Raw genomic sequence first — 70,784 nt, 5'->3', positions numbered from 1 at the left:
CTAAAGTTGTGTTAAGGAAGTAAAACAAACTGGTCATCTGGCAAATAAAAGACAAATGCAGGGTGGAGTAAGTTTATTATTATTATTTATTTTGTAGCTAAGCCTTTTTAAGGTCTTTCATTGAATTGTGTAATAAATTTTAAATTACAGAACAAAATTTCTTAACTTTGTTTGCTAAAATGTGTGAGAGATTCAGGAACCTTTGAAAAATCTGAAGCTTGCAATTCTGAATGATTCTGTTCAGCAATTGGAGCCATGCTTAAAGAAAAGGAAAATCCTTTATTTTACTGAAGAAAGGATAAATAGGATTGAATTGTAGCCACGACCTCCCCAACCAAGCTGAGTGACTGAGAGAGTTGTTGTTTTACCAATCTCTTGAGGCAATGAATAAATCTTAAATAATAAATAAATCTTCTAAATAATCTTAAATCACACTCTGCCCAGGCTTATTTACAGAGTGCCAGGGCAGCCAGACAATGACCATGCTGCTAATTATAAGTAAGCAAACAGTTTGGTTCATTGGCCACTTCAGTACTGATCTTTTTTTTTTCCATTTCATTTTCAGCCAATTTACATTTAAGCTTCTTTGTTCAAGGAATCCTCTTCCTAAGTAAGAAGCAATGACATTTGAACACTTAATTGCATAGTGTCATAATACTTACACTTCATTTTTATTGAAAAAAAAAAAACATTTCTAAGTAGAAAAATTCAACCAGTGCATTTTTCTTTACTTAGGTTTTCATTCCAAGGATTGCAAGGGGATGTTATGGAGAGAATATGGTTCCTAAGCAGCCCTGTTATCAATAAGCAGCTAAGAAGGTACATTAGGAACTTAGAAATATTAAATGCATCAGGAAGAAGAAAAAAATGGGATTACTGTGGTCGTTTCAACTCCTGGTGTTGACGTTGCCAGGTAAGGTTGTACTATTTAAAAGTTCTCTTTTGTTCTTCCCATGATTGTTTGTGTTAGACCCCACAGACTCCAAGCTTTTTTGTATTTCCCCAAAAGCCATCAGAGCTTGTGGATATCCCAGTGGGATGTAAATTGCCTTGATGTCCCAGGGTCAAAATCAGCATGGCAGATGCAATGGCACATCCCCTTTGGAAAAGCAAAAAGGAAGAAAAGCTGCAGGAGTGCCCAGGCCCTCAGAGCAAGCTGGTGATGGATTGGGAGCAACAGAGGAGGGATAATCCAGGGCAGTTTGTTGAGACACAGGAGGGTTGAAGATGGATGACATCCCTAGTTTTGCACAGTGCTCCTTCCACACATACTATTAAATCCAGACTGGAAAGTGAAGGTAAAATACTGTGGGATGTGCTGAATGTGGCTTTGCACTGACTTCCAGTGCTGTCATCATTTCATTGCAGTGTTGTCTTTAATTCCATCCTGTAAAAATGTTGTGTTGAAAAGATAAATCAAGTTGATCAGGTATATGGTTATGCAGGACTGCTGCAGTTGGATTTGATAAAGCAATACCAAAGTTTCTCATTGTCCTATTTCCACAAGAGAAAACAAATGGTTATAAAGAATGGAACATCAAAAGTAGTCTTTAAATAGTTTTCCAGTAAAAAATAGATGGATTTAACTTGTAGTCCAGAGTAACGTGTAGTATCTGAAGAAATTGCTTGTTTTGTCAAACAAAGATATCAAAAAAGGTTTTTGTTGTTGAGTTGTAGATTTGATTTTTCTTAGAAGTCATCCTGGCTGTTATATCCTCTCTTTCCAATCGGTAGTAATTGCATTCCACCTTCTCCACAGCGTTTCCATTTCATGTCAAAATGGTGCACATCAAAATGAAAACACTGGGAGAAGGGAGCAAGGTGTAAGTTACAAACACTGAAGGTGACGCTGTCACAGAGACAGGCCCAATATCCACCTCAGTCCTAACCTCATATCCTAAAACCACCAAGAGTTCATGCTTGGGAAGAGTGCAAGTATTTCAAAGCAAATAGTGGTAAAAGGAAAGACCTCTAGGGAAACTTATTTGCAGTCTACCTGTCTTAGCCTCTCTTGGTGGACATTACTTAAAAGTCATAACAATCACTTCCTAGTTATAGAGAAGAGCAGAACTCATCAGCTATTGTGCAAATTGATTTCCAGTTTGAATTTTTTTCCATTTGCTGAAAGAGTAGAATGATTAAGTAAAATCTTTTGAAAAAACAAATGAGTAACTTTTTTGCAAGGAGAAGGCATAGAGATATTGCTAATAAGGCTGCATTCCTTTGATGTCAGGCCTCACGCTGCATAAACTTCATGAACCCGTCATTAGTCCTTGTCAACTCTTAGGGTCTTTTGGCTTGGGGCCAAACAATTGATATAGTGGAGAGCTTCCAGCTAAAATAACAGCCTCTGCATCTTTATCTTCCCATCCATCAGATTGTTGGTGGAAGATAGGGCTAATTTGTCACTCTACCCACTTGGAAAAGTTTGATAAATGGCTTAATTAGGTTTTTTTTTTTTTTTAAGAAATCACGTTTCTTGAGAACGAGAGGTTGGGAAAACAAGGGCTAAGGATTGAATTAGAAAAGGAAAATATTTTTTCTTCAGTACAGATCAGAGGAAGCACAACCATTGCACAATCAGGAGAAGTGGAAAGATTACAGTTTTTTGGAAGGATTTCCAAGGACAAAAAAACCAGACCATCCTAACACACAAATGGTCTGTGGGCTATGCAGCTGCCCCAAGACTGTGGCAGACCAGTCTCTATAGAAACATTCACCTGAAGAGTGCCTTTTTAAATATGCTGCCCCCCAAATTGCAAATTGTGCACCTCAAAGCACAAAGTTGCTTTTGTGTTTAGAGCTCTAGAAAAGATAGCCAGAGGCAGCCTTATAGCTAAATGAACATCTAGATAGAGAATTAACTAACTCTGTGTGATGCTTTTCCTGTCTTCCAGCAGGCTATGGACACCAAAGGGAACTGTGCTGTCCAGGAGGCTCCTGGGGTTAGTGCCTGCACCACTCAAAGCTGGGACTCAGTTTCAAATCTCCCTTTTGGGATAAAAAGAGGGCTGCTCCAAGGCCATGGATCAAGGACTGAGCAAGTCCAGGTCACAATTTTGAATGTTCCTGCTCAGGATATGCTAAAGGTAAAAGGATATTTGCGTCTTCTTCTTTTCTTCAGGTAATTTTTTGACTTACGAGTCAAACAGCCCACATGGATTAAAATAATTGGTTTTGATGTTTTTCAAACTTAAAGCCAGAAAAAGGGAGAGAGAAGCTGAGTAAAATTGTTCTCTTGACTGTTGTTTCCATCACTGTGTTTGGATAATTATCCTTCCACTTTGCGTAATTATGGCATGTATTCCTCCATGTGGATATGTTGGTGACAGCTGCCAATCTTAACATGTTAGAGATGTCTGGGCTTTGCATTTCTAAGCATCTCTTGATGTGACTATTTCATTTGGGTCACCAGGGGAATAGATTTCTCCTTTCTCTGGTCTGACATAAATTAATAAAGCAAGAGACTAACTGCATCCTCCCTTTTTTTGATAAACTGTCCAGAAATTGGATGTAATTCAGAAATAATTTAAAAACTCTTGAACCTCTGGGCAGAAATTTATAATAGTAAGGAAAAGAGAAACATTTTTCAATTAAAAAGATTTAGAATCCCTTTCTCTGCACAACACTAATCTGCAATGACACTGAGGGGTAATAGGCCTGGTGTTAGTGCTTCCCCAAGGAAATGTCTTATCTTTTGCACTAAATTAATTGTGTCTTTCTCACACATCCTAAAGCTGTCAGTTTGGGCATTCTGTGTAAGGAAGCTCATGATTTAAAGTTTCTGAGAAAGAAGGCAAAACAAAAGTGTTTAAACAATGATGACCTCTTATGCCCCACTCTCCAGGACCCGTTCTGAAGAGGATAGCCATTAACATTAAATCATTGCCATTCCTGGGAAAGTCATACGGGCAAGCCGTGGGAGCAGTCTCTGTGTGGGTCAAGTCCTGGAGGTGTGATGTGCAAGAGCACTGCAGCAAAAGCCAGGATAAAGTGGGGATGGCTTGGGATAACACAGAGGTCTGGCAAGGGCACCATTGCAGAGTTCTGCTGTCCAGCCTCCCAGCACAGTTCCAGTCAGAAATGGTCCCTCCTGACTCCTTGGTGGCCTCTCCAACACCAAATCATCTCAGTGCAGATGGCACATGGGAAGGGTGCTGTTCCCCCATGCCAAGGTGACAGAGATGGGACCTTGGTGACCCAGTGCCAGCTGGCATGGCCTGCCAGGTAGGATGGAGCAGGGGCTCCTGGAATGGTAGAGAGTGGTGGAGCTGCTCCATCCCACCAGGCAGGCCATGCCAGGAACACGGCTTCTTGGAAGTGCGGGTGCAGACACCTCACAAGCACCGGGACCTGGGCTTTGGTACCTTCCCTGCAGCAGTTTCTGTGAGTGGCTGATGAGTCTCCAGAAGCCTTGTCAGGGCAGTCTTGGCTTGTTCTCCATTGCTGCCTCCACCCAGGCAGGAGGGCTGCCCCAGGCTCCAGCTCAGCAGATGCTGTTTGCAGAGCCACTGTTGCAGAAAGTGCCCCTGTGCTGTTCTGCATCACCCTGCTGCTGGCATCTGTGGCCAAGTGCCCTCTGTTGATGCTGGGAGATCAGAGCTCTAAGGCTGTGCTTGTCACTTTAACATAAGGGGAAAAAAGGAGGTACAAAGGCATCTTATGCTTCCACGAGCTGTGCAGTGGTGATGGCTGGACCAGCTGCTCATGGACAGGATCTGCTCCCAAGACAGGAATTACCCAGATCCCTAATGAAGTGAAGAGAAATTGTATTCACAGCTTTAGATCTGCACTAGGAAATCTGATTTATCTAATTGTAGAATCTAAAAGCTCAGCAAAGTGGCTGCACATTGGGACATGGAAAGTGCATTTACAGGATTATTTTTTTGCATTGAAGAGAAATCAAGCATTTTCCTCTGTATAAAGAAATGTCTTGGACATGAGGAAGAAAAGGAATATGTTAATCCCTGTGTTACTGATTTGCTATTTTAAAGTAAGTGAATATATCCAATATGTTTTACTTTGTTTTAAAAGTAAGAACTGTCAGAAATAAAACTCTCTAAGTCTAGAGTAATTCTTTTTGATTTAGAGCCAGTTGTGGTTATTAATGTGTTAAATGAATTCAATATGTTTTGAATGGCTTTCCCACTTGGTTTACTTGGAAACTAAAACCATTTGTAACAAAACAGTTAGACTGGGTCTAAGTCAGACCAGTGTTTAGGAGCATGTAAAACTAATGGTGCACTTCAGACAATCAAAAACCAATCTTCTGGACTAGATAAAGGACAACTATTAGAAACCAAACCTAAAACTCTTCAGGGTACTTGGTAAACAAAAGTAAATCTCTTTTTAAATTTGCAATTTTAAAAAACCCCAACTCAATTGAAAGGAAACTCAAGGGTCAGGATGAGATTTCTGCACACACTGAGCAGCCAGGAGAACTAGCAAGAGTGGACAGGAACTAACTTGAAGTTTTGCAGCAAGTCTGCTGTAAATCCAGACATAGATACAGTTTTCAGCCTGCATAAATGTGTGTGGTAGGTGATCTCACAAGGTGTTGCTTCATTTATGGATTAGATGGTTCCCAAGAATTGAGGGGAGATGACCTTGGTTTCTTCAAGCTGTCAGGTATCCTTTTTTTCCCCCAGTTTTACTACACATAGAACAGGCTCAGATACTTTTTTACAAGCACACTTTTAATACCTTTTTCAAAATGATTGTAAATCTGCCATCAGTTTGCTTGTTTATACATGTGGCTTTAGAAGAACCTGTTACGTGTAATAAATAGAATGGAGATTAATAAATAGCTCCTAACCTGTGCAGATCACTGTGCAGGAATCATCTCTGGCAGTTTCTCCTAAGACATGAAATGAAGCATGCTTTCAGTACTTCACCTTACAGTAGACTGAGTTTTATTCCAACCAAAGTCTTGAGAGTTTTATTTAGAGCCTGAGCTGAAATCTGCACTCTTAAACTCTTCATAAAATGCTCGGAAAAACTGAGTTTTCAATATAGCTTTTCAAAATGATGCCTTCATTTTTATCCAGTGGAAAAGGGTAGAAAAAACAGAAGTAAAAGGTCAGATTTATTGAAGTGTAAAAACCTGTACAGATGGATCCCAGGTGGAGTTCAGTCATGAGCAAGGGTTTCAGGATTTTCATAGGGATGGCCTTGTGGATTGCTTAGCTGTGGACCCGGCTCAAGGTGGAATCTACCTTGAAATGGAAAAATTGCCAACCCTCCACCCTCTCATGGCACAATGATCTTTGAATAGGAGTTTTAGTTATGGGCAGATCTAGCATTGGGATGTGTCAGATAAATAAGTACATCTGCATTGTTAAGGGTTTGATCGTTTGGCTGTTGTCTGAGGGGAGAAAAACAGCACAGTGAGTATTCAAAAAGTTCAGTGCTTCATTGTCCCTCCAGTGACTGTGACAGTAACAGATCTTGTAGTTCCTCTGGCCTCATCTACTGACCAATAAATACAATTTCTGCCTGAAATATCTAGCCCATTACATATTATTATAAATTAAATTAACTACGTTTTCTTTTCAATACAGATTCCAGTTGTCCCTGGACCCACTAAGAATGTGAGAGGGAAACAGAACGATGAGGGGCTATAAACCCAAGGGCCAGGACATAAAGCACAGGATCCGTATGTACTCAAAATGGTTTATGTATGTTTGCTTTGATCTTTAAATGTAAACCTAATGCTTATCACAAGTTAGTGATTGCTTGCCAGAGCCAGATTTGCCTTGCACTGTAGCATCAAACTTGAGGCAGTGAGAGCAGCATGAAAAACAGCTCAGCAAAATGAAAAATAACTTCCAAGTTGTTAATGCCTTGGACTTTCTTGGCTTTTCTTTGCCTGTAGAACCAGAGGTGAACATATCATCCTTTTAAATTTCCTTGATAAGTCTCATTCCCTCTAGGATTAAACATTCCTGAACATTTTTATGCCTCATTGAGCTCTTTCAGAGAAACAAAAATTAATACTTTAGCTCAACCTTTATACTCATAAGACCTAATTCCCCTTGCCTGTAGTTATTGTAGCTATGGCCATTCCTGCAGAGTTACACTGTTACTCTCCTGTCTGCTTTGTGCGCTTAGATTTTATGTACAGAGATTTTGTGTGGCTCTGACCAGTGGGAAATGACTCAGCAGTGTCCTGCAGGGGTGAGTTGGATGGGTGGATGTCAAACACGGATTTTGGATGCAAAGCCAGGACACTTCTGTGCATTCTGTGCATTTATAATCAGGCTTAACCACTAAGTACTTGGCTTTGGGTATCACAGCTGAATCCAGGCTAAGCTGAACACATAGAGTTAGCACCTCATAAATACTCAAATATTTGCAAAGTCATTATTGGCACAATGTGACCCAGCTCTCCTGAAGTAACTGGGCCACCTGATTTATACCTGTGGAGGAGACCTGACAAAGGTGAACAGGGACACAGCAGATGGGGTTTTGAATGGCTGCCCTGTGGCTCCTTGGAAGGATATCTTTACTAGCCACAGTCTTTTTGGTTATCTGGCCCTCAGTTCTTGCAAAGCAATTTCCTAAGGTGCCCGAAGTAACAAAGTAAGAGTTTTGTGAACAGCTCAGGTTTTATACGATGAAAGTTTGCTATGAGATGGCTGAAGATATTTTCCATTATTCCTGTTTGCCTTTCTGACAGCCAGATAAATCAAACCTGTATATTTACACAAGGAGCATCCCAATAAACAGGTCATGTGCAGTATTCAGTATCTGTGTAGCAGCTTAGAGCAGGGAAATGGGTGTGTGAAGGTGATAGAGACTTGATAGTAGGTGAATTTTTGTCCCAGCAAACCTTTGTTAAAGAAATCACTGCCCAGGAAGAAGGAAGGAATGATCCATCCCAGCTCAGACAAAACCTGAAGCACCTATAAATTAGTTTAATATTTCCTCTTTTCCTGTGTAATCTTAAATTACATATCTTGGTAATGTTACAGTTTGAAAGAGTGAGATGACACACCAGGAAATACGACAAAAAAAAAATCTTGTGAACAAGAAGAAAAGCACATTTTCAAATTCAGATGATGACTGGTTTAGAATGAATAAAACTTGTAAAAAGGCTATCTCCTTTTATCTTCCTATGTCACATAAACAGATTAGGAATTCTCTGCTTGAAGAACACAAGGCTTTCTATATGATAAAGTACTGAAATGCTGAGGTGCAACAAAACGAGTCCACAGATGTTAGGCACATCTGATTTGCCTTTTACATTGGACCTGCTGCCTGGCTGCTGAACAGCCCTCCTGCAATGGGATGTGTGAAATTACAGCCTCATTTCCTGTAGCGACAGGGACACTGCTGAAGGAGGGCCCTGCCACACTCAGGTTCACTTAGATGGTCAAACAAATGCACAGATGTTTGCTCCCATCTCCTCTAGCAAAGGAACTGGGACTCTGTGATTGTGCCACTGTGACAGTTCCAGTACTCTGGACAGGGCAGGATCCATCCAAAAATGCTCCTCCTTGCACTGCAGAATTAGCTCTGTCAAGGAGTGCAAAAGCAGCAGAAAATATATGAAGTAGTCTGAAATTATTTTTTCCAAGTGGCATCTTTTGGGGACTAAAATAAGAAGTTTACACTATCTGCTATTCTGTTCAAATATATACATTAATATATAAATTTATGATATATACATATATATACATTTAATATATATACATATATATATTAATATATACATTTCTAACTTGTATGTTATATATTTTGCATAGTATGGATCTAATTAAATTTGCAAGCAGATAAATAATTCCAGATGAAGTTAGAAAGAGGTGACCCATAATACTCAACTTGAGTGCTTTCATATACTGGCTCCCTATTAGATTTCATGTAGTAATTTTAGAATTTAACAGTGCCAGCAACTTAATGTTCATACTTAAGAGTTACACTCTCAAACTTAAGAGTTATTCATTTTGACTAAAACTAATTTAATCATCTTTTCCCCATCTATTATCAACTCAATGTATTATATAGTAAAACTGACCTCCTAAACCACCCCAGGTAAAAGCCAACTAACCAAAACAAACTGAGAGCAACTAAAGGTGATTTCAATAGCAGAGTTTTCTGGCAATTTAATTCTGTTACTTTCAGAATTACATCTTTGATATTATTGTCCTTAAAAAAATTGAACAAAATACTAACCAAGTTGAAAAAGCTCAGCAAAAGCTAGGCTAGTGAAAGCTTCATATCTCAAATGCTTCAAGTGTCCTTTACGAAACTTTGTTCTGGTGTTCACATACATTAGCCTATTATAAATGTATTTTGAGGGGAAAAAACCCTAAATCATCATTTGGGAGCTGTATTTCCTCAGGTAACATTGGTAAGGCCCATAAAATTCCTCCTGCTTAAGCCAATGTAATCTTGTGAAATCTGCAGGCTGCCATGAAGCATTTATGAAAATGTGGTGCCTGCACAGGCCTTTGTGTGGTGAATGCCAGAAGTACCACCATGTACAGGACATATTTTTAATATTGATGAAAATGGAAAAGCCAAGCTCAGCTAGATTTGTGCCCCGGGCTTGGAATGTGAACACTGACCACCACTCTTGGCTCCATCCAGCAGTGGAGGATGGGGAGATCAACAAGTGCACAGGCTCTCAGTGGCTCCTGTGTGCTCCTGGCTGCCCTCATGTCTGGCAGTCATCTTCCTGCCTCTTCTGTGTGGTAAGATAGGATTAAATTGGAGTTGAACAGAAAAAGCTGAGTTTCAGATAGACCAGCACTTGCCGCCCCAGTGGTGGAGGAGGCACCACCAAGAAGTGAGTGATTCCACCCACAGCCCAGCCTTGTCTGTTCCTCTCTCTCCCCACTGAAGGCAGAGGGAGGTGGGATGGGAGGTTAAACCAGGTACTTCTTTTTTATATGCTTAAATTAGGAAAAAAATGAATCTACCTTAGCTGACTTCCCCAGCAACACGTACAATGCTTAGCTGGGGCATGATTAACTATTCCATCTGCTGGTATCCTAATTACAGATACTGTAACCATGGCTTTTGTCCTGCTGTACGACTAGGGAAGGAGAAGACAAAGAAAACTAGGCTCAGCAGCCACAAACAATAAGGGGGTGGATTTTTGTGCTTAGTTGTTTTTTTTTTTAACCTGTTAAAAAAGCAATGTGTTCCTCTTGTCCTGGAATGTTATTCTCACCCAAAGTCTAAGTTTTGAAAATTCTAAGTTTTTTAGCTCTTTCTGTCTTCTAATTGCTTAATTTAGTTCAGCTGCAGCTCTAGAGTTCTTTGTGAATTATATAAGGAAAAAGAAATCTTTCAGCCCTGAATTGAAACACCCTTCCCAAGTGTTGCTTCCTTTGAGGGCAATGGTACTATTTGTGCAAGAGAAGTAATGAATTAAAATGTGATCCAGACTTCAGGACTAGCGACATCTCACACTGACACAGTGCCTTGAGAGAACAATAGGCTAGGCTGGCACATCTCCTGTAACATAATAAATTAAAAAAACCAGAATAAATACCTGAAAATGCCACCACATATTAATAAGGTATCACCAATGAATGGCTGCACTTCCCATCTCCTTGAAAAGGAGAGGTTTTGTGTTGTCATTATGGTGCAAGAGTTCTATTGTCATTGCATTGCAAGGGTCCTATATTGCTAGAGTTTGGTACCTCCTTGATGTTTCTGGTAGGCAGCTCCTCTAAGCACTGACTCTTCCTTCTTCTCACAGCAGCCAAGTGACTCCAGCTCCCCTCAACCAACCAATCCACTCTTTTATAACATTTTTCTTATTGGCTACAGCTGTGGCCTGTTCAAGTCAGGCCTGCTCCTAATCTTTAGTAATTAACCTAGCTGCCTAAACCCTAAATTATTAAATCTTTAATAAATAACCCTAAACTCTTTAGGGGGTAAGATTACTTTCTATACCACTTTTATTTACTTATATTCTATCCCCCTACAATTCCCCCTTTTTCTTTTAATTACGGAGTTGCAACATTTCTAGAAGGACATGTTCAAATAAATTAACATTATGACACATTCATGTATTGCATTCAGAACTAATAGTTATACAAATGTTCATACAACATATTATAGTACAAATATATATATTTCTGAGTGTTGGTTCCGTTTTGCAGCTTTTCTCAGTTTACAAAGCACTTATCTTCAAAATCTTTTATACTCATATTTAACAAACATTAATAGCTGCAATGATATATTTTACCAATCAATAAACAGCTTGTACCAAATAATAGAACTATTTTTTTCCAGTTTTTACAGTTACTTCAGCAAATTCTCTCCTTCCTCTTTCAGTTCTCTACCCAGATCACCAGGGGATCACATTGCTTAATGTTTAAGTCTTCTTTCCTGAATCACCACAGGATCACGTTGGTCGGTACTTAGGTCCTTTTTCCAAATCACTGCAAGGTCATATCGTTTAGTATTTGAGTCCTTTTCTCCAAATCCATGGGTTCCCAAATCCACGGGTCATATAGTTTAGTATTTGAGTCCTTTTTCCCAAATCACGTTGGGGTCACCATTAGTTGTCATTACATTGCAAGGGTTCCACATTGCTAGAGTTTCATACTTGATGTTTCTTGTAGGCAGCTCCTCTAAGCACTGACTCTTCCTCCTTCTCACAGCAGCCAACTGACTCCAGATCCCCTCAACCAACCAATCCATTCTTTTATAGCACTCTTCTTACTGGCTACAGCTGTGGCCTGTTCAAGTCAGGCCTGCTCCTAATCTTTAATAATGAACCCAGCTGCTACTCTTTAGGGGGTAAGATTACTCTCTACACTACCTTCATTCACCTACACTCTATCCCCCTATAGTTTTGTAGTTGAGACACAATTAAATTATAACTATCTTTTACACAGAATGAACTTTTACTGTTGAAATGATTGCCAGGCACACTGCCACCAAGGAACAGGCATTCCTTAGTTCTCTGCTGCTGCTTCAGCTCTATGTGGCTTAAGAGACAGGTGGAATCGGGCCTGCAAAGTTACCATTATAATGTCAACATAAATATAATTACATTTTCTCCAGCAATGGAATTAGTGCCACCAGGAAACAAAATCATTTCAGGTTTCTCCTGCTGTGTTTGTATGAGCTTGGGGTCTAACTATCAACCAGGGAAATTTGTCCTTTGTGCTCAAATAACGCAATGCTGTGCTTTCCATTCTGAGATGAAATTACTACTAGCGGGATTTGTGCCTTAGGAAAAGAATTTGTGCTGCTAAATCTTTTGGTAGTTGAGGGTGCTTTGTGTCACCACATAAAGATAGTTATTTACATGGCCATGCATACACAGATGCACAACTAGAGCTTATGTGCATGAGTATGTGTTGGTTTGGGATGTCTTTTTAGGAACATTAGTGTGATGTGAATCATTTTAAGTGCAATTTTTATGAGGAAGAATATGAGCCTCCAGGTACCTATTCCCTGTCTCTCTGAGTGCACTCATTTTTTAAGGTTCTGGAGGTAGATGAGGGATCTCAGCAGTAAGCCCTGGGATGCTGCTCCCTGCATCTCCTTATTGCAGACCCAGGCAGGCCATGCTAAGGATTTCCTGGCAGGCCATCTGCCCGAATTTTTCCTGGTGAAAGCAAGGATTGGATATAGGAAAGGGGAAGGACTTGGTTAACTATAGACTTCTATTCTGTGTTTTAATGTACCAGTCAGTTGGGAAATAAATGAATCACTAGAGATTCCTGGAGCATTTCTTGTGCATCAAGAGGAGGTTGGCTTTTCCCTCAGCATCACAGAACACACAGAATTAGCTTAGAGTGATGGTGAAGAGCTAATTCTCCCTATAATTGTGCCTCCTGTGCCAATATTGTAGTGTTCCTAAAAACGGTCTCAAATGAGATTAAAATCAGCAAAATGAAGCCAATTTCTCTTACACATAGCCTTAAGCCTTTTTTTCAAAGAAATCTGAAATTATACTGCAGAATAAGTATTCCAGCTGCTGCTTCAGCGGTGTCCAACTGCAGTGATTTAGAGCAAAGCCTCCATGAAAGCAAAGGGAAATTTGTGCTCAGCCTTGCTTGGCCAGCTGGATTCCAAGTGCAAATCAAGCCCTAGTGCTGCCCTTATTCAGGGATAACAGTACAAATACGTGAGGGTAGGTTGGCATTTTAGGTCACATCAGAAGGGCACTTCTGAAGCAAATTTCCTGATTTCTGCCACTTAGCGCGCTTTTCCTTGTACCTCCGGTCAGAGCATAGGAACTGGGCTTTTGGATGAAACCAACATCAGAAAGGTACTCCAGGACCATGCTTCCTAAGCTCCAGCCAGTTCAGACAAGGGGCTAGACTGGAAAATTCAGCCACATGCAAAGTGTGCATGTGGGGTCCCCACTACCAGCTGTGGATCTGCTCCTGTTTAGCTTTCCAGTGTAGGTAGAGCCATCTGACACCCAGGTGAAACACTAGTGCATTGCAGACTCTCGTTTTGAGCAAATTGGAAATTTAAATAAGTAGTAGAAACCTTAAAATAATACAGTGCTCATCCCAAGTGGTTTAAACTCAAGGCTTTCAACTCCCTAGCACAGTTTCTTTCTTCCCCTCCTCAGCTGAAGAAGCAACTCTGCTTTTAAGACTCTCCATTACCATATGCATGTTAAAAAAACCCAGCTCTTTTTCACTGTGATTTACATGCCAAATTTGCTTATTTACTCCTAGGTAGATTAATCTTGTCTTTAATTACTTTTATAGCAATTACATGCTTTTAATCTGTGGTTTAGTGATCTATTACTTACAGCTGCAGTGAACAAAATACACACAGGCTGGGGGAAACACATCCCTTGTGTAGGTGGCCACTGTGGGCCTCTTTTAAATTATACCAAGCCTCATGAGTTAAAGCCTAAGTAGTTTTCAGGATTTGAACAAATGAGGACGTTTCAGTCAAGGACATCATTGGCAGCTCTTTATTGAATGTGCAAAGAGTGCAAAGCCCAAAAAACTTGTCCCAGAAAGCTTAAGATCACAAACTTACAGGATTGTGTTCAAACTCTCCATACTGGTTTTAATCTTTCTCTTGTTTTTCTCTCATTGCAAGTGTGTCAAATTACTCAAGTTGGGATAGGAGAAATTAATTCACAAACTTCTTAGCTATCTGGATTTAAAGTTTTAGTTGGACTGACTTCTAGTGTGCAAGAAGTGTACACTTGTATTGCTCTCCCCTCCTAAACATCTGAAGATGACAGCATTAAAGAATTTGTCCCCAGAGCATTATTATCCACTTCCAGCTGATGGGGCACAAAGAGATTTGATGGCTTCTTCAATACACTGTGGTAAATCTTGGAAAGGAATCCAGATGTCCTGGTTCCTCATCCTGTCCCTGAACCACAAACCACACATCCCTGCCGTATTAGCGACAATCACAGCACATGAAAACAGACTATTTATATCTGAATATTTCATCTGTTCTCACTCATTATTCCCTGACTCACCAATGTAATTATGTTGGCAGGGTGACAGTCTCTTTTTTCCCGGTAAGAGCAAACAGATTTTTAGGTTTTCTGCTGAGATACAAGCTGCACAAGAAGAGCTCCCAAATAAATCAGATCAAAAGGACCATGTTTCCATTGAAACATCCTTCGTCAGGCAGCAGTGGGAGAGAAGGTTTTGTAACATCTTCCATGGCTGACTCGAACAGCTGCATTAAAAGCACTGATCAAGAAGGGTTAACTTTGAAAAGAATATTAACCCAGAATAGGTTTAGCCAAAGAGGGAAAAAAAAATCCAATAAAAAGGGGCTTTGGAAAGTTCTGGTTTTCGAATGTCATGCGATATTTAACAGTCCTCAGAGTTTGCATAACCAGCAGCTTTGGAGAGAAAAATGAGATGGTCTGAGCAAAATAAATCCAAGATTCACATTTCATAAATATCACTACAAGTCGCTTTGGTGATTGCATATTCTCTGATTAGCACAAATGATGCTTGTTCTGGTAAAACACTTGCTCCCATGTATGGGGAATATCATTGCACCTTGGGCAGAACACACGGCTCCTTGAGAATTTCACTGCTGGAGTCAGTGACACCACATTTCACTCTGTATAAGGCAAGCAACTTGCTGGTCTTGGCAGTGCTTGGGCTGCCTCATCCTGAAGTGGCAGCTGTGCTCTGTGTCTCAGATGCAGGCATTAGAGACAGATAATGTGCATAATCACAATCCTTTTCATTTCCCAGTGACGTGCAGGAGTCAGGTTGTGTTTGTTAGCGTGTACACAATATGTACAATAGTCCTGCTCAATAGGACACCACGGTTCATTGCCACAAAACTTCAAGTTTCCAAGCAGACTTAGAACAAAGGCTGAGAGCATAACGTGGATTCATAATGTTCAGGTTTCAAAAAACAATCACCAATTAACAGGAATGTTTTGGTTGGCATTTTTTCTCTGCTGACCACGTGCATCCAAATGTAACCCTGAGAAATCTCCCCTGTAGTGGAACACAACGAGTGGTATTTGAGAACACTGGAGGGAGAAGGCAGCTAAAGAGCACCGTGTTTTCATCTCTTGCTAAGTCAGAAACTCTCCACTATGCACGTGCTCTTCTGTGTTCTGCTGGCCAGGGTTTGGTGACTTAGTACAGCCCCACTACAGTTCTGAAACCCTCTGTTGTTTAGCACCACAAGTGAAATGGGCACCATAACCTCTGTGTGGCCCTGGAGCTGCACAGGAACGATTTCCTGCTCTCTGCAAAGGAAGATGCCTTCAGATTCTGTTAAATGATAACAAATAAGGAAAAGGAGGCCTCCCCTAGTTCTAGCAATCCTATCCCTCCCACTGGGCTTTCCTAGAGGTGGCAGAGTTGAAACTCGCAGGTTTTATTTTCAGAACATGGTCATTTCTCATTTTGGTATTTTAAAGTAAACAATCCTTGGTTCCCATGTATTATTCAAGTAGAGAGAAGTGGGTATCCAGTGCACAGATAATCAAACATCCAGCCTGCACCAGACAACCTTCTCAAATTGCTTGAGAAACTTCCCTATTGCTGTTGTTATCATTCTCCATCCACTTCCTCCAATTATCCACCACATCAAGCATTATTTTGTGTTTTCCCCACAGCTGTGGGGTGAAGCAAGCAAGAGCTGTGTTCCTTCCAGCTCCCCTAACAGTGCTTGCCCACAGGAGAAGAGAGGGAGCTGCACAGATGTTGCTGGTATCACATTAGTACAGAAATAACCTGTTGAAAGTAGATTTGTTTTCAAACCTTTCAGTCAGAAAATATCAGTTTCAGATGGAGGAATTAATGATTTTAACCTGCCTATCAAGCTCTTTCATTGCCAGCATGTAAAATAGTTATTGATGTTTCAAGTTGCAAGTAGTAATGTTGAGGGTTTTTTCACTGCTGCCAAAACATTTACATGAAACTGCTATTCAGATCAAATTATCTTGAAACTGCAAAGCGTGCATGGATTCCAAATTATTCAATTGGAGAGATTGTTGCACGTTGAAATTACACGGTAGAAACTCACAAAACACCGCGATTGCCTCAGATTCACAGGCATGGCAAAAATAGCTCTTGAAAGAACTCTTCTCCTTAAATGCAGTAATGAAACAGACACAGGCTTTGGCTGTCTTTAAACCAGAATTCCACCAGCCCTGCTTTGTGGTTCTGGCTTTGCTTCCACCACCCTTCAGACACAGACAGCTCAAAGAGAGGGGTGCTGGGGAAGTGATGCCTCAGGAAGCTAAAGCACAGAGGGTAAAGAGCTGTGACCTTCTGGGGAATGAGAAACCAAAAATGTAAATTCCAAAAGTGCAGTAGACACTTAGAGGTGCTCAGTGCTGGTAGGATCCTATTAACTATCTCACATTTACCTTTCAGGAACACACCAGTTGCAGAAAAGACTCCAGAATATCACCAAAAAGAGGATTGGGCAATTTCAAGTTTTTGATGAACCATCACTCCAGGTATTTTGATGTGCTTTCCTTTGCATGATGTTCTAAATAACTGCTGTTTTTTAGTAAGGATTCTGTGTTGCAATGAAAGAACAATCTGGCCACATCAAAGACATCCCAAAGAAAAACGTGCTTCCCTCAAAGAACCCTAGAGGTAATTTTCCAAGAATCACAGGAAGGACTGTCTAATTTAGCACCAAAGGTAAGGAGTCATTTCTCTCTAGCAGAGAGGGGATGGACAGATGAAAATGCAGAAAAATCTTAGAGATAAAACTAAAAACTCCTAACTGCTGTCAGAGAAGAGCTGGCAAAGAAAAGTGAGGGCTGTAGAAAGAGCTCACCTGTGAGGAATATTGAGTGTGGCACTGGAGCAGGGTCCTTTGCCCTTTCAGTCACTGGTAATTGGAGATTACCATCTAAAATTTGTGTGCTTTTCCCCTGCAAGTTTGTAGTTGATTTGTTCTCATTCCTTCAGTGAAATATCCTGAAAAGCAACAGAAAAAGCAATAGGGTAAGACAGGTTCCCCAGATGTGGTGGGGAGTGCTCAATGGGTGTTTGTCTGCAACAGGAAATAAGTGTCTGTGTGCTCTGCCACCGTGGTGTGTTTTATCATGGCATGAAATCACAGGGATTTCAGCATTAGCCTGATCAGCAGATAGTCTGCACTGGTGGATGTCCTGTGCATAAGGCACAGCTGAGGCATCCTGTTCAGAACAATCTGATACACTTCTCTGGGAAAGGGAAAAGGAATTAAAGAAAGAGCCAGATCAGGAGGAAAGAAATACTGATGATCTCTTCAGGGGCTGTGCTTTTTCTGCTTCTTCTTTTAATGTGCATGCACTGACAGATCTGTGAGTAAAGTACCAGAAGAATGCCCGTGAGCTGCCACAGTGTACACATTTCAAAACAATCTAATACCTGTTCTCTGTTGCATTCAGATCAGCTGGAGTTTTGTCCTGAAAAGACCTAAGGATTGAGGGTTGCACATCTTAGGAACAAAACACTTCTGCAGTACTTCTGACATGGTACATCTGGCAGTGCATGTCACCTGGGAGAAGAGGGGCACGAGGTTTCCCACATCATCTCCTTTCTTGCCAACCCTTGAGGCTTCCAGGAGGGAGATATTTCTTTGTTCTCCACCTTAAAAGCAAAAAAAAAAATCTGAATTAGTGGCTTTGGTTCATTAGGGCATTTCAACACCTAGTTTAAAGCTTCAGATGGGCTCCAGTGAGTACAGGAAGTGTGGGGGCAGTCAGAATGACACAAGCACATATGTAAATATTTCCCTGGGTGAGGCTTCAAGTTGCATTTGGGAAAATATGAAGTTACATAAAGAAAAGAACACATTAATTCCTTTTTTTTTCAGCAGTATTTAACTACATTTTTCTTGAAGTAGGGATGTGTGAAAAGCTGCACTATTGTAGATAAAAATATATAAAATGGGGCAGATTAAAGATTTGGAAATTAATTTCTCAGGAGACCTCTTCCAGTCTAGACTCTATTGACATATCCTGCCAATTTGTTTGTCTGCTCTCCCTGTGAACATAACATTTGATACTATAGGCAATGCAAAGATCTCTGATAAGCTTGCTGCTTCCTGCAGCACTCTGTGCTCACAATGAACTTCTTAGATACAACTTTCAGCTTCTCTGCATCACCCCCATTCTGCATTTTTTTCACCATGTGCTTTCTCCTTTTTGCATCCTTTGCCTTCATCCCATGGGGGACCATTCTCAGCTTCCAAATCTCCTGTGAGGACAAGGATCTCTGAGCTCCCACCTCCTGATCCAGTTCACCCTCTGCCTGCTGGATGCACACTGCTGAACTGGTAGGATTTGACTGGGATCTTGCTTGTTACCTGTCCGCACCCTTTGCTGGTTTGTACTTGGGGAGGAGCTGCTGGAGGGAAAGGTGAACGTAAGGAATTAAAGGGGTTTCCAGCAGAAAAATTCCAGAAACAAAGCTGATCTTCAGGGGGTGATGCTGACTCCATTAATGGTACCTTTTGCAGTGCCTTTACTGCTTTTTAGTTAAGCACACAATGCAGCTTTTTAATTAAGCTGCAGGCATAATATGGGACAAAAGTCACATATGACTTTTTTCCCTGTTTTTAATTTTCTTTCTTGTAGTTATTACTAGGCCCACTAGATGTGAAGAACAGTTGTGCTTGAATTTTGCCACTTTAGATTAATCTGTAAAACTCATGGTGTTTCTGAAAATTATATCTTTATTGCAAGTTAGATAAAGCATATTTTTTCTGAATGCCTTCTTTAGTCCAGATATTTTGGATTGAAAAAGAAAGGCAGAAATATTTGGAATTCAAATTAAAAAATGACCTGGGAATAGGAGAAATCTACAAGCCTTGAAATTTAGGGAGAGCAGGCCAGTCATCCACCAGGCAAGCCATCTCTGTTTGGAAAAGTGTCTTGACACCCTCACCTGTAAGTAGTGAATGAAGCTGAGTTCCAAGTCAATATCCAGGCCTGCTTAGGTTGAATTTCTGTGAAGAACCCATTACAGGATGCCAGTAAACATCCATAGGGCTACTTTAATTTTCATCATTGGAATAAGCACTCTGCACATGCTATCTCATCTCTGCTCCTCAAAATCCCTGAAATGCTGTGTTCAGTCAAGGTGTTCAATCACCTGAGTGTCCAAGAAAGCAAGAGCAGCTGGAATAAGCTGTGTATCTTGGTGCTGCAGAATCAGCTGGCTGGTTAAAATTTATTAGGATTCCATTTTTTTTCCACAGAGGCAGTAAAGCATGATTCTAGCCTGTCTCTTAGAGAACCTGGCACTGGTCTCAAAACAAAACCCCAAAGCCCTGGAGAAAGGCTTTTTTAGGAATATGTGTTCCTGTACCTTGGTCTCACCAAGAGGTAGAAATCTTCACATTTTCTGTAGCAAGGATGCAATGTGGCTTGCTAGGAATAACCTTGATGTATCCTTGTGTGCATCTGGCATTAACAAATGCTTCCCACCTTACAGATTTCCTCTGGGAAGCTTGCTTCCTCTGGCTGATAGCAAGTTCCCAGTAAAATCAGTTTGTACTACAGAAGCCGAGGATTCTTTGTCAGAAAGAAATTCCTCCCAAACCATGGATAATCATTATCCCCTCTGAATTACCTAATTATCTTTTGGGAGTTTTGTTTATTGTGTGGAAAAAGAAACAAGGAGTTTTCTTGCCAGCTCCCTCAGAAGTGGCCCAAATGGCCACTGTCTGAGGGAGATCACAGGCTCAGGCCGCTGTCACATTGTCCAGCTGGGTGCCTGCAATAGCCTGGCCCCATAAAACAGACATTTAGCTGAACAGAAGCAATTAGCCCTCCATCGTGGCCCCTGCTCACAATAGCAAAACCAGCTGATGTTCCCTTAACTTGGAACAATGGGAGGACAGGCATGGGCTGTGGAACTCTTAGAGGCACAGTAACTCCTTCCAGAGGGGGACCGTGAGAAAGTGGAGCCTGTAAAGAGCCTTTCAGTGGATGAACTCCTGAACAGTCTTTTATCCAGTGAACTCATCAGTCAGCTGTCTGTGGGTGCAGTTCTCTTTAGAAAACCCCAGCTCAACTGCACCGTGCCAGTTTGTAGTGATAAACCTTCCTGCTGAATGATATTCTGTCTCAGCACTGTGTTCACCCCGGTATGGATTTATTCAGCAGCATCTTTTCCCTCCAGCCCTCTTTCACATTCCTTACTGTGCTTGTTCCTCTTCCAAATGATCTGGGAATAGCAGTGACCACCAATTAGAGCATGGCAAGAACTGAATGTTGCTCATGACAATGGCAGTGAGGCTTCACTTAAGATTCAGATGCTGAGAAAATTCCAGCAAAGAAGCTGGTGAGCTCAGAAATTCAGCTCTTCCATATGAATCCAGTAATTCACTTCCTTTTGACTACTTTCTCCTCCACTTTTGCCACCACCCCTAATGAGTGGATAGCCAGAACCCAACTGCTAGCTGTGTTCCATAAATGACAGCTCTTTAAAGCTGTGTACAGCACTGTGCCCCTCCCCACCTGGAATGTCTTCCAAGCACCTTCAGGCAATAGTTCATCACTTGCAAGTATGAAACTCTTTGAAAACACAAGGCCTTTGCTAGTGGCAAGGCAAAGATACCATTAACTTTGGGAAAACAGTCCACCTTAAATAGAACCATCTATTTCATTCAGCATCTTTAGCAACAGTCCAGTGATTTGGTTTCCAGCTGATGCCATGAGTTTTCTATAGGCACACATTCCTTATGAGCCTCGTTTCTCCTCGCCGTTGTGCTAAATTTCCTTGTTTCCTTGTTTAGCAGTTTGGATAGCACAACCCCAGAGTTCTGATTTCTGCCTGGGCAGGCCTGTTGCCAGCCAGCTGCAAATGGATATTCTGTTGCTTTTGGAATCTCCTTCCTGGAACCTAATCTAAAATCAAATTAATTATTTAGTGATTGAGTAAGAATTTTCAGTGAATATCGCAGAATGGTTTGGGGTTGGAAGTGCAGCCTCCAAGATGTCTCACATCTGCTGCTGTTACCATGGTTTGCATTAAACACCCCTTTCCTTTGTTCAGCCCCATCATGGATCTGTTTCCCCATCATGTCCACTCATTAAATCTTCAGCAAGAACTAACAGAGTTAGCTCCAACATACCAGTATAGGATACTGAGAGGACTGGTAGGATGTTGTGGTCACTGAAATGCAACTGTGACATCTCCCCAAAAGTGCCACTGGAAGAATGAGGAGTGAAATAAAAGAAAAGCCACTACATTTATGAACAAGATGGTGGCAGAGAGCCCCTAGCCCTGGATTATCTGTCCACCCAGGGACCTGGGTAAAACAACCAAACAGATTTACTGGTTTTATAGGCATTCTTCTCTTGCTCACCAATAGATGGGAGCAGAGATTTCTCTTCTCAGGCAATTTTCACGCTACAGCGCTTGCAGTTTTTGTACACTGTGAGGGGCAAAAAATAAAACCAAACAATGTCAATATAACTCATTCATGTGTCCACAGGGGGAAGGATATTGTTTTGTTTAGTAGCATACAGATGAGGTTTGTAATGGTAGTCAAATAGAAACCAGGAGTCAGCACTCTTGTATTCTTTAACATTGGAATTCTCTGGTTTGGTATCTAGAACTGGTCAGAGGGTATTGAATAAGTTTACAACCCCTCATTGTTATTTCCCAGATTATAAGTGTGTTTTGCTTGGATCCAAGCCTTTACAAAAGCAATTGAATGTGTCTTAAACTTCCATTCCTTTTTCTTACAAGATCAAAGAGGAGAAGCTGTCCAGATGTAAATAGCTAAGCCTCTAATGAAATGATCAGTGAATTGTTTCTCTCTTGTGTTAGAAGCATTTAAATTACACTATTGCACTTAGGGCACTCTGCACTTCTGGCTTGTATAGCAGGACCCCAGCACCTAACACAAGCCAGACAAATAACTTCAGCACTTAGCTTTCAGCATAGGTCCTTGCCCTCTGACCTCTGCTGTTCATCAGAGGCGAGCCAAATGCTTTGTTAAAAAAATATTAATTGGGCCTGGCACTCCTCTAGGGCCGGGCGCGTCACAGACAGTTTCTAACAGCAAGGAGCTGTTTGCAAGAAGGAAAACCTCTTGTATTTTCTGCTCAACAGGAGGCTGCCTTAGCCCTACTGGAGTTGAAGCAAAGCCTGATCTGTGGAAGCCTGGGAATGGCAGTGCAGCACCTGCTCAGGTGGCACCTGTGTGACACTGTCAGGACTCCTCCCAGCTGCCAGCGAGGGACAGGAGGAGCAGTTTGCATAGCCTGAGGTTGGTTGGTTTGTTTGGGGGATGTTTTGTTAATTCCCTCTATTCCTGCATAAATATTTTGTGCAAGCATAGTAGGAATATAAATTTAAGTGCACTGGAGCTACCTATAAAGACAAGGGTTGGTGGGACAGAGAGTAAATAAACCTCCTCTCTCCTGCCCAGCTTTGGGACACGGGCTGGTGTTTACAGCACGTCAGTACAAACTGGGGGTGAGCTCAGGGTGAGGTGCTGCCAAGGAGTACCAGGGGTGTCTGCAGAGGCAGAGCAGGGTGCTGAGGCAGGAACAGAGGATTTCCTCTCTGCTGCCCCTCCTCTGCACCTCACCCCAGACAGGGCCTTTGCTGAGCAGCAGTAACCAGGGAGGTGCTTTACCTGAGATTCTGCCTGGCTCCCAGTCAAGCCCTTTATTCCTTACCTGTTTTTCTTTCACTGATGTTCCCTACCACGTTCATAATTTAGAGCTGAAACTTCCAGAGACAAGCAGGAGGTAGGAACATCTGCAGCTTTCATGAGAGAGGCATCCAAGCTCCTGAAGAGAGCCTAAAGAAAATGTACTTACCTAAACACATTCAGTCTTTTTTTTTTCTAAGGTATTTCTTCTTTATATTAAAAGTGAGTTTACCACCCTCCCGATGAACCCAGCCTTCCAAGACATAGAAACCTTCCAGAGTCTTGGTCTTGTCCCAGGGTGTGATGCTGGCTTTGAACAGCATTTCTCAGCTTTTTTCCCCTTGCTTTACTCCCTGATCTTTCCCTTGCTTTACTCAAGGGGAAAGATCTCTCCAGCTCCCTTTCATGACAGGGCTTCTCTGATGCAGAAGTCCAAAGTGATGATTTCTTTTTAATTCTGGCAGTAATCCTGCAGATAACACCACTCTTAACTTGCACAGCTAGAGTAGAAGTTGCCAAAGCTCTGGGGAAAAAAAAAAAGGAGAAAAACAAAGGCAGCTGACTGCATGCTAACTTTGGAAGTTAAAAACTCTGATTTGTAGTTTGGGTGTGTTCCAGATTTATCAAAGCCATGCCTTCATTCTAGTAATAAGCTCCACTAAAAACCAAACTCCTCTCTGTAAAACTGATTTTTGACTTCCTAATTTAACAGTAACAGCAGCCTTTCTGAAAAGATAGTTTATGTTAGTGATGAGTTAAAAATGAAAATTCAAACCTTATCCTGCAAGAGGGAGCAGTTTCACACATTTTTAGACTGTTTATGGTAACATGGAGGAGGAGTACTGCAAATCACCCAACAAAACATCAGATTAAGATGCCCTAGTGATTAAAAGTTTAAGGATGCCAGTGCTGCCTACCTTGTGTGCCTCTTCTGGTCTGGAAGCCAGCAAAAGCCCTTGTGTAACTCGAGTGCAGAGGCTCCAGGCCCAGCCTGGGCTTTGCACTCAGGTTATTGGGCTTTGACAGCCCCATGGCATTTTGGTTTTACATAATCAGCTCTTTTTGTTATAAGCTATGGGCTTCAGATAACAGCCATGAAAAACAATTTCAAGTGGAAGCAGCATCCTGGGTACAGACCAAGACAGAAAACATTTAGAAAAATCAAATATTTCTTACTTTTTGTAATCACCTGTCTTACAGCAGTTGAGTGTTGTCTGCTGTTGGCTGACAACTTGCTTTGCAGGAAAAACAAAGTGAAAGAGACAGGAACAGAGGGCTTTTCTGCATTTCTGATAAACCTGTAGTTATGCCCTTCAATGACAGATTGGCCAACAGCAGAGAGTAAGACAAATATGTGCAGTCTGAAGTGTCTAGGAGCAAACTCACACATGCCTTCACTGCACTGCTTTTGTTTGCAGAATGTTTCCATCTGGATGAGTAGCAGGAACAGGAAAGCATTTGAAGCTAGGAAAACCACCATACTGCTGTCTATAAAGCACTGATAGGATTTTTATGTGGAGCCCTAAAGAGAATGACTTGCAGTGCTTTTTTTTTTTTTTTCTTTTTACCAAATTGGAGAGCTCAGATGTTTGCAAGCAAAACAAAATAAACTCAGGCATTGGAACTCCTTCCTGAAATGTGGCTGATGCCGTGGCACATCCCCAGCACATGCATTGCGCACCCCTGGGCACTGCTGGGACACTGCTAATGGCACCCATGGCACAAAAGGGAAGGTCATTAGCAGAGAATGATTATTGCTGCAGCTAGAAAGTAGACAAGTAATCTTTTGGGTTTCAGTCCATTTCCTCAGTGTTTTCAAACCAGCACCTAATCTTCCCAGACCCCACTCTGTGGCTGTTCCTTTCTTCCTTTCTTTTCTTCCCTCCCCTTTTTGCAGGGACTGTGGCTTATTCTGATTCACTCCATTTCTTTCTTCTCAAACAGGCACAGGGCAGGCTCGCTGTTGCCAGGGATATGGTCAATGCATGTGACATCGTGCCACCAAAAACAATCCCGTTTATTTCTGGTGTGATGCTGCTGAAATCGCGCCGCCAGGCTGGGAGCAGGACACCTCAGTCAGCCACGAAATTTTGTGAGAAGAATTTTCCTTAAAGGAAGTGTTCTTAAAAAATAGCTCTCGGGGAGAAACGTGCAGGCTCTGCTCATAAAGTGGTTGTTGGCAAAGGTTTCCTTGCCAAAGTCCAGTCAGAGTATCAGTGAGGGATGGTAAACACATGCCATTTTGACAAGAAATTAGTAGGTTACATAGCACTGTGGAAAATATTAGACTTTCTTCTTCCCCTGACCTCAAAGAGCCTGTTAGGAGATTAAGAATCTCCAGCTCTCAAAGGTATAGCTGTTTTACCAAAATTCAATTAATGAAGAATAATATTTAGGGAACAAGAGAAAACACCTCTGTTGCATGTGGAGTGCTAGGAATAGATGGAAAGTTGCCTGTACAAACAGTTCAGCAACTCTGGGATGAATTATAGGAGCATTTGTATGCATGATTGCCCATCTGTGTAAAACAAGACTGTGCAGTCACACACAGGAATGATGTGCAGGGCAGATCTGTGGGGCTGTTATTAACTTGCTCCAGGACAAGCCCTGTCCCATCACATCCAAGTGTGACCCAAGGAAGTTGAGATAAATCTATGGAAGTAAATAAATAGAGGAGGAGGCCTCACTGGGAGGAAACTCAAGGTATGCTATCTCCATCTGTGTTTCTGTGTTTGGGGTTTATTTAGACTCAAGTCAGATTTTGGACTGTTACTTCTCCACTTGAAGTTTTTTTGGCAGTTCCAGGAGGGCTGGAGGCTCAGATCCAGCGGGTTCCTTCCAGCTGCGCGGCCCAGCGGGCACTGGCAGGGTGTGGGGAGCTGCAGGATTTCAAACCAGGGATGCTGTCAGGGGCTCTGCCTTGCACAGCTCCCCCCTCAAGTACCAGCTGCAAAATGTCAACAGCACCTTCCTCAGAGAACACAATTAATTAAACGAGGCCTGATTAATTAGTGTCAGGAAAGCAGATGTAGCGATTATGGCAGAAGTAAACAAATGTACATATTGTAAATTGTTCTGCAAAGGATTTGTTCTGGAATCCCTGTAGCCCTTTCACTCCTCCCCAGGATGCTATTGGGAAGACCATCAGGGAAAATGTAGAATAAACTGCAAATTGATGAGGAACTAATGTACTTTTATAAGTTTATATCTCAGGAAAACAATCAGCAAACAGACTCCTTTATTAACCCCTTGGGACTTGGGGGTGAAATACAATCCTGATATTTAATTTCCAGATCGTGCAACATCATGTACCACAAATAAGTCAAGTGTTTAAAGTCTGTTTAATGTGAGTGTGAAAAAGCAAATGTGGAGCCACCCCAGACTGGTGTTTGAGTGGAGCCTTTAGACTTGGTAAAGGATCTGCACTGAATGAAATCTCTCATACCTTGTAGATATGAGGATGCTCCAAGCTCAATATAACAGACACTGGAATAGTGAAACATACTTGGAAAACTCAGATAGAAAAATTTCTGAGCTGCCTTTCAAAATTTCTTCAAGATGATAAAGAGGACAAATTAGGCTGGTTAGGGATGTAGCTGTAGAAGCAAGTGGGACTAATGTCTGGAAGAACCAGTCAAGATATTAAAAAACCAAGAGTACTGTGTGTGAAAGAAAATGCATTGCACAGCCAGTGCCATGCTGAGGGGAGCAGTCCCTTAGGCAGCCAGGAGCAGTCACTTTCTACATCTCAACAGAGATTTTCACCCTTCACTCTGTGCTATTGTTTGCTCTGCAGGTAATGATGGCTTTGGTGCAGACAGGATGGGAGCTGGGATGTACTTCAGGGTAGAGCCAGCTCACTAATTCATGCTGTGAAGGAGCTGTGAAGGTGGAAAACATCCCCTTGCCTTGGTGAAGAATTAAAGGATTAAGGTAGGCAGCAGCAGCCTGTGAGCAGGAAGTTGCAGTCAGAGGCCACTGCTCTTCCACCTCCTTGTGGTTCCCTTTTCCCCCAGATGATGCTGGTACAAGTCAGAAAGAGAGGCTTCCATGGCATCTGCCAGGATATCTCCTTTATTTGTTCAGGTGACAGCATTTCCTGTGCAAAGGCCTGCCAGGTGCCAAGCTGCTCATGAATGCTGCTCCAGGGCTATGGGCTGCTCCCCACCAAGGTGAGTGCATTGCCCTGCTCACGGCAGATATTTGTGCATTTGGGGTTTTGTATTATGGGCTTTGTGCTTATGTGAGCTTCTCCTTGCTATCAAAAGCCAGGATTTAAAGGTGAGTACCTCTGTTTTATCATGGTGCAGTGATAAAACACCATGCTTCCTGAATGGAATGAGCTTGGTTTCTGTTCACAGACATTCACTTCTTTAGTGCTTGTCTGAAACAATTTTTGTTCCAGTGAGTAAATGAGCAGTGAAACAAGTAATGAGAGGAGTGAAGGTGCAAACAGAATAGCTAGAACAAAGTTTAAAAATCATTCCAAACAAACCTACCCATGGCAGGATGTGTGAGAAGAGGAAAGGCAGCCTGTTCCTGTGCCCAGCCATAGGATGGAGAATCTGTTCAGGCAGCTGACAAGGCAGATGGATAATTAGTGCCATGGGTTAGGACCTGGGCAGGCAGTGCTGGTGACCTGGTAGTTGCTTTTGGCACTTTATTTGGAAATCTCTTCCTCCTGCTTTAGGTATTGGCAGAGTAGCATGAGACCATCTTGCACGAGGGACTGGGGCAGCAGCAAGACTGCTTGACTTTTCTGAATCTTAAAAGGAAAACAAAACCTTGAAAAGAAAGTTTGAAATCCCCCTTTTTAATTCTCTCCTAAAGTCTGAATTCTCCCCTTTTGAATGGGACAAAGGGCCCTTTTTATTCTTCTCTCTCATTTAAAAAATTACTTTTCTGTGTGCATTCTAATGCATTTTAGAGTTTTTACAAGACACCTCTGCCAGCTGTCAGCTTCCAGCTAGAGCTTCTATGATCTGAGCACCTATTCAGGCAATGGTAACTTTACATTAAATAGTCAATGACAGGTTTTACACAAACAGAAAATATAAATAATGTCTAGGGATTTAATGCACTAAAAGCCAACCAGTTCTCTGTAACATCCCATCCTATTATTGTACCTCGTTTTGTATTTTAGATAACACTTAAGAGGCAGGGGGGTTATTAAGGTAGTTGAATGAAATGCTGTGATAACAAAGAACATTTTCTTGTTTGTAAGAAGTCATTGGTCAAATCATACAACATCTACCTATGCAGGAATTCTGAGTGAGTCCAGCACCATTACTGCATTTCAGAGCCCAGGCTCATTTGTGGAGCTTGTACCAGTAGATGTCCACAGGCATCACCTTTCTTGCCTCTTCCATTTGCCTGTCCTTGTGCTGCACCCACACAATGCTGCCAGTGCCTTTCCAAATCCCTGTTCTTTTTCAGCAGTCAGTGAATGACAAGCCAAAAGCAAATGGCATCAAATTTGGCCAGGCAGGGCAATGTCAAAATGAGGCCCAGCAGGGTGGTGTGGCTGCAGTCTTTGCTACCTGCCTGCAGCTGAACAGGTTCCATCCTCATATCCTGTACATTCAGCTTAATTGGCCTGGGCCTTCCAAAGAGAGGCAGCAGCACTGATTTACTGCACTGTATAAATGTGTTTATAGCTTGGCACCAGCACACTTACGCTCACTATTTTCCAACATGGATTTCCAATAAGCCCTTTGCTCAAATGAGTCTATTAACTTGAAAGTGCCTGAAGGTGAAACTGAATTATGAGAGGCAAGCTTTGGGGATTGAAGCCCAAAGCAGCTGGGAAAGGCTCCCAGAGTCTTCTGTTAGTACCTGTTGTGGTTGATATTTATATTAAGGAAAAATAATGTAGAAAGAAAAAGCAAACCTGGGACACACATGGCCTCAGCCTGAGCTGCCTTTCACTTCAGCTGGCACTCAGACCCATCCCATTCCACAGAATATTAGAGCAGCTCCTGATTTAAGCCAATGTGCAACCAGAACATAGCCTATTCCTTCCTCCCCTTAGGAATTTAACTTGCAAGAGTCACGTTGCCCTGTTTCTGCAGCGGGGCACCACAGCCTGCGGAGAAGCTCATCTGACCCTGGTCCCTTGGGCAGTGCATTTCACAGCTCTGTTTGCTCTCTGGTGTTCTGCAGAGCTGAGACACACTTCCCTCTCCTCTCCCAGCCTGGGGGGCTGCACACAGCTGCTCTTGGAGCCTCTCAGTGCTGCCCTGCTCGCTGCCAGAGGGGCTGGGATTCTTCCATGTGGAACACCAATTATCATCCCTGCAGGGACGGGAAATCAGGCAGAAAGTTTTAGTGGACCCCTAAGTATAGTCCATAATTACCTACCTGTACTTGCTCAAGGTTACATCTCCCCAGCTAAGGAGTAAGACTGATTTCTAGTTGCTCATAGCTTGACTTTATCTGCAATAAGAAAGGAACTCCTAAATACCCATGGAGGGAAAAAAGATTAGTAGAGAATGGAATTAAATTATTAAATTAGGAAAAGTAGAATTTTGGATGAATGTCAGGGGTAAAACTGCCATAGTAATGTCTTCTAAACTGTGGAATGATCTCCCAGGGTGAATGAGTGATGGAGCCCCTCAGTGTGAAGAATGAAAACAGCATCAGGCAAAGCCTCAGGAAATCAGAGTCTGAGGAGGCAGCATGGCCTGACTGTGGCAATGCAGGGACTGTGCTGTGTGGGAATGTCCATTGTCCATACACAGAACCTGTTCCTGTCCTGTAAAATCTGCTGTGTTGCTCAGGTAGCTGTGATCTGCAGAGCTTTAAATCCTGCTTGCAATTAAACTGTTGGGAATCTTACAGGCTGATCCAGCAGCAAGCCCTCGGAGGTCACCAGTGACTCTGGCTGATGCTCCCCTGTCCCATCCTCAGCACGTGATGCCTTAAAAATGCTTCAGACTTACACGATGTAGAACATGAGTATTACTGGGCATTTGTGCTTTAAGAAAAAGTCTGCTTTTGCTTTTACAATTTTTTTTAATCCCAAGTTATGGGCTGATCCAAGGAACTATGGCTGCTCTGTCAGTTGGGAACTGCTCCCTTTCCACTCCAGTTACTTTTTGTGCCAGTAAAATGTTTGTGTGGCAAGTGAGGAAATCTCTGTGCACCAAGGTCAGGGTGCAGTGTCTCTCTCTCCATGGAGATCAGCTTGCATTGCCTTGTTTCTGGATGACATCCATATGAAAGACCTGCAGACGTAATGAGAGCATACAGGTTTTAAATTTAAAATTACGATGTGCTGTTATCACATTATTAAACAGATTTGAATTTGTGAATTTTTGTAGATTACCCAAATTTAGGAAATAGTATTTCTTGGTGCAGTATTGGGAACAGTGCAGTATTTCTTGGAGCTGCTGTGATGAGTAAATACAGGATTGCATAGACAGTCATTCAGAGTAAAGACAGTGGGATTAGATGAGGGAAAATTCACAAACTTGCTTTGTGTAACACTCAGACACCTCACAGGGTGTGAGAGTTTTTACCATCCAAAACAAAGGTGTGGACACATGCTAGTCATGACCCTTTTAGCTCTTCTCTGGAAATTCTTGTTTCGGCATAAAAGAAGAAACAGGAGCAGAGAAGCAGCGAGTGAGGAAATGCTCCCTCTCCAATCTGTTTGGACTAAATGTGGGAAGCTGAGGGGGGGAGCAGGGCTGCCTGAACCTGACCTAGGGTGTGCAAACAAATCCATCTCCCATGGCTGTCCTCCCCATGGACCTGGGGAACAGAACAGGTCTGCAGGTAAGCAGGACTGCTTGAAAGATATGTTGTGGCAATTCCAGTTTTCCTTTGTACCACAGAATATGTGGAGCCCCTGGATTTTGTCCAACCACTCAGACCAAGGCATTCAGTTGCCTGTCTTTAGCTCCCTGGCACCAGTCATGAGGCAGTGCTGACAGACTCTTCAAAGTCTCGTGGTTTGGGTCTGTTCAGGGGAAAAAAAAAAGTGCCTCTTGCCACTCACCAGATATGCTGGAGGGCTCAAAAAATAGACATGGAAAAGCAATGGCCATGGCTACTGTCTTGGCTCTTCACAGATGTTGCCTGTCCCATTCCTCAGGTTAAACTGCTGCTGCTTCACACTGCACTTCATCTCCTGGAATGAGGTTGGTGCCATTCATTTATGATCTATATTTTTTTTCTATATTTGGGATTTTTTATAGTCTGGAAAGCTTATCCCCTATGATTTTTGGTTCTGCTTGACTGGCTCCATTTGCATGGTAACTCCCTTCCAATATTTCCCATTGTGGCTCAGAATGGCTGGGGGGCTGCACCAAGTGGGAGAGCCAGGATCTCAGTGGAGCTCTGCAGCACAGGTCCAGCAGAGATGTCTGATCCAGCAAAACTCTGCATCAGCCTGGGACACACAATAGATCCTTCCTTTCCAATGGAAACTGAATCTTTCATTTGCTCTTTGTATTTTCTGCCCTTGCTTTGGGTTTGTTTTCTTCTTTTTTCTTCCCTTGCAGCAATTGTCAAGGCAGCATCTGGGAGTTTTATGAAACAAATGTTACCCATTAAAAGCCCATCACTGCCTGCCAGAAAGGAAAATGGCATCTTATTGAAAACAATATGTAATGGTTATTGCTGTCTTGTTGCAAGTTATGCCCTTGAAAAATATTAGGGACTTATTTAGTAGCAACTGATGGTGAGGAAAAGCCCAACTAAACAGAAAATTAACTGTTGTATTATCTTTTATACAGCTTCAAACACCATCCTACAAATGCCTGCTTTGTTGTTTTCATAGCTGTGTTTACAGTTGCCTCAAGGACAAGGAACAACACTTCTCCATTATGCTCCTGTTGCCTCAGTGTTGGAGTCACAAATAATTCCTGTCTGGTTTCACGTACCAGCCTTGGAGCAGCGATGGAGACTCTGGTCCTGACCAGGAGAGCACAGCTCCAGCCATGTGAGTAAGAGACCCCCTGTACACACAGCATCCCTTGGGCACTGTCTGGGCCACCCTGTGCCTCCAAGGAAAACTTTTTACCTTCAGTTGGCACCTTCAGCACCTGTATTGCCAGGCCAAGCTGCTGATTCACTCACAGGCTGTTAATCTTTCTTAAAAGTTTCCATCTTAATCTATTTTGTATTGCCTTTTTTAGTTTTACCTTGTATTCAAGTTAGGATTAATAAATTAAAATTAACTGATTTTTACAAATCAAATTGGGAAACACAGATCTTTTCTCTTGAAAACACAGCATTAATTTCTGTACACTGCAAAGGCCCCTCTCAGCACAGCCTGGAACCAAGCCTGCTGGCAGAACTTGTCCTTCCTAAGAGTGGGCTACCATGAATAGGGTAAATGTGACTGAGGGTAACAGCCAAAATCCCTGACAGCCTCAGGTGTGGCAGCAGTGGATTTCCACGTGCCTCCAGCTGGGGATTGGGAGCCTTGGCTGAGCACAGGGCGCTGAAGGTGCCGCAGACGGTGCCTTTATGAGACCTCTGGTGTCAGGCACCCTGCAGAGGCCCCATGGAGGCACCTCATCACCTCTGCCCTAACCCTCCACAGCCCCTTGGTAACTCTTCTCTTTTAGAGTAGATAGAGGAGTAGGTAAAGGAATTGATCCTACTGAAAGATCCCCCAGATCCCATCACTGCTCCTGAGAGGGGCCAGAGGCAGTTCAGGAGCTGTGGGCACCACCCTGGAGCTGCACCTTCCGTGCTCTCCTCTGCTCCCTCCCACAGGAGCCGCAGCAGCGCCGGTGTCAGGGCTGGCAGGCAGAGGGAAGGGGCTGCCATGGTCCCTGATGGGCAGGGCAATGCTGCTTTTCCCTTCCAGGAGAGAGCATTTCCCAGGCAGGAGCAGGAATTCTCCCCTGCTCCCCAGGGGCTGTTGGAGGCTGCAGATGCAATTGCCACGGGCTGTGGCTTGGGCCCGCGGGAATATTCACACTCTGGGCAGGATTATTGTTCAGCAGGGCAGGCTGGCCCAGTGAGGTTGGGGTGTTTTAAAAGGGGCCCCTTCAGTTCCAGGAGAAACAGATTCTGTCCACAGAAACCTGAGGGTGTGTGGAACTCGGTGATACCTGAGCAAGGAGAGCTTTTCCCTGTCAGTTCCTGTAACTCACCTTACAAACCCCCCAGGGCACACAGCAATCCTCAGTGCCAAGGCTGGAATATTCCAGGGCTGAGGTGACAGAGCTGCAGAAGGTCAGGTCCCTTTGCCAGGGGACAGAGCTTTGTCTGCACCACTCATTGTTTTATTGTCACCCCTCCTTGCAAGCACAGTAAAGTTCACCAAGATATATTTGAGTAAAGCAAGGATTTCTTGGTGTTTGCCACTGCTGTTCCTAGAGAACAGGGTCTTCTGCAGGAAGAGTGATCTCTCTGTGCAGTCTTGGAAACATCTGTTTTGAGTTTCTGACTCATTTTGACAGCACCTGACACATTCCTGCCTTAAAGGTCAAAGCTGCTCCTTGCCAGCCCCATCTGACAAATGAGAATATCCGTGATGGGTTAATCTGCTCTTTATCAGCTGAGCCTGAGAGGGTGCTCTTGGAAAGGGATTGGGGACATTCAGCACAGGCACTTCTGAGGCTGTCAAAAGCTCAGCCTGAGCTTTGCTCAAGCAGACCAGAACTGATCGATGTCATAGCTGAGAAACACTGGGGGATTAAGGCAGGTGCCAAGTTTTCCCAGTCACTTAGGATTGCTCTGTCAGTGACTGCATAACTAAATCTGCACAAGTTCTCCAGACAGAACAGGTTTTGCAGGACCTCACTGGCAAAAGAGCTCCATAAAAGGTACTTTGTGTTGTTCTAATCTGTGTTTCTGGAGCTGAAAAATAGAAAAAGGAATTGTAAATATTTTGAAAACCCCTGAACCAACTCAGTTTATTCCATGTATGTCCACAGTGGCACTGCAGGTTTGGCTGGAGTGTTTGGCATAGTAAAATTAATATGGATGGTTGGGCTTCTCAGAGTTTGGGAATATGGAATCATAGAATCATTTTGGTTGGAAAAACCTCTTATGGTCACTGGGTCCGATGGTGAAATTCTAAATGGGCTTTGGGCTGCCCCCAAAGAAATTATTGCCTTGGGTCTCAGCAGCGCCGTGCACTTGAGGCTGTGCAAAGCTGAGCCCAGCTCAGGAGTGATGTGACACATCACCCTGTACAAAACATGAATCTAACTCTACAAAGGATCAATCTAAAACTGGTACACAGAAAAACCTAACTGGGCCACTTGATAGGTAATGCTCCAGCAAACCAGGCATCCATTGGAATTCCTTCCTGTACCACAGCGTTCAGGAGGAGCTCGGTCAGAGCCGTGCCTCCGGTGCCAAAAGCCCTCAGGCAGAGGCTCTGAAAGTGCTGGATGGGCAAAGTGCAGATGCTCCATGGAGTCCCTCTGCTGGTGAGGTGACACCCACACAGTCCTGTGACAATGACTGCCAGCAGTGTCAGAGCCACCTGGGGCCGGGCTCCTCTCCCCTGGCAGCAGAGCTGTGCTGGAGCTGCAGGGACACCCGAGCAGGTCATTGCCCCGTGCCACTCCCCGCCCAGCCCTGGGATGTGACATCCCAGCAGGGCACGGGAACTGCAGGGGGAGTGAGGCCTCTGCTGGCTCACAGCAACAGGCAGGGAGGGGTCTTGGGAGCAGCAGGGCATTCTCTGGGACAGAGAGACATGGAAAAGAGCGAAGGGCATCATCTCAGCAATGCCACAAAGTTTCCCTTCAAAGGAGCGAGCTCAGAGAGGCCCAGCAGCCCCTCAGCCATGCCCACTGAGCACCAGAGGTGCCAGGGGTGGCAGTGCAAGTCACCCTGCCAGTGCCTGGGCAGCACTGACACTCCAGAGGGAATTCCTGTCCTTATCCAAGTCAACTCAGTTGATTTGGATGGGGGAATGAATTCCTCCCCCGAGTGCTCCTCTGTGCAGTCTGTCACAGTTGCTCACGCTGTCCCTGAGAGAGGCGGGGCAGCTGCCATGGCCCGGGAGCGCGGCCATCCTTGGGGAGCTGCTCCTTCCCGGCGGCGGCAGCTGGGAGCTGCCTCAGCCTGAGCTCAGGAGCCGGGCAGGAGCGCCCGGATCGTCACCCGCTGCTGCCCGCTCCGGCCCGGGCACCGGGCACCCCTTCGGTTCCCCCGGGCCGAGCGGATCCGGGGCTGCTCCCCGCGCCGCGGCAGCGCCCGGAGCCACGAGCGGCATCGCTCCGTGAGCCGGAGGCGGCGCAACAAACCCGGCTGGGGATAATGGGATATCACAGTGCTGGGATAACGCGGTATTGCAGACAGGCTGCATTTTATGGCATCCTTTCAGGGCAGGCTTCCTACCTTCTAATGCCACGGGTGGGTTTTTTGCTAGCCTGAAGCAGTTCTCCCAGGAGAATCAAATGTGTGAGAGGTCCATTCCCTGTGACCATCTGTGGGGATGGCCGCAGTCAATTCACGACCCTGTGAACTGAGACTAATAAATTGGGCATTTTTCTGGTCTCAGAATCGGAGTCTTAAGTCCTGTGGGTTTGTTTTGTTGGTTTGTTTTTGTTTGGTTGGTTGTTTTGGTTTTTTTTTTTTTTTTTGTGGTGGTGAAGGTGAGGAGGGCTCAGGGACAAAGTCCTCCGCTGCTGGCACTTGGACCCAGTCCCACCTGGCCAGGCCCAGGGCTGTGAAGCCGGGACTTGAGCCCTGTGTTTCGGGGGTGCAGAACAAGGCTCACCCAGGCCCCGAGCACAGAGGCTGAGTCCTGCATTTTGGGGCCCGGGGCCAGAGGCCAAATGCTGCGTGCGAGTGCTCGGAGCACGGAGCCCTGGCCAGGATTTCAGGGTGAGTGCAATGATGCAGTGACTCCTGCGGGGCTGGTTCTTTGTGAGTGCTGTCTAAATGAACCATTTCTGACAAATACAGGCAGGAGCAGGGGAAGAATCTCTTCCAAGGTATTCTGGGTCACTCAAGGAAACACAGCAAGAACACACAGGTGACAGAGAAGGGGGTCACTCAGGTTTGAACACGAAGCCATTAACCACAGAAACAGTGATTGCAGTCTATATCTTACCTGAATTTATACATTTGATCTCATTTGCACTTACACTTCATAAGCTTAGGATTTAAGATGTCTTTTTTTTTTTTTTTTTCTGTGACTATTTGGGATAATATGATAACATTTCCTACCAGAAGGTGGTGGCCACAGCCAAACCCTCAATTTCGATCACTTAGCTTACTGTTTCAGTGGATTTCCTTACAGGGATTCAGCCTCCCTCTGACCTAAAGGTGGCTTTTTGTCACTTGGTTTGCTTTCAATGCTCCCTGTGCCATTTGTGTCACTTGTCCAGCAAGGACCTTCCCATGAACTGTGCAGCTCCTTATGCCGACAGCATTTTCTCACTCCTTTTGATGAGTTCTGGACCCTGGCAAAAGGAAAATCCCTGGGAGCTAGTGTCAGGAGGGTGGCTGGTGTGTCTGTGACATGTTCAGTGCTCATTAGGCTGTGACTGCACTGGCGCTAACTAATGTGCACGAGAGCAGCAGGCCGGGTTCAGCCGGGCTCGGCTCGGTTCGGCTGAACTCGGTGCCGATCGCTGCATTCGGAGCTCAGCTCGGTTCGGTTCGACCGACCCCGTAATGTTCAGGTTGGTTCGGCTGATCTCGCGTTGGTTCGGCTTATCTAGTTCGGTTCGGCTTATCTAGTTTAGTTTGGTTCGGCTTATCTAGTTCGGTTGGGCTGAACGCGGTTCCGTCCCGTTCCGTTCAGCTCACCTCAGCTAAGCTCGGATCGATTCGGCCAATCGCGGCCAGAGTCGGCCGTTCGGGTACGCTCGGCTGTTGTCGGCCACACTCGGTTGTTGCCGGCTCCACTCGGCCACACTCGGCTCTTCGGCCCTGCCTGACTCTGCTCCGCGCTGCAATGGCGGCCGCTGGCAGGGCCCCGCTCCCCGGCCTGAGCCCCATGAGGGGACAGAGCGCCGGGACAGCCGCCTCAGCCCGGGTCACCCTGTCCCTGCCCGCCCCCGCGTCCCCCGGAGCGCGCCCTGTAGCGCAGAACGCGGCCTTTGGGCCAGGAGCGGGGACAATGCCCTCGGCTCGGCAGCAGCGCCGGGAGGCAGCGGGCGGTGCCCTCAGGTGAGCGGCCGGAGGGGAGGGAGCTGGGCCGGGGGCACCGGGGCCGGGGGCACCCACAGGGGGCCGGGGCTGCTTTGGGCGCTGCTGCGTGGGACCCGCTGCGGGTGGCACGGCTCTGTCCCGGACCTTGCGGCTCTCTGGGATCGTGTGCCGTGGAATAAAGCTGGGGCTCGTCCCAGCTGCGGGAACAGCGTTTTATTGGGTGAGAAACAGAGTTCACTCTTTAGAATTTTTACACGTTTGTTAAGGGATAAAAGGTAGCGCTGGGGTGCTTGGCTGTTTGCCAGGAGCACCCGGTTACCTTAAACCGTGTTCTCTAGATTCTGTTCCATTGCAGTGGTGTGTGCATATTCATTAGAGTTTATACATATTCAAAGAGTCGTTTTCAGTTTAGATGTTCTTTTGCTTGGTTTGAACCTTCGTGCCATCTTGTGGATTCAACCAATATACTTTATTTCTTCCTGTGGTGCCATCCTGTTTTATTTTCACTCCCTCATTATTTGATAACGAGGGTCAGTAAATTTTTCCTTTTTTTTCAGTGCTCTGGTTTGTGTTTCTGTTATCTTGTGTTTCAGATAAGATTGTCCCCAGCTGTGGGAAATCACCTCATTATCTTGCACCATTTTCTGAGTTCCTTACATGTAACAGCATTTGAACATTTCACAGTCTCTATGATGCTGCAGTCTAAACTAGTGTCTGTTACAGTGCTGTTTATGAAAGCTGTGCAGTGCATACACGAACTGACAGATTATCCTTGGTCCAGAGCAGTAGTTACAGACTGTCCCCTCTCGGGAGTTTTGTGGTCAATAACACCGTGCCAGAGCTCAGACATGAATGGCAAAGGCAAGAACTGCATTTGTTATGTTTCATTCTGGGCTGGGCTGAGCTCTGTTTGCCGGGAAGCAGCGGGATGGGTGTCCCTGTGCCCACCCCCCTGGGTCCCAGAGAGAAGCTGCTCCTGTGGCTGCAGCTGAGGGGCACTGGGAAACCTGAACGGTCCTGATGGAAACCGATGCCAAACCAGGTTTGGTTGGGTTTGGGACTTGCCATTTTCCCCTGATCCGTGGGTTTTGCCTTAGGAAACAGGAACTGGGCACCAGGACATTTTGGTAGCCTAGAAGGGGCGAGTTTGTTTGTATTTATGTCCTGAGGCACCTGGATCGATTTGGGTCTCAGTTGGCACCCGAGAGCCTCCTCTGTGTCCTGGGCGGGGTGGTGGCTACCAAAGGGGTAAAAGCTGGAGCAGGAGGGTGGGTGGAGAGGAGAGCAGTGGCTCTGTGGGGATTTGCATCTGGAAAGGGCCCTCAGTTTCCTGGCGGGAGTCCTGGAACCAGAGCTGAGAGTCGCTGAGCAGTGAGGATCGTGCAGCTGCAGTGCCGAGGTGCAGAGGCTGCAGTGGGCGTTGTCTGCTCGCTCTCCTGATGTCCCATCTCTCATGCTGGGCTGGCACCCAGGCACCTGCAGGGCTGCACACCCTCAGGGCAGGGGTAGTTTGTAAATGTTTTAAATGCTGCAGCAGCTCCCTCAGCTTGGATGAGTGTGAGGATATCCAGCTCTGCCTTAGGGCTTGGAGCACGGCAAGGGTGCAGGGCTCACGGTCAGTCTTGTTTAAACACTTGTAATAGCAAAATATTTTAAAGCAGAGACTGTGAGGCAATAACAAAGGCGAGTCTGTGGCAAGGATAGGTCCGAGCTGTCTTTATTAAAGATCCACACTGCTGGATGTTGTGTCAGAGCCCTCTGGGGACAGAAGGTGTCCCCAAAGCTTCATGAAGCCCTTGTTTCCTGCTGGCAGGGCAGGGTGTGAGCCCAGCCTCGGGGGCTGTGTGGCTCCTCCTGCCTGGAGCAGGGACAGCCCGCGGGGCTGAGCCCCAGAGGTTCAGTTGCTGGAGCAGGTGGGGATCTCTTTGTGCCTGGGAATTGTCGCTGCTGCGTTCCTGGCCCAGCTGCAGGGTTCCCTCAGAGCCCGTGCCCTGCAGCAGCACTGGGAGCTCCTGGGCTGGGCAGGGAGCAGCTCTGGCCTGGGGCTCTCAGGCCCATCAGTGCCCATGGAAACCCAGCGTTTGTTCTGCTGCCATCAGCCTCTCTGCTGTGCCAGCCTCGCTGCCAGGGCACAGAGCTGTGGGAAGGCTCCATCCCATCTGTGCCAAGCGCTGCCAGCGCTTCCAGCAGCGCTGCTGGGGCACCAAGGGCTGCCTTTGGAGCCTGGCTGGCACAGAGGGTGACACACTCTGCCCTGCAGCACCCAGCTGCATCCCACAGCTGCACAGTTCAGCCAGCAGGGAGCAGAGTCAGCTCTGGGCCCAAACCAGGTTTTGTCCCCCAGAGAGCCACTGAGCTTCCTGAGGCAGCACACAGATGTGCCCTGGCCTTTGGGGCTGATGGTGAGGGCTGCCAGGGGATTGTGATAAGGCTGAGCTGGAGCTTTCTTAGAAAAGCCATCAGCTGTAAGGAGAATCTCTGGCAAACAGGTGGCTGGGGCACTGGCTGGGAGCAGGTCCTGGCCTTTTCTCTTCTTTGCTTTAACCTGTTCTTAAGAGGAGCCCAAAACTGCAAAATGGAAAGGAAGGGGGCTGTGGGGGTGAAAGTTGCTTTGCATTTTTTGAAGTGTTGCTGTGGATTTTGGTGTGTCAAGTGGCACTACCAAAGCATTGGAATAACCAAACTTCAGGACTCTGCACTTAATTCCTTGAATGTGTTTGTGTGGGTGCAGGAAATGCCAAATCCCAAAGCAATTCCATGTCTGTAACTTCAAGTGCAACATCTTTAAAAGCAAGTGCTCAGTGTGGGCTTTCCATGTGGATGCAAATGGCCCAAGGCCTTTCTTGTGTCCCAAAAGCAAAGAACCTTTCCCTGGGAGGTTTTGGAGGGGATTCTCTTTGGGATTTCTTGTGGTGCAGCATCCCGGGTGTCCCTTCCTTTGTGCAAAGTCCAATGGGAAAGGATGGAATGGCTGCCACGTGGGCTCTGGGATAAAAATGGTTCTGTTCAAATGAGGCAGAGAATGCAAGATGAAAAATGAGCATCCTTTTATTGTCTGAAATAGTCAGGAATAAAAGTGCTGGCAAAGGACACGTTTGTGTTTGAATTGGTATCACCTCTCATGGATAAAACCCCATAGGGAGCCAGCAGAGCAGAGCTATGAGAGCTGGGACCCTTGGACTTCCACAGTGGACTTAATTTTCTTTTTCTCCTCTCTTTCAGGGCAGGAAAAATCATCCAACTCCTCCCATCTTTGCCCACAGCTTTGGTGTTGGAGCAGCCAAAGGCAAGAGGCTTCAGCAGCAGGGCTCTGCGCTGGAGGGCTCTGGTCCTGCCCACGCTGTGGGGTGAGTCAGAGGGACACAGGGCTCCCCTTTTCCTCTCTGCTGGCATGAGCTGCCATGGCAATGCCATTGCTGCCAGCCCAGCCCCAGCTGTGCCTGCTGGAGAAGGGCAGAGGTGCAGAGGCAGTGCCAGAGTTCCCTGGGGATGCTGGAGCTGTGGTGCTGGCTGTGCCCTAGGGCAGCTTGGGCACTGTCTGTGCAGCCCAGGGCTGCTCTGGGCCTTCCTTCGGGAGCTCTCAGTGCATGCCCAGCTCTGCCAGGGCTGGCAGCCGCTGCAGGGCTGGGTGACAGCCTCTGCTGGGGCTGGGGGCAGGCACGGCCCTGGCACAGGGGCAGGGGCAGGGCTGGCAGCATTTGGGAGCCATGGGAGCAGAGTGAGGGGTGGTGCTGGGCACAGGGGTCAGCCTGTGCTGGTGTCAGCACAGCCCTGCAGGGCCCTGGCATCTGGGAGCAGCTCCAGCTCTCCTGGGGCCCAGGGATGGGCTCTGAGGGACTGGCTTTGCCTGTGCCTTTCCAGGGCAGCAGGAACAAGGGCAATGTGGTGCCAGAGCTGGGGCCCAGCAGGCTGTATTTCCCTCTGGGAAAGCAGAACAGACTCTGGGCTGAGCTGAGTTTCCTGCAAGGGCTCAGAATCCAGGGAAAAGGGAGTTCAGAATTGCATCTGCTGCTGGGAACATTGCCTTAGGCTTGCTCAGTTTGTGTCTGTGAGCAGTGGGCTCTGGGCTGGAGAGGGGCTGTTGGCAGCAAAAGATGGAGTCAATGCTCTGCAGGGATGTGCAGGGAAGGACTGAGTGGGAGGGAAGGGCAGTGTTTAGAAATGAGATCAGCATTTCTCCCAGAATTGGGGTGCAGCAGTGATGGGGGTGGTTGTGTTTGCTCTGGGCCTTGTTATTCCTTGTGCAATTTGCAAATTCTGCTGCATGATTTACTGTCCAGTATCTTTCTAACAAAAACTGACAGAAATTGAGGTTTAGGATTAGAACTGAGGTCCATTCACTGCACAATCTTGCCAAGGCTGGAGGACTGGGATGATGGCTGCTCTCAGCAAAGGTCACTTCTCAATGCTGTGTCAGATTTGCCTCAGTGCTGGGCAGGAAAGGTGAGGGTTTGGATCAGGAATTGTGCAAACAAGGCCTGGGTGTGGTTGATTTGTTTTGTTTTTCAGTGAGCCAGGGCTGGCACAGGGAATGGTGCAGGTGCTGCTCTGGCACCAGAGCTGCTGCCCTTTGGAGCCATGTTAAAGGTGTGACCATAGAACACTTTGGGGGCTGTTTTCAGCACTCTGGGTTTCAGAGCTGCTGTCCCCAGCCCGTTGCCAGCCCTGGGACATCTGCTCTGGTTCCAGGCTGTCCTTGCTGGAGCAGCCTGGTCCCTGCCGTGCCCAAGCCCTGAGACACAGAGGGAGTCCTGTGCCCAGGGGCCTTTGGCACCTTGTCAGGAACGTGGCAGCAGCCCCGGGAGCAGGCTGGAGGTGAGAACTGGGTGTTGGGAACTGAGGAGAGCTCATCTGGGCTGGGGGGAAGGGGCAGGAGTTTCCATGCCCCTGGAGCTTTCCTGCTGGCATGGGGCAGCACAGGGAGCAGAATTCATTGTGCCCCTCCCACGGGCAGTGCTGGCCTGGGTGTCTGTGCTGTGCCACCAGAGCGTGGCACTTTGCTGCTGTCACTGCCACTGCCAGCCCAGCTGGGGGCTGTGCCCTCCTGCCAGCCCCAGCCAGGAGCTCCAGGGGTGCCTCTGTGCCCTGCTGGGAGCGTTTGCTGGGAATGTGCCCCATCCCTGGGAGCGTCCCTTTGTCCCTGGGCTGCCAGCCAGAGCTTTGGGCTGCTCAGGCTCAGACTGGGATTGCCAAAGGCACCGAGAGGGAGCAGCACAGGGAGGGGGCTCAGAGAGGGGCTGGCAGAGCCCAGCTGGCAGGCTGGGCTGGCTGCTGCAGGTGGGGCTGTGTGCCCTGCAGGCAGGGAATGTCCCCTTCCCTCAGCAGCCCTGCAGATCCCAAGGGCTCCCAGAGCAGGATTTTATTCCTTACCTCCCTTTGTGGAGATTGATTCTCCACATTGCCATGAGCAATTCTTGGATTTCTCTAGGAGCAAACCTCCCAGCAGAGCCAGATTGCAGTGGAGGCCAGAGCTGTGTTTGGAGCAGGGAGTGCTGAGAGCTGCGTCTGCCTGTGCTGCCCCAGCCTGAGCACAGGCACAGGGAACAGCCTGGGCAAAGGGATTGGGGCAGTGGCTGATGCCCAGGGAGAAGAGCACAAACCCACAGCCATTCAGCCTGACAGTCCCCTCCACCCAGAGCTCAGCACACATCCTCACAGGGAAGCCCAGCAGCTGAAGGAAAAAAAAACACAGAAGAAAAAGGTGAGTTATTTTGCTGTAAAGTTATTTCAAGTTGTTATTAAAGCCCAACCAACATTTGCTCTTGCTTTTGGTTGGGTGAATAACAAGCAGTGGGCACAGGTGATGCCATTCATGTGGCTGAAAACCTGGTGTGATCTAGAGGGGATCCAAGAACTGTTTGTGTAGGGCAATGGAATGTGAGGGGATGTCAGGGGCAGTGAGGTGGCATTTTGGAGGGAATTGCTGAGGTCATTGAAGGGAGACCAGCAGACAATTTCCCTGGGAAATCCGAGGCCCCTCGGGCCCACAGCCAGGACTCTCCAGGGCTGAGGGGGCAGCACTGGAGACTCCCTGTGTCCTCCTTCCTTGGCAGCAGCCAGCAGGGAAGGGAGAAGAGGATCCCTGTGGGATGAGACTGCAGAGAGCGAGCAGAGGAGCAGCCTCGGGCTGGAGAAAGGCCAAGGGACCAACACGGTGGCACCAGGGCACCTGTGAGGAACAGAATGGACACTTGGAGGCCACATGGAGGTGAGGAGTGCATGGTTTGGGGCAAAATGTCAGTGAATCTCCAGAGAGATAAGGAGGGGATATTTAGGAGGGAAAAGCTGAGGTGATGAGTTCACCCAGCCTGGCACAAGGTGTGTTTGCACAGGCTGGGGCCAGAGGTGAAGGTCAATCCAAAGCCAGCCCTGCTCAGCCTCTCAATCCCAGGATAAGTTGTACAGGCTGCCCACTGAGGGATTAAAAATACATAAAAATGAAACCAAGAGCATTAATGAGATTCCTGGGAATCCCATTAACTTGTTGGCAGAGCTCCTGACACAGTTTTGAGCTTTGATGACAAGAATGCATTTCATTATTTGGATTATTCACTGTGTGGGATATGGGGTTTGTTTGGATTTTAAAGCCCTCATGGTGGCTCTGACACTGCTCAGGAGCTGGTAGAAAAGCAGAGTCAGAGCTCCTGGCAGGCACAGGGTGTTTTCCCCCATAGTGGATTGTGGAGCAATTGTCTGGGACCTGGATTGTCCCTCTGGGCGATGCCACTTGCTGTGGTTTCTATAATTCCATACATTTAATTCCCAAAACTTCTCAGCCCAGGGATTTGAGCTGACAGGGCAGGACAAAGATTGTTCTCTGTGTGGTGCCCAGATTTGGGGTTCCCTGTCAGCTGTGCCAGTTCTGATGAATTATACCCATAGCCCCAAATTCCCTGCTCCATTCCCGCTGCAGTAACCTCCCAGTGCCCCATGGAGTGTGGGCATTCCCATGCAGAGCTGCTGCCTTGGACAGCAGCTGTGTCAGGAGCCAGCAGAGCTTCCAAGGAAGCTCAGCAGCAAAGGGACAAGGCCAGGGTTCTATTCCATAGAAGTGGCTGTTGAGAACCCTCAGCCCAATGGTGTCCCTGGGCTCACTGGCCAGAGCTGCCTGGAATGGAGCCCATTTCACCCCCCTGAGCTCCAGGATGGAGAACATCCAGTGGATGGTTCAGAGCAGGAGAAGGCAGTGGCCAGATGTGCTCCCAGCCTGAGCTGAGGCAGCCCCTGTGCCCAGGGGGGGACATCTCTCCCTGCAGAAGCTCAGCTCCTTTCAGAGCCTCAGCAGGGGCCTCTACAAATTCTTCTCTCTCAGGAAAGGGATGCACAGCTTTGTCTTCAGCACACCTCCAGTGGGACCTACCTGGGAAAGCTTTCCATCACTTCTGCACTTCCAGCTGGATCCCTGGAAAACTCCAAACTCCATCCCACTGATTTTCAGGTACCTCTGAGGGCTGCTGCCTGGGATGGAACATCTGTGGGGGAAGATGGCCTTGGCTTTGATGCTGCTGATGGCCGATGGCCTCAGGCTGGGGAGGAGGGAAGGGATTTGGGGTGGCTGGGCCACAGCTGGCAGCTGTGTGGGAGCTCTGACCCCGGAGTTGCTCCATGAGCCCCTCTGCAAAGGGCCCGTGCCTCCATTCCCAGCAATGCCAGCTGCTCCTTGGGGTCCTGCTGGGCTGCTGGTGGTCTCTGTCCGGGCTGAAGCATTTCCAGGGGCCTGCTCAGAGCAGCCCCTGGCCCAGGAGCCACGGTGCAGGCACAGCTCCTCCCCTGCAGATGCCAAAGACACGAGGGGCTGCTGCCTTTCAGCAGCTCCTGGCCTCCTCCTGCCCTGCGCTCCCAGCCAGCTGGGACACAGCCAGGGAACACCAAGGAGCATGGCTGGCAGCCAGCAGGAGACACCGAGGCCCCTGGGCCAGAAAAACAGCCCTGGCCCCAGCAGCCAGCATCGTTTGGAGCTGGCAGCACTCACCTGCAGGCAACGCCCCCCAGCACTCTCCAGAAGAGCTTTGGCCACGGAGCAAGGTAACCCTCAGGGCTTGTCTTGTTCACTTCTTCCTGGGGAAACAAAGGGACATTGTGGGAGCACATTTACAGCTGCTGGGGAAATCCTGGCAAGGGCAGAACAATCAGGGCTATGGGGAAGAGTTTGGTGCTGCCATGTTGAGTGCCAGCCAGTTCTGCCCCACAGCCATTGCAGGGGCTGCTGTGTAAAGCAGCAGTAGCAGAAGGGAAGGAGCTGCATTTGTAGAGGAGTTCTCTTAGTGGCAGTACTCATTCCCATCCCACACAGGGCCTTTGGAACAGCCCTGGGATTGGCTCAGGTGTTTGGAGCAGGGTGCTGAGAAGGCCAAAATTCTGGGTTTGATGTGGAGCTGGGCTGGTCACTTCTCAGCATTTGACTTGATGAGGCGGAACTCCTCACGGCTCTGGAAATAAAGAACAAATAGTTGCCACTGTTTTTTTTTAACCCATGGAGTTTTTCCTAGTGTTTCCCTGGGGCTCCAGTCGCACCCCAGGCACAACGGGAGCGGGAGCAGCAATGCCTCGGCCCCAGCGGCCGTCCCAGAGCGGCTGCTCCTGGCTGGGAAGCTGCAGCCCCCAGCAGGGGCTGCGGGCACGGAGCAGGGGCTGCGGGCGCTGTGGCTCGTAGGGGAGCGCGGCGCTCGTGGCGTTACCGGGCCAGGGGGACTCGGTGTCCCCCCCGGGATTACCGGGCCGGAGGAGTGGTGGCGCTGAGCGAGCGACGATGCCGATGGGGTCCCGGGGCCGGTACGGGCGGTCTCGGTGTCCTTCCCGCTGTCAGCGGCGATCCAGAGGCTGCTCCGGGGAAGCGTCGGTCTCCTGGCGAGCATGGCAGCGGCACAGCACCGGCTCCCTGCCGCCACAGCCGGAGCGTGCCTGGAGCCCCGGCGGGACCCAGCCCCGCGCTGGCCGCAGCCGGAGCGGCAGCGCCTGTCCCGGAGCGGCTCTTCCCGCCCGCAGCGATGGTGGTCCCGATCCCAGGCGCAATGCCCTCTAGATCCTCCAGCCCTGGCACCCATACCTTGTCCGCCGAGGAAGGAGCGGCTCGGCCCAGCTCCCACGGGAAATACCAGCAGGACCAGGATGCCAATCCCCAGGCCTAGATCCCGATCCCAGTCCCACCCGAGCGCCTTGGATCCCGCGCAGCACCAGCAGCAGCCCCCGATCCGGATCTCTGCACAGCGCTCCGACCGACGCTCCCGCCGCATCCTGAGATGAGCATCCCCCACAGAAAACGGGACGGGCGCCGATCCGCCGGGATTTATGGGCGGGGGGGGAGGCGGGGCCCCGGGGGCGGGGCCGGCACAGGTGCGAGGGGCGGGGCCTGCACAGGTGTGAGGGATCCCAGTGCGGATGCGCGGGGCGGGGCCTTGGGGGATTTAAGGCGCGGGGAGGGCGCGGCGGAGCCATTTGCTCCTCGGCGTTGGGTGAGGGGGGTTGCTGCCGGCCGGGGCCCTATATTTCTTTTTCTTTGCGTTTCTATTCTGTTGTATTTCTTTTTCTTTATACCTCTTCCTTACACCCTCCCTTCCTCCCCTCCCCCACCCCCCACACCCTCCCCCCCCCAAACCCCCCCCCTCCCTCTCCCCCCTAGCCCTCCCCTCCCTCCCCCCCTGCGACCGCCTCTTTATTTTCCTACCCTACTCTACTTTTCCATCCTCTTCCTCTTCCTTCCCTCCCTAACCGGGCACCCCTTTGTCCCCTCAATCCTGTTTCACTTCGCCCCCCCACCCGCCCTCATTTCTGCTCCTTCCTCCACCCTGCTTTCCCCCAGCCCCGTTCCCTGCTGCCCTGCACACCCTGGGCTTCTCACCTTTCTCTCACCTACCGCTCTGCTCCCCTGTTCTCGTTCTCCATTCCCCGCTTTCCTCCTTTTCTCGCAGCCGCGGGGCTCGGGATGCCGGGCAATAATAAAGCCCTGAGGGCCGGAGCCCGGCGCCCCCGGCCTCGCTGGGGTCCCCACACGGGGCCGGAGCCGCTCTGCGGGTCCCCCCATTGCAGTCCAACACATGGCCCGACACCGCCGGGGCTCCGGCTTTCCCAACATCACACTGGGGGGTCCTGGGGCGGGGGGCCCGAGTTACAGGGGCCGCCTCATTAGGAGGGGGTCCCGGGGGGAGGGGGGGTTAGGAGGGGCCCCCTCATTAGGAGGGGGTCCCGGGGGGGAGGGGGGGTTAGGAGGGACCCCCTCATTAGGAGGGGGTCCCAGGGGGGAGGGGGGGTTAGGAGGGGCCCCCTCCGGTGGAGGGGGTCCCTGGGGGGGGGGGTCGGGGAGGGCCCCCTCCGGAGGAGGGGGTCCGGGGGAGGGGGCGGGGCCTGGGGGGGTAATTCCCCCTCCAGGCTCCGCCCCCATCCCCGGACCCCTTCCTCCGGACGGGGTCCCACCCCGGCCCCCTCCCGGGGACCCCCTCCTCCGGACCGGGGCCCTGGGGGGAGGGTGGGGCGGGCGGGGACAGGACGGCAGGCGACGGTCGTGTGTTTGGCCATTTTTTTTTTTTTTTCTGTGTGTTCACGCTGCAGAGCGACGTGCCCCCCTCAGCTTCCCCCCCACCCCACCCGCCCTCCCCCCCCTCCCGGGCCCCGGTCCGGAGGAGGGGGTCCCCGGGAGGGGGCCGGGGCGGGATCCCGTCCGGAGGAGGGGGTCCCGGGAAGGGGGCGGCGCCTGGGGGGAGTTACCCCCCAGGCCCCACCCCCTCCCCTGGACCCCCTCCTCCGGAGGGGGCCCTCCCCGCCCCCCCCAGGGACCCCCTCCTCCGGAGGGGGCCCCTCCTAACCCCCCCTCCCCCCTGGGACCCCCTCCTAATGAGGGGGCCCCTGTAACTCGGGCCCCCCACCCCAGGACCCCCCCAGTGTGATGTTGGGAAAGCCGGAGCCCCGGCGGTGTCGGGCGGTGTGTTGGACTGCAATGGGGGGACCCGCAGAGCGGCTCCGGCCCCGTGTGGGGACCCCAGCGAGGCCGGGGGCGCCGGGCTCCGGCCCTCAGGGCTTTATTATTGCCCGGCACCCCGAGCCCCGCGGCTGCGAGGAAAGGAGGAGAGGGGAGGACGGGGAGACAGGAGAGATGGGGATGGTGAGGACGGGGAGGGAGAGGGGTCGGAGTGAGGAGGGAAGCGGGAGAAGAACGGAAAGGGCGAGGGGGGAGAACAGGGACGGTGGAAAGAGGAGGAATAGAAGGGAGTAGCGGGGAAGGGACAGGACGTGCAGGAGTGGGGGGGGTCGGGTTTGGGAGGAGAGGAAAGGAGCGTTTTAGGGCGAGAGGGAAGGGGGAGAAAGAAAGGGAATACGCGGGGAAGGAAGGAGGGGTAGAGAGAGGGACAGAAAGGGAGGCCGAAGCCTCCGCGCCTTACCTGCGGGGCCCGCACACGGAGCTCCCGTCCGCACCGTGCTCTGAGTGAGCAAATGGCGGCCGAGGCGATTTCCGGGGTCTAAAACACCTCGGCCCCGCCCCGCGCAGCCGCTCTGGGGCTCCGCACACCTGAGCCACGCCCGTCGTGCACACCTGAGCCGGCCCCGCCCGCCGTGCACACCTGAGCTCCGGCCACATCCCTTGTACCGCCCGGCCCCGCCCCTGGCACCGCCCTCTGTTCTGTCAGGTCCCGCCCCCTGTGCCGTCCGCCCCCCTTCCCGGGATGGGGGCGTGGCCGTCGCTCGCGGCCCCGCCCCTCACACCTGTGCCGTCTCCGCGCCCCAACCGGGGAACGGCCGCGATCCCGCACCCGGCAGCGCCCCGTGCCCGCGGCCATCCCGGGCCCCAAACCGGTCCCGGGCCCGCTGCCGCTTCCATCCGCCCGACGGGGGAGAGGCGGCACCGCCCGGCACACCCCAGCGGCGCTCTGCCCCCCACCCCCGCCCACGGTGGCACCGTCGCAGCGCCCCGTGCCCGCGCTCCGTGGCCCCGCCCCTCGCACCTGTGCCGGCCCCGCCCCCCTGTCCCCCCCGGTCCCGGGGCCATCGCTCGGGAGCCTCGCTCGGCGCTGTGCGAGCCCCGCCCGACGGCTGCTCCCGCCGGGGACCGCTCGGAGCCCGGGGCGCTGCGGCGGGGGCGTGACCGCGGCCTGGGCCGCGGGGGCCGAGCGCTGCCTGGCTCTGCCGGGGGTCCCGGCCGGTGCCGCCTCTCCCCCGTCGCCATCGGGACTGGGATCGGTATGGGGCGGGAGGAGCCGCTCCGGGCGGGATTTGGGGCCGAGTGTGACACCGCCGCTCCCGTCCCGGAGGAGCGGGGGGGAACCGGGCGGGACAGAGGCGGCCGTTCCCCGCTGCAGACGCGGAACCGCGGCCAGGACCGGCCCGGCGCGGGGGCTCCGACCGGCACCGTGTGCTCGGGGAGCGGCCTGGGTTGTGGGCGCCGCCCCCCAGCTCCCCATGACATGAAAGTTTGATAAGGAAGAGTTAATCCAGGAGAGGAGGCCGTTTCAAGAGTCCGTAATTATTTATTTTCATCTTTCACACATAATCCATCAAGAACAGGTCGTGGTTATCTCCTGCATCGGAAGGATTTAGTCCCGAGCTGCAGCTCACTGTCAGTGCAGATCCCTGGGAGAAAAACCCGGGATCTTCCATAAAAACCAGCTCTGTCTTCGTCCCAGGGGTGTGGGCTCAGAGGGAACATCTGGCCTCAGGGGGAGTGCAGGGTGCGTGGGGAGGCTGGGTGGATTTGGGGGCCAGGGGTCTCACTGCAGCAGCTGGATCTCCATCGTTCCCTCTCACCAATTGCCCAGGCAGGACTAGTGAGGATCACTTCAGCTGGATCTTCTCCTCTTCCCATAGAGTCTCTTAGGACCCTAGGGTATGATAAGATGCTGAATTGTCGTTTTTCTAGGGACAAAGGGAAAGCTGCACTGTAGGGAGACCCCGCAGAGCTCTACAACACTCCCAGCAAAAGTCTGGGATGGGGCTGCACAGCAGAGACCCCAACCCAGCAGTGGCAGGAATGAAACCCGAGGTGCAGTCTGGAGCTGAGCTTCCAAGGATAACAACCAGCATTTCCCAGCAGCACCAGTGGGTTTGGGGTGCTGACATCCCAAAAAAAGTGTGTCTCCTTCCTCAGGATGAGATAGTATCCTAAGCACACAGGGCTTTCCACTCATGGGGTGCACGGAGTGCTTTTCCTCCTCTTGTCGCCGGTGTTCCTCCCAGCATCCCTCACAGACCCCGAGGTTTCAGGGCCACCCATCCCTGTTTGTCCAAGTTAAGGATTCAGAGTCTGGATCTCTGAGGCCCTGGCAGCCAGGCCCCAGGGCAGCAGGCCAAGGACGCTTGAAGCCCTCTGAGGTTCATCATTCTCCCAGCTGCTGACCCTGCCTCCATAAAAACCCCGGCATGGGACTCCTGGTGCCGCTTCCCGGCAGGAGGAGGAGAGCCAGCTCCAGCATGAGGGCAGCCGTGGCCCTGCTGGCCCTGGGATGAGGGGCACGGGGGTGGGGCCTCAGTTCCAGAGGTTTTCAGTGGCCTCCCCTCTCCCAGCCTGCAGCCAAACCGCTGGGCAGGACCAGAGAGGGAAGGGAAGGGCTGGGAGGATGGTTTGGGATCCAGGATGCCACTGTGGGGTGATGCTGGGAGATGTGGGACAGGGAGAGAACAGAGCCACAGGGATTGGTGTTTTCCTTTCTAAAGGAAAATGGGATTTCCTGACCCCCCCCCGGGAAGCATCATTCCTGTGCAAAACTCACCCTTGGTGGAGACAATGCTCTGCCATCCTTTGCTGCTTTCTCAGCTCCACAGGGAATCCCCCAGCTGCCAAAACCACCTAAAACTTACCTTTCCCACATGGCTTTGTACAAGTGAACACAAATGCCACAAGCTGGGATCGGGAGTATTTTTTAATTTATTTTATAATTCAGTTTATTTTCCTTTAAATCTTTCCTTGAGTTAGTTTGGGATGAATGGAACAGGAAGCTCAGTGCGCAGAGACTCTGCTTGTGGCCTTGGGTGTCCTTAACCTCCAGCCAGGACAGCAGGACACGAGTGGACATCCCACGCTCAGGGTCTCCACCCTCCCCCGGACCCCTCCTAACGAGGGGGCCCATCGGGACCCCCCGGGCCCGGGACCCGTCCTGAGGGCCCACCCTGACCCCGGTGTGATGCAGGGACAGCCCAGGGCGGGCAGTGTGGGGCCGTGTTGGCATCTGCAGGGGGGGACCCCCAGAGCGGGCCCCGACCCTTTTGAACCAAGACAGGGGCGCCGGCTCCGGCCCTCGGGGCTTTATTGTGCGGCGCCCCGAACCCCGCGGCTGCGGGGACACAGGGAGGGGGAAAGGGACAGAGAGACAGAGAGACAAGAGGGAGGCAGAGGGCAGCAAGAGCGGAGGTCGGGGGGCAGAGAAGATGGAAGGAGAATGCGAAAGAGGAACAGAAGCGGGGTTAGGGTTTGTAGGGGAGCGGGGCAGGGAGGTGCGGGTAGGAAAGGCAGAGGGGAAACGGGGGGTGCGGGTCGGGGTGCATAGGATGGGCAAGAGGAGGGAAGGGGGGGTCAGGAGGGGAGAGGGAGCGGGGTAAGGAGGAGGAGGAAGGAGGGGTGGGGTGGAGGGTCGGGGTGTGCAGGGAGAGGACGGAAGGGAGCAGTGAAGGGAGGGAAGGAGAGATTCAGAAGGGGAGAGGGAGCCGGGTAGGGCGTGGGAGGGGGAGGAAGAAGGGGTAGAGGGGGGGTCAGGGTGTGTAGGGGGGCCAGGACAGGACAGCAGGGGTGTTCAGGAGCGGAGAGGGAGCGGGGTAAGGGCTAGGAGGGGGAGACCTCACCTGGGCCCCTCCGGGGAGCCCCGACCGGCCGCGGCCGCCACCACCGCCCACTGAAGGAGCAAATGGCGGCGGGCGGCACTTCCGGGGTTTAAATCACCTCGGCCCCGCCCCGCGCACCTGCCCGGCCCCGCCCCGGCCCAGCCCGAGCACCTGCGCCAGCCCCGCCCTTGTCCCGCCGGGACCTTGGCTCTGCGCCGGGCGGGCTCCGGCCCGAGGAGGGCGCTGTCGGCGGGGCCGGGTGAGCCCGGCACCGGTCTGTGCCCAAGGCACACCCCCAAAATACAGGACTTGGTCTCCTGGCTGAGTGACCCTCAAGCCCGGTTGAGTGGTTTCAAGGTCCCAAAACACAGGACTTGGTCTCTGTTTTTGAGGCCCTCAGATATACATTTGGTCTCTGACTTAAGCCCTGAAAAAGCACAGGGCTTAGTCACTCTTCCTGAGCTCCAAATCCAGCCATATAACCCTGGTTTCAGTGTCCAAAATGCAGGATTTAGTCTCTGGTTTTAAGCGCTGAACCTGAATTTTGAGACCCCTAAATACAGCCTTTGGTCTGTCTTTGGGAGCCCAAAAATGGATCAAGTGGGTCTGGTTCTGAGCCCCTGAAACATAGCAGTGATGTGGGTCTGGGAAAGCCCAAAACTGCCTGGTTAGGTCTCAATTCTGAGGCCCCCAAACCCAGCACTACATCCTGTTCTTAGCCCCTCAAACCCAGTGCCTGATTTACAAATCATTATTTTTATATAAATATTCCTCTAACTGCTAAAGCAGAAGGGAAGATCTAACAGGATTTCCTTTAACAGATTTTTTACTTAAAAATCTACAGAGAAATTGCAGCTTATATGTCCAATTGTCTTCTGGAGTATTTAATAATTCTTCTAAATATATTTCTTTTTACATATTACTGATTTGAACAGAGCAAACTCAGTATTTTCTATTTGACCTCCAGAATTACTGAAATATGCTTTAATGCAGAAACATTTTCTAAGTCTAGGAAGCAGAGACAGAATGGTGTTTGCCCATCTCCTCCTGCTGTTTCCTTGTGGGGAGCAGTGCCGCTGCTGCCGGATCCTCCTCCCCGAGGAGGTGCCAAAGGGGAGCTGTGAGCAGAGCCTGGAGCGGGGCTGGGGTGATGGTGAAACAACAGCCCAGGAGCTTGGTGCTGCGTGGTTTGGGCAGCACAAACCCCAGCAGGCTGGAAGCCAAGTTCCTAAGAACCCTTTGGCAAGAAGGGAGGCCAGTACATCCACCTGTTACAAAAGGTGGCTGTGAGGAATTTGTCCGTGCCTTCCCACTGGTGAGACGTCTCCTGGGCACTGTGGGTTGTTACAGCACAGCCTGGAACCAAGCCTGCTGGCAGAACTTGTCCTTCCTAAGAGTGGGCTACCATGAATAGGGTAAATGTGACTGAGGGTAACAGCCAAAATCCCTGACAGCCTCAGGTGTGGCAGCAGTGGATTTCCATGTGCCTCCAGCTGGGGATTGGGAGCCTTGGCTGAGCACAGGGCGCTGAAGGTGCCGCAGACGGTGCCTTTATGAGACCTCTGGTGTCAGGCACCCTGCAGAGGCCCCATGGAGGCACCTCATCACCTCTGCCCTAACCCTCCACAGCCCCTTGGTAACTCTTCTCTTTTTATGGCCCTGTAGGTAAAGGAGTTGATCCTGCTGAAATATCCCTGAGGCTGCCAGCGAGGAGCTGTAGAGCTGCTTGAACAGCAGTCCAGATCCAGGGGATCAGTGTGCTCTGACAGGGCAGAAGCTGCTCCAGCTCCACGGGACAGTGACACAGAGCAGCCCCAGCACAGCCAGAGGCTCTGAGCTGGCACCAGGCTGATGGGGAGCAGCGTTTGTGCCAGGATTAGCATCAGGCCCCTCACCATCACATTTGGAATAAATCCTCATGGGTTTTTTTCCCCCCTCATGTGCATGGGGACTGGTTGACAATTGCCTGCATTCCAGTTTGGAAGAAAGAGTTTTGTGTCTGACCTTTTATTTTCAGTGCTGTGGGTCTGCCTGCCCTGCTGACACACCTTCCATCCAGACCATTCCCTTCCATTTCAGTTACAGATGAGGAAAACTAAAGTAGCAACACTGCTCTTTTTCCTGTTATGCTTTTGGCTTAGTGTTATCAAGCTAGCTGGATTTAGTTTCTGCATTCATTTCACTGCTTTCATAAAACCAACTTAGCAAGTTTGGATGACTGATAAGGAATGAACTTTTCTCACCCACAGCTGCTCTGATGAGATTTTTTAAAATCCCTTTGGACTGAACAAATGCAGAAGATACTACTGACAATTTTAAAATGAGATAATAAATCTCAGTAAGGTTTTTCATACATCTGTACTCATGAAGTCAGAGTTTTATCAGAACATAATCTGAATGCTCTGAAATTTCCAGAGGCCTCACAAATATGAAAATACTTTTCTCAAAGTCACAGGAGGATTAAAGTGAGAGACAAAAAGACATTACCAAGGGAAAAAAAAAAAGAAAAAGTAACAAGTTATTTCAGTGTAAGCACCTTAAATAACTGGCATCTGTTCTGAAGCCTTGTGAAACAAACTGTAGCTCTCTGCAATTAAATCCCATGTGTTACAGTATCCTGTGAGATTGGACATCTCTAGGGAATGCTGACATGACCTTGGGTGTAGCAATGCAGTGCTGCCCCCTCAAAGAACAAAGGAAAGCTCCTGGGAAATAATTAAAGAACATTTTGGGCAGCTTGGGATGCAAATACAGACATTTCAGATTATGCAGAAATAAACTGGAAGCCCACAGAACACCACCAAAACAGACTAAAGGAGACTGACTGATGTTTGTCCAAATGGGCCTGAAAGGAAGAGAAGAGTCTGTGAAAGGACAGGAAGCTTTCTGAGTAGCTGTGGTTCCTGAAAACCTCTCCTCTCTGTCCTAATTTTTTATCTTTGTAGTTTGAGTAATTGTAGTTGAGTAATTTGAGTAATTGTTAGTTAAACCAATTTGTAGATTGGTTTAACTAACCAATCTTTTCATTAATCCTGAATCCTTCTCTGGAAAACTGACACCAATTATGATTTCAGCTTCGTCCTTGACTTACTCAGAATCTTGTTACACAACAGTACCTGCATATACAAATTTGTTATTTTCACTGGTCTGTGCCTATACTCTGTGTCAAGCAAGGCTTTTCTGCTGTTTCCTTTTAATGGTGTTACAAATAGCAGGGTCTCCTCATTACCTTGAGCAGGCTTGATTAACACAACACTTCCAACCGTTCTTCACCTCTTGCTACTTTTGGATTCAAGAAGAAAATTTACTGAAAAGAATAACAAGGAAAAACAAGAATTTTAAAATTGATCTCTTAATTGCTGATGTCTATCTAAGAAAGCCATCTTTGGGTTATTTTGGCAACAGGGTAAATTTAGAAGGTAGCTGACCTTAAATGAGGCATTTCTGGATAAAAAACCAGTCAAACTTAAATCAAGACTTGAAAAATTAGGACACAAACTACAGGGAGGAGCCAAGTCATAAAGTCTCTTTCTCTTACAGCCATAATTCACTAAGGGAGTGTTTGAACATTTCCACGATGCCAAGAGTTTGGACAGAAGGAATGGGGAAGGAAATGCATTTTACCATTTAGCCTATACATGGTAGTCTCCTCCTATTCAAAGATGTAAGCCTGCAAAATGAAGAGGTGTGAAGTACATACAGTCCAAGGCATAAACAAGAGACAGACATTTAAATCACTTCTATCATTTTTTGCATGTACTGATGTTTAAAACAGCATTGTTTAATGACACTGTGTTTTTTCTAAGGTACCCAAATCCCTCATTACTGCTGAAGCCACTTGAAGGGATTATTCCATTTTTAAATAATTTCTGCAGCACAATGAGGAAATCCCACAATGGCTGCATGAGCATTCTTGCCAGTGCTTGTGGTTTGAGGTGCAGTGAGTTTCCTGGACCCTTGTGAGAGAAAATCATGTGCTGAAGGTGCAAGCCAGCAATGAATCAGTAAATAGCTGCTCCTCCAAAGATCAGCTCATGAAGAAGCAGAATGAAGTAAGGTTCCTGGGGAGGCTGTGGCACCACACCTGCCAGAAAGAGAGGCAGGAAACCTTGTTATGTGCTATGACCAAGCAAAAGGAATTTCTACCTAGGCAGGATCTGTGGTTAATATTCTGCTCTTGTGCTTTGCCCACGGAAGGCCCAGCGTGCTTTTGTTTATGGTGTGGTTCTTGTTCAGCACATTTCTGTGTGAGCAGCTGCCAGTGGCTCCATCACCCCGGGCACAGAACGGAGCCCAGCTGAAATGCCAAAGGCTGCAGCTTTCTTTTGGACATGAAGAAAACCAAAGAAAAATATCACAATTTTTTTTTCTTTTTTTCTGTCTTTTGTTTTTTTTTTTTCTGTGTCAAAAGCCTCAGCAATAGCTCCCTTATTCAACAGAATGGTGTTGTATGGATATATAACAGCTGGTCAAAAGACTCCAAGATTATTAAGCTTTTGTTTTTTTTGTACTGTTAGTTTTGTTAGTCATAAATAGCTAAATGACACAGTATTTGTGTAACTTAGCAATACCCAGCAATATTCACAGCTTAATTAAATAATTCACATGCCAATCTCTAGTCAGGATGCAAAAAGACCAAAACACAAATTAAATTTCTTGGCCAATTTCTTGAAAAAGGGAAGCAGGCTGTGTTGAGACATATGGCAAACAATGTTTTCTGCAAGACAGCAAACTAAAACACATCACTTCTCCCACGTGGTAGGAGGCATGATGCATTTTCCAAGCACATTCACCATGAGCAGCAGGCGTGTAACTGAGCAGCTGCACCAGTGGAACGGGGAATTCGACTGCCAGGAGCTGAAATGAGAGAGAGGAAGGCAGGACAGGGGGTGAAATACCACAAATTCAAATCGCCATTTCCCAACCATTTTTTTTTACTGTTTGGAAATTTGTGAAATGTGACAAATAAAGAAGTGATTGAGAATGTCCACTGCACTGAGATCTGCCTCTGCCAACATGTGCATAAGTAGGAATCAGTGCTGGAATTAGCTTCAGTTAAATCAGGCACCCATGCCAGGGGGAGTGAGGAATGAATGCATAGATTTAGTTGCTATAAATCTGCCAGGATTTGGGGTTTTTTTTCTTACATCATGGCTTCATTATCTAATCACCCTGTTAGGATACATGCATACTGTATGCAAAAAATATGTACAGCACAAAAATCCAGAAAGTCACTACATATTGCTTTCCATTGTGTTTAGCAGACATTATCCCACAAGTGAACAACTTCAAATAATAATAGTTTTCTCTTGAGCAGGTTCTCTGCTACAGTGATGTGCTTTATCCTGGTGTCACACAAGCAGCATTGTGCAGGGCAATCTACTGGTGATAAGTGTGTCACCACTGTGTGCTATTTGTTCATATTTTTCTATATTTGAAAAAGTGAGACCCAAACAAAACTGCCAAGATATGATATTCCTTGAGAGGAAGAACATGGTTTATGTGTCTCAGCTTTGCCAAAAAATTCTGAAAACCAATGTTTCAGTTTGTGAATAAAGATGTAGGCACTGCCCCAAGCAGGGTGAAGACCACCCTTGGGCAGAAGTGTTTTGGAGCTGCAGTGGTGAAAGGATGGGGGTGTGCTTTGTTTTGCAGAACATCTGGGTGTGCATAACAGGCCTGTCTAAACAGAATTGGTGTGTCTGATGGCTGATTCAATGTTCCAAGGAGGTCCTCTATTCAGAACTTGTTTTCCTTCCCATTTACCCTGCTTGGTGTATTGTGCTAGATTATACTGGTTTCGTAAGTGGCAGTCACAGTTACTGTCCATCTGGATAAGTTTTGAGGCTCTTTAAAGTTTTAACAACTGTGAAGGGGGAAAATACTGAAGTATGCAGCCAGTCTGAAGTGGTTATCTTGGGCTTTAACTTACTGTCACCAGCAAGGCACAAAACACCCTTCACAGGCCAGGCAAAACTTATTTCATTTATACCTTAATAACACAACAAAAAGCATTCTCTTATGAGATAAGAGATTATCTCTTTGTATCTAAAATCTTTTCATGGATGAAAATTGTTATAATATTAAAGTCATACTAATTTGTCTCTGCACATTCAATCTTGATTCAGGACATGTATAACTGAATAAGATACTTGGTTAACTCTTGCACTTGTTCTTACTGCTTGTTTTTAAACTAGAATATTTTATACTTTTCAATATTTTTTAGTAAAAAAATTTATTCTCATGCTATTCATTATGGGATGCCAATCAGTTTTCAAAACACTTGTGCATGCTTGTCATGTTTTTCCATGTTTGTTTTCCATGCTATCCCATACTAAATTACCCTGTCAGTCTCTGCCTCCCAGCTCTGTGATGACAGATGATGACAAACATCTGCCTAGGCACGAGCAGGGTGCTGCACATGAACTGCTCAGGTGCTGGGGGAGGGGGAAAAGTTACTGTGGGACCATCATAAGGCAGAGATGCTGTTGAAATCCACAGCAAAGGATTTTCCTGAAGGTTCTTAGTACCCATCTGCAATAAATTTTTATGAGGGTTTGGATGAAAGAGAGGCCTGGGCTAACCAGCAAGTTAGTGGTTTGGAAAGCTGCACAGCACAGTGCATTACTGGCAAATCCTTGCTTTATCCATCCTGACAGGTCCCACCATACTATTTCTTTTTCTAATGCAATAGTATAAATCACTGTCAGGTCATCAGCATTCCCACAGTTTTCCAAAGTATTTTTGTGTCTGCCAAAGGTTCCCACTGGACCTCTAGGCCGATAGGATGCTATATAAGCTCCTTTAATGGAGCATGTAGTGCTGAGCTGTGCTCTGCTCCAGCATTCCTGCTCAGAGGAAGAGGTACAAGGAATGAGGTGATCCCAAGAGTTACAGCTTGAGGAGCATAATAAAGACCACCTCTAGTGATAAAATGTCTTAAAACACTAAAGCAAAGCAAAGCAAAGCAGAATTTTACTTAAACAAAAGCTTTTTTCCTTTCACTGTCCACTTAAGAGAATCCGATATGAGAATCCCAAGGTCAAGCAAGACACTGCCAGGACACTGGAATCTATGCCCATGCTCCAGCTGCAAACAGCTCAAGTGCAAGCTGTGCTGGCCACGTGTTCCCCTGTGCCTTGTTGCTCAGCTTTTCTTCCAGGTAACTTTCCCTTCTCCTTTTCCTAAACTGTGGTAGAGCACTTCCAAAAGATGTTTAAAAAGGAAATATAATTCAGGTCACTGATTATTTTGTGAGAATCTCATTTCCCTGCGAGTTAAGTTCTGCCTTTACCAGCCAATACCACGACACAAGTCCTGACAGTAAGAGGTGGAGTCTCAGACCCCAGTGCTGCCCACGCCATCCCACAGCCATGCCTCAGTGCTCTGGGCTGCCCTGCTTTGCTCAGTGTCAGGAGATCAAAGCTCCAGCCCTGCTGAAGGATTTGAAGCACAACAGGCTCTTTTCAGACCATCTCAAGAGAGTAGGAGGAAACCAAATGGCAGCTCATGGATCGAGGAGGGCCTGACCTGGGGATGAAGTGAAGGGCTGCAATAATCTCCATCCTGACCTTGGTGCTGTGCAGCAGCTTCCCTGATGTGCTTGGTCACCAGGTGAACCACTCTGAGCAAACCACACAAATTTTTTGCTTACAACACCTACAGCAAAGCTTGGGGTATTGTTAAACACCTGAATCCTCCCCTAAAACCCTTGCTTTTCATTAATTAATGACTACTTTCATCCACACTATACTCACTGATAAACTTGCCATATTTCTGTGCACTGTCCTTTCTTTGGTGTTCTGATTTGTTCCTTCCAAAAGCAGAAAGTATTCCATTTTCTAGACCTAAAACATTTCTTACTTAAATTACAGGCTTTCTTCTTTGAAAAAAATTTAATGCATGACTTCTCTTTGTTTGGCTTTGTTGTGAGGGAAGGAATGGTCTGGCTGCAGAGCTGTTTTTTTTCAGAGAGCATTGGATGGGTATATCAGTCAGATTTTTGCTTTTCCTTCTTTGAAGGAAAGATAAAACTAGCTAATGAGTTGCAGAGTTTCTATAGGCAATGGCCTCTCTATGCTTGTTGTTAAAATCAGCATATGCAGTATTATCCACAAACCTTATTATGGAAAAATGTTTCCGTGTCCTTTCCTCAGAGACATTACACATATCTTTCCAGTGAGGAAAAACAGTCTAGCTAAATCTGGGATTTTTCTAAAACAAGAAAGAGACTATCAGAGTCTCTGCTCAAGAGAACCCATGAGGATTTATTCCCTGATTTATTCCCAATATATAATGTCCCAAGTGAACGCAGCCATACAGTTGGTATAACATTGGGCTGGAGAAAATCTTGAATGTACAAGACTTAACACCAATACACCAATGGTATTTCAGTGTGGAGAGAAGAAACAGCCATCTGATTTAAAACAAGCAAAACAGTGAACAGAGGTAGGAAAGCTCATCACGATGAAGACAGTAAGTGAAGGAAACTCTACTCACCATTTCAGGACTGTGTACGGCGTTCTAAACACCAGTGAAAGTAGCTGCACTGAAATACAGTATGTCACCTGAATATTCCACCTGAAACTGAAAAATACCAGGCTCTGAGCTGGTAACAGGATCAGTTGAAAGAAGCACTGGGGTAGGAGACAACTCTTGTTATGCAGACAAGGCAGGACTTGCATCTGAGCTCTGGAAAGCAGAGGGAACTGAGCAGTAGGCTGTGCAGTCAACTAGATGGCCAAGAAAAATGGAAAGGAACTGAAAAACAGAAAGGATAAAAATAATCCTTCTAAGAAAGTTACTCATCTCCTAGTCAGGATGGAAAGGCTACTAAGGAATGGGTGGAATGGGTTTGGAAACAGTGGCAGCATAAATCAAACATAAGTCTGGTGTATTTGTAACAAAGGTGCACAGATATTCTACTGTGACTTGGCTATGAATTGAACAGATTAGAAAAGTGCAATCAGAAGTTTTTGAGAGATTTCCAAAGTAGCTCTCTGTTTAAAGTGTTCATATGGGTGAAGGAAAGGTGGAGGGTACTTGGAAATGGATGCAAGTTGTTTATAACACAAGCATTAAAGATAGTATGCCTTTGTTTTGTTGGCATTCAAAAAAGATACCTGAATAACCTGTCATCTCCACCAGCTGTTCCAGCAAACTGACTCCTCTTTCCCAAGGAAGCTGTGTGTGATTGGTCTCTGAAGCAACTGCTGAGTTACAGGGCCACAAGTGACACAGAACTGCTGTCTGTTCTCGTTCTCTGGCACAGTCAGCATTGTCACTTCATTTAGATTGTAGCTGACATGGCTCTAGGAATCCTGTCTGGCCCTTTGCATTGGCCAAGGGACTCCCTGTATAAATACACTTACAGGATTTTGTGTCAAGGGATCTTCTAGTTCAGTCTCAAAAGGTCAGCACATCTTCAGTTTGGTTGATTTCTCTGAAGTGAGAAGGAACACCACAGTGAAGAAGAATCCCACTCCTCCCAGCCCCTAGGCTGGTTAATATCTGAGGTGCTAATGCATTAGCACCATGAGGCTTCCAGACTGACACAGCAGCTGGGCAGGAGAGAAAGGACTTGGTGTCCTTGATGTGTCTGTCCTATGGTACGTCAGACCCAGCAGAGCTCACCACTCTGAGCGTGCTGTCAGTGTGCATTCCCACTGGCACAGCTAAGCACCTTGATTTGAAGTTCTAAAGCTACATATATCCCTAGCAGGAAAGAGGAAAAAAAATCCCAAAAGTGAAAGAAATAAATTCAGAATCTTAATAAAACAATCAGAAGTATAACAGAAAGAATAATGAAACATTGGAAATTATTTATGGCTGCAATGGATCACTCTCTATGTCTTCACAGAAAGAAAATACCCAAATTACCTCAGCTTTCATACTTATATTCCCAGTGACTGCAGATGAGGAACTTTGAAATATATGTTTAAGACTGGAAATGGTTATAAAAGATCAGAGGCTTTCAAAACTCACTGTGTACCAGGTCTAGTGAGTGCAATGCCAAGAGCAATATATGAAATCTGATCTGACAGTTTCATAATTTTCCTTTGTTTGAGGAGATCCCCGTGCAATGAAAATGTACAGCAATATGCCAGGACTAAGAATTAGTGCAAAGGACTCAGAGGTGAAGACCACTAGGCAGTTTCTCACTGGCACCATATTAGAAAAAATAAAAAAAGAAGAATTAACTACATTAAGAAATCCCAGGGAGTATGGTTTAGATTAAAGGACAGTCTTTTCAACCAGGCCGCTGGAAGGTTGATGTAGCACTGTTCCTGCAGATGTTTGGAAAGTATTTCACAAACTCAGCTTTTGGAGAGGGCTTCTAAAGGCTGTTGCTCTTCCACTGCTCTGTGCCACCTTCAATTTATCTTTAGCCAAAGATAGAAAAAAAAATAGAATTGAAACAACAGCTTCCGGTTAAATAGGAGGGATGTTTTTAAAGAAATACAGTAAAACATGAGATATTATGGTTCAAATCCTGTAGATCTTGTGTCTATAATAGGCTGGCATCCCTCCTTTTACCTTTATACAATAAAAACGAAGTAAAAGCAAATCTGTCAAAACTCAGCAGGTTTACCGCAATCCCTTGGTTCATACTGCCTGCACGTGAACAGTGCACAGAGCAATAAACTGCTCTACTGGAATCTTGGGAGTTCAGACCTGGTTGTGTGGTTTATCTTTAAAAGTCTGATTCAATATTATGCTCTGGCTATTGATTTTTAGCAGACAGTGGGCCTGGCAGCTGTCCTTCAGCCCTTCTCAGATATATTCCAAGCTGGACCATGTCCCTTAAACATCAGGCACACAAAAAGGTTACTTAAGTAAGATTTCAAATAAGGGATCTTGTGTTTGGCCCAAATTCTGGGCCAATGCTCCAAAGTTTTGTTAATTAGTTTTGCAACTTTTTGTTCAATTCTGACTTTCAATTGATGAGGAGCTTTGAGTGTTCTTCAAGTCAAAGAGCAAGAGCTCCATTTTCTCTCAAACAAAAACAAACCTGCTGAGTGGTGCCAGTTCAGCTCTGAAAATGCTCAGTGTTGCTGCTTCCCTGCCTGCTCCCCGTTTCTGACTTCCTGCATTTTTGTGTCTCTTTTCTGATCATCTCTCAAAGACTGACTCGTTGTCTGGAAAAGGTGTTACCTCATGGCAATACCCAAGGAAACAGTTTCTCCTTTCCTTTCCACATTTCACAGTTGCAAGTGTAAGATGTGATGAGGGATGGCTCTTGTCTTAATGAAAGAGGGTGAAGTTTCCCTTGACTTCACCAGGGTCAAAACTTCACCCTCGGGGACCTGTTGGAGAAATGGGAAGGAATTTCCATCTTCACAGAGAATTTGCAACCCTTAATTGTGTTGGAACCTCAAATATTTTCTTCACGGGGCAAAGTTCGTCTCTTATTTCAGATGAATGTAGTGGCTGAGCATCATCTGCTGCTGGAAATTCTTTGGAAGTTACTTAGAACTAAAAGAAGCATAAAAGAGAAGCAGGGTGGGAAAGGGTTGTTTGCTATTAAACACCAACACAAACCAAGCTGGGCTCTTTGTCTGTGCCCTTCCCCCTTTTTGTTCACACACTCCTCTGCACCCTCCAGACAGCCTTAGAATGCTAATTTTTCAAACCACTTGGAGAATGAAAACTATTTTAGAAATCAACCAAAATATTATTTTAAACCTTGTTTAATGAGACTGGATCCACACTACAAATAAAGTCCTGATCCTTCCCTTCTTAAAGTTCAAAAATGTTATTTCCCATACCCTATGCAACCTGTCACTTTCAAATTCAAAGCAAATAATTGTAACCATTTTCAAAACAGGATGTTTATACAAACTGGCAGGAGGGATTTATGCAGACATGGTTTTAAATAAAAGTCTATTTGTCTCTTTTCACAGATATTTAGGATTTCTCTTCATATAGCAGCAGATGATATGGATGCCCAGAAAGAATTAGCGCAATGATACTGTACTGATAAAGATCTGATTGTGTTATTCTTTGTTGGGGTTTCCACCACTTTCTGAACTTTAAGGTCTTCAATTATTTTGTTTTTCTCAAGGGTAAAATATGCATGTAACCCTCAGTTAGCACTAAGAACAATGTGCAAACCTTCACACATCAAAGATGCGACTATGTGCTTTTGTTTATCCTAATGGTTTGAGAGAAAATCTTAATAAATCAACATGAGATTCCTTTCTATTTTCCTTTTATTTTCTTTTTCTCTTTCTTACATTTTGTTGTCTTGATTAGATAAAAAATAATAGGGGGCTGTCAATCTGTTTTCTTTTCAGGACTTCTCTCTAAATTAGTTACAGCCTGCTTTTTGTAGCTTTACAGCCAGCCTGACCTAATTTAATTACCATGACTTGTGTGGCTTAAAGATAAATAGTTTTATTCAGCCTGCCTACTTTTGTAAAAGTTTTCCCTTTCACACATCTCTCTATATTTTGGCATTCAGAATTCTTGTCCTCTGTTCTTCGGTAGGTTAACACAAGGTTGGTTTATAGCATTGTCCTTATTCTGACAAAAAGGCCTTTGATGCCTTTAGCCCCTGCTTTGCTCTGAGTCTGGGGGCCTTTGTGGGACACGAATGAACATTCACTGGGGCTCAGGAGCATGGGATGCAAAATACAGCCCTGTGTCCATCACCAGGGAGAAATCCTCAGAGCTTGTTCCTATACTGCTACCGTCCAAGATTTTTTCTTTTTTCCAAGATTTTCGGAAAACACTTGAGAAATTAAAGCTTGAGACTTCTCTACAGATGATGATGAACTGACCTAAGTGGCTAGAAGATCTCCAGTCACATAACTCTGTAGCATGAAAATGCCTTCAAGCTGTCTGAGAACACAAATGCTTTACACAGAGATGTCCCTGATGCACAAATCCCTGAAGTTCATGCCAAGACCACTGACAAATCCTTCTACCACCCTGTTGGACACCATCAAATACAGAAAGCAAGCAACCAGCTTATAAACTCTGAAATCCTACTTAAAGAAAAGGGATCATCATGTTCCTTCCTCTCTGTCAAAATGGAGGAAGACTGACCAGAAAACCCAGAGTGATACTAAATAGTTTTTAAAACCTCTGATTCTGGTTCTGCTACATTCCTCTAATCACAACTTTTTTTTTTTTTTTTAATCTCACTATAGCACTGAGATGGATGTGCAAGGACTACCTCCATATAAATATGTCATGTTTTGGCTATGAACACTAAATACATTTTATTGCAGTTCTTCATACAAATGAAGATAGAGAATTTGAAGTGTCATTTCTTGGGTCATCTGTGTGCTGTCTTAATGCTGCTCAGAAGAGCCTCAAGCCCCTTTTTAAAAAGGTCTCTACCTGGGTTTAGAAAGAGTATATTTGAGGTCCTTAGCAAAGGAAATTGCCAGCACTACTTCTGACCTACCACAGGTTTTAACAAGAACAAACTGTGAAACTTAAAAGGAAACCCAACAAATGTGTTTTATGAATACACATGCAAAATTTCTGTTACAATCAAATAAAATGCTAATGTGTGCCAGACACCTTGAAGTTGCTCTCCTGTGTCTAATTCTCCTGAGCTGAATTTAAATTAATCTCCCAGTACTTTGCCTCTTCCCACCCTTGTTAATAAACCAACAAAAGCCATTTATACCAACCACACCATAAGCAAACAGTAAAATAAAAACACTTTCAAGCCTTTGCTTCACCCTATTGGACACCTTTACCTAAAATCAAAATAATGTTCTATTAAATAAAATTACATGCATAGAATTTTATTTCAATATATAAAATGTTTTGTTTTCACATGCCATATTCAAATGCCTTGTTTCAGTATTGTTGGTCTATTAATCTGATGGCAATATTCCACAGAACTAACATGAAACTAACCTGAACAACTGTAAAGCTCCCAGGAAGCTGATTTGCTTCAGGACAGATTATGACATTTCTGTAAGTGCAGAAAAAAACCAAATCCAAACCTTTCACATAAACTTTTCAAGAAATATTGCAATCCTCAACAATTAACACATTTTGAGAGAATTCAAAACTGGAGAGCCTGAGGATGTATTTCTCATAGAAACAGGTTCACCTGCAAAGCAGCAATTCCGAGACATCCAGCTGGAGACATCTGAGTGGTTCAGTCAGGCTTTCCCATTGTCCTTTTAATATTTAATGATACTTACTTGGAACTTTCCCTTGACTGAGCTGGTGTGTAACTCATGAATACAAAGAGACCAGTGCTAGACAGCTGAGGCAGCTGCTATCCTTGCCTTTAACCCCACCTGCTTCCATTGCCTGGATGGAAGGAAAGGATGAGCCAGAAGAGACAGGGAAGCCCTTCCTGAAGGGCTAAGGCTCACTTTACTATGGTAACTTACACCCACAGTCTGATAATAAAATAAAAAAATTAGCACACTGTATAATAAAGAAGGCACCAGCAGTGGATAAGAATAGCAGAAACAGACACACATAAAATAGGATGGGAAATTTGTGTGGGACATGGAATCTGTGCTGAAGGACTCAAATGAGAGTACCTGGGCTCCCTGAGAAGTTCTTCTGAAAAAGGCAGAATGCTCCTGGCAATAGTGAGTGGTCACTTCTGCTCTTCTTTCTAGGAAGATGTAAATCTGCTTCCTTTATGTGTCCAGAGTATTTTGATTTTAAATGCTTCACAAAAGGACACCAGTATCAAAGTACAATGGTCCTTGACCTCATTTGGGGTCTATAGGTAGTTTCATGTTGCCTAAAAGTAATAAAAGAGCAAGCACAGATGAATTTTAGAAAATATCATTCCCTATTTACATATTTATCTTTGTTAGACCCTCTACAAAAATTATATCATAATGAGATATGCCATGAGGAAAAAAAAGAAGCACAGATCAATTCACTGGTCTGAATGTGGACCAAACACCAACTGCACTTGGCAGAAGCATACATCTGATCATTACTGCAGCCAGATTCCAGGAAACAAAGGACAGAACATGGCACAGATTGCGCTGCTCTCATCATGCACAGAAAACAGCTGATATTTTGAGGTTCTGCGGTTACAACATGTGGCTCTTCTAAAGAGCAGACTGCAACCTTGAGGGGCTTGTTTTGTTTTCCAGCTGAAATCTGACATGCATTACATGTGAACATTTGGAAGTCGTATTGTTCATCATGCATTACATATAATTGCTTGAACTTTTACAGTGTGCACTCATTAAACTGCCTTCCACAATAATGGAGCACGTAAGAGAACCCTCACCCACATGTGACCCAGCAAAGAGGAGGAAGGATCTAACTCTGCAAGCACTTTGTCCTTCAGCAGAGATGCACAAGTGCCCTCTTTAAATCAGGGTGATGCTTGCAGTGGATAGGAAGCAGGCCACCCCGTGATCTACACAAGGATAAATTATTTCTGGCACAGATTTACTTCACTCAAGATTCTCTGAGCAGCAGGGAGACATCTGACATGTAAAACAGTAGGCCCCAGCCAATTAGGCTGTGACAGATAAGAACCTTTCCTTAATTTGTGTTGTAGGGTTTCCATGTGGTCTGTTCCTTTGATGATTTCATATTCCCCTCTGACTGCACTGAAACTCAGTTTGTATCAAGTGGGATTCTGGCATTCTTTCCAGGTGCAAGAAAGGAATAGCCTGTTTGGAAGGAAGGAAGGAAGGATGTGTTCCTTGTTTCTGTCTTAGGGGAAGCAATGTTTTATACTTCTGTTCCTCAAAAACATCCAATCTGTGAACAAGGAAAGTAACTATTTGATTATCCATACAAGTGTACCCTTTCAAAGCATCACAGGGGATTCAACCATTAATATCCAACAGCAGCAAGACTCAGGCATGCTGCTTTGGAAATCTGCCTTGCCGTGGTTGTGCAGAAAAAGTTCATATTAAAATAGTCAAGAAAAGTTTAGAAAATCTCCCCTATCATGAATATCTTGCATTGCTTTTTATATCTATGCATTACTACCTTCCCAAAGTTAAGAAAAGAAAAATTTTTTAAGCCAACATCTCCAAGGTGCACAGAGACCTGTGGGGAGTGCTAGGTTGTTGAGATGTCCATGTTTTAGTTCCTGTTCCAGCTAGAGGAACTTGTAAAATTTTAAACTGGTACTCGCATTATTCCACTACATCAGCAAAAGCAGCACCTCATGCTTCTCTCAGTAATAATTTCACAACGTGAACCTCAATTTTCTTTTACACCCCTAAAAAGAATTCCCATTTCCTTCAATCTTGTGGCTCTGCATAAAAAGAAAAGGCTAGAAAGGCTTCATTCTACTGCTGGGAGTGGAATATTGTGAGTGGCAGATGGAACAGCTCCTGAAACAACTTGGTCCATGGTAAAGGCAGTAATTCAACAAAGGTTATAGAAAATATTAGAACAAATGTTATAGGAAGCAAGAACTACCTTTTCATATACTTCTACCTTAAATTAAAAATTGAAAGGCCTGGCAAAAAAAAAAACCAAAACATACAGTTCTTTTAAGTATAGGGTACAAATCACTTTCTGAGGCCTTATAGGAGGGATTTTTATTTTCTTCTTGTTAACTTGATTTATTTTTATGTATCCTCAAAATCTGCAGTCAAATTTCACACAAAAATTACTTCCAACAAAAGAGGTTCATACTTCTGGATAGAAAACAAGAAAAACTCAGATCCAAATTCCTCCTTTACTTCCATAACCTAGGGCAAGTACTGCTGCCTTTTAAAGTCTGCATGCTTCTCCTGTCCCTGGTGATTGTTATTAATACAGGTTAAGGAAAGTGGTGATAAAGATCAATTCCCAACCCAGAAAAGAAACATTAACTGCTTCTTTCATGTCTTCCATAGCCAGTGAGCAGCTACAGTTTCAAATGATCCCCAGATGTTTACTGCTCCTGGTGCTCAAAAGCAGTGTAGGTTTTCTCCAGAGCCATGTTGGGTACTTGTGGTTATCCTGCAGATTTCAACCCCTTGTCCTCAGAAGAAAATGCAAAGGTCAGATAGAAAGCTTGTGTAGTGCAGAAGTCCCCAAGGAAAAATAAACCAAGGATGGTCTCTTACTATTGGCCAGCTTAAGCTGTGCCTCTGCACACTAATGCAAGGAATTCCTACAGAGATGGGTATGGGAGCACCACAAGCTTGTCACTTAATTACAGAGAGATTTCATGATTCCAATAAAAGTGAAATGGCTGAGATTTCTCACAAAAACTATGCTGTTTTTCTGGTTCTTTACAGCAGTGTTTTCCTATTTCTTCTCACTCAGAGCTTGGACACAGGATAGTCCACCTACATTTGGAAATATGATAGCTAACAAAAAAATAAAAAAAATATTTCCTCCTTAGATAATACAGGATTAAGAATAATCAGAACATTTTTCATTCTACTTCTCTTTCCTTTGCACTTTGTCCTAATTAATCCCTGATGATGTGAAGACTTACCTTTACTAAAGCTTAGTCCCAGTGAAAGCAATTATAGTGATAAAACAGGCTCTTTCCAAGAGCTTGGAACAGATTTTTATCTGAAGAGCCCAACAATTTTGTCATTATTATAACCAGGTAAGTTAAAGACAGAAGAAGAACGTGCCATACAGGACATTCAAGTACTTTACCTTCTTGAATGTGAACTTCTGCCCCATTCCTCTCTCCTCTCATCTTCTGAGGAACATTGGCCAAAAGATTTAGTGCTGCAGAACAGCAGAGATGGAGAAAAAATACTCCAAACTCAATTTCTTACAGCTGCTACAGCGTGTATGACTTAGACAATGAAAAACAAAATGAAATGAAATAATGAAAAACAAAAGCCTCTGATCTTCATTTCAGGACAATTATTCTGATTGAGCACTCAGGTAACTGAGCCAGGCTCCTTTTTGATGAATGAGAAGATGCCAATATGACCTAATTGGATTAGTCCACATGGAAATTCAACATTTACATGTATTGTTACACTTCTTCCATGCCAAATAGGCAAGCTTCAAATTGACTTCTGTGCTCACATGTAATGGTGAGAATTAACCAAGTTGTTCAGTCTCTGCAGGATCAGAAACAAAAGGTATCTCTGAATCTCTGAAAGGTATTTTGAACAGAGGATGGAAAAATGTGACCCTATTTCCTTTGCTGATAACTGAGAAGGTGGTAGGATGGCCTTGGAAAATGTGCTCCCAGGGGAAAGAGCAACTTTTGGAAAACATCATGTTATAACAGAGCACGGTTCTCCCAGTCAGTGCCCTGGCTCAACATGAAGCTACTCTTTACTCTACTGCAAAAATACTAAACACCTATTTCTGAACAGAACAGCACCCAGTTCACATGTGAAACCTTTTCATCTGCTAGCACATAAATGCTGATGAGTGTTGAGCTAATAGTCTGGTAATTCTTGGATACTATTAGCCATAGATTTGTTCAAATGGAACTGAAAATTCACTTAATCAATAACTCCTGACTACATGCAATCTTACTTTTATCTAAGTCATGTTACTTACTGAGCAATTTCACCCAGCTTATCAAAAACAGGTGGAACAGCTCTGAAATGCAAACACCACAGCCAGAGGCCTTCCAATGTAAAGAAGCCAATCTTCCTGCTGGGAAAGCTGAAAAAGACAACAAAGTGCATCACTGAATCTCTATTTACCAGGAAAAGGCACATCTATAAGCCTTAAGAAGCCAATACAAATTGGAATCTCTCTTCCATAGCCCAGAAATGCAAAAGAGACATTAGAACTATGCTGACAATTTGGTGATGTGATTTGCTGCGAGAAAATGGTAGAACAACTCAAAAGCAGCTTAATAATTTCCACACTGTTTCTCCCACTTGCATTTCACTTGATTTCAAGTTTTCTTTCCCCATTCCCAAGTCTTTCACCTTTTTTGTTTAGGCATTTAAAGAAATTTTTAATTTACAGACTTCCCTTTCTTTGTAATCCAGCAATTGTTTCCCTCCCAATTC

At 46.6% G+C, this 70,784-nt stretch overlaps 1 protein-coding gene and 1 long non-coding RNA gene across 8 annotated transcripts; one reads left to right on the top strand and one right to left on the bottom strand.

The window, feature by feature from the left end:
- Window positions 1-31,913: 31,913 nt before the first annotated feature.
- Window positions 31,914-45,610, top strand: LOC136556347 (uncharacterized). Of its 7 annotated transcripts, none has more exons than XM_066549505.1 (9): window positions 36,574-36,668; window positions 40,363-40,487; window positions 41,650-41,727; window positions 41,830-41,955; window positions 42,569-42,841; window positions 43,194-43,348; window positions 44,453-44,578; window positions 44,917-45,165; window positions 45,434-45,610. In XM_066549505.1, exons 3-9 carry the CDS (start codon window positions 41,719-41,721, stop codon window positions 45,483-45,485), a joined length of 990 nt encoding a protein of 329 aa, XP_066405602.1. In that variant the 5' UTR covers window positions 36,574-36,668; window positions 40,363-40,487; window positions 41,650-41,718; the 3' UTR covers window positions 45,486-45,610. The 7 variants fall into 7 exon arrangements, with proteins under 7 accessions (XP_066405598.1, XP_066405603.1, XP_066405599.1 ...); XM_066549504.1 differs by lacking the exon at window positions 36,574-36,668 and adding an exon at window positions 36,953-37,158; XM_066549501.1 differs by lacking the exons at window positions 36,574-36,668; window positions 41,650-41,727 and adding an exon at window positions 31,914-32,005 and having other exon boundaries at window positions 43,197-43,348.
- LOC136556349 (uncharacterized) lies at window positions 42,832-44,910 on the bottom strand. The gene is made up of 3 exons (XR_010783656.1): window positions 44,732-44,910; window positions 44,501-44,612; window positions 42,832-43,309 (listed from the first exon to the last, which is right to left on the bottom strand). It is a non-coding gene; the product is annotated as an uncharacterized lncRNA (long non-coding RNA).
- Window positions 45,611-70,784: the final 25,174 nt, after the last annotated feature.

Source organism: Molothrus aeneus, chromosome 4, assembly GCF_037042795.1.
Source record: "Molothrus aeneus isolate 106 chromosome 4, BPBGC_Maene_1.0, whole genome shotgun sequence".
NCBI classification, from domain to species: Eukaryota; Metazoa; Chordata; class Aves; order Passeriformes; family Icteridae; genus Molothrus; species Molothrus aeneus.
The sequence above is the reverse complement of the archived record's forward strand: the minus strand, read 5'-3'. Positions and strand labels throughout refer to the sequence as shown.

Excerpts from the sequence above, each read along its gene's own strand:
- LOC136556347 (XM_066549500.1), top strand. The coding sequence starts at position 31,963 with ATGGAGACTCTGGTCCTGACCAGGAGAGCACAGCTCCAGCCAT. Across the intron at positions 32,006-40,362 it reads GAGAGCACAGCTCCAGCCAT|GGCAGGAAAAATCATCCAAC; the intron begins GTGAGTAAGAGA and ends CCTCTCTTTCAG. Across the intron at positions 42,842-43,193 it reads AAAAAACACAGAAGAAAAAG|CAGCCAGCAGGGAAGGGAGA; the intron begins GTGAGTTATTTT and ends CTTCCTTGGCAG.